At 38.7% G+C, this 72,089-nt stretch overlaps 1 protein-coding gene and 1 long non-coding RNA gene across 3 annotated transcripts in view; both read left to right on the forward strand.

Moving 5' to 3' along the window:
• Positions 1-25,288: 25,288 nt before the first annotated feature.
• On the forward strand, positions 25,289-33,780 carry LOC107776440 (uncharacterized). Of its 2 annotated transcripts, XM_016596334.2 has the most exons (5): positions 25,289-25,669; positions 25,786-26,129; positions 27,582-27,953; positions 28,246-32,700; positions 33,304-33,780. In XM_016596334.2, exons 2-4 carry the CDS (start codon positions 25,977-25,979, stop codon positions 32,662-32,664), a joined length of 4,944 nt encoding a protein of 1,647 aa, XP_016451820.2. In that variant the 5' UTR covers positions 25,289-25,669; positions 25,786-25,976; the 3' UTR covers positions 32,665-32,700; positions 33,304-33,780. The 2 variants fall into 2 exon arrangements, with proteins under 2 accessions (XP_016451820.2, XP_075075690.1); XM_075219589.1 differs by lacking the exon at positions 25,786-26,129 and having other exon boundaries at positions 25,504-25,669.
• Positions 33,781-71,403: 37,623 nt separating this feature from the next.
• LOC142163614 (uncharacterized) overlaps positions 71,404-72,089 on the forward strand; it is a 2,069-nt gene continuing 1,383 nt past the window's right edge. Inside the window, exon 1 of the long non-coding RNA XR_012694560.1 lies at positions 71,404-71,617. This is a non-coding gene — a long non-coding RNA (uncharacterized LOC142163614). The remainder of the gene's footprint in view (positions 71,618-72,089) is intronic.

Here is a 72,089-nt window from a genome sequence, read left to right on the forward strand (position 1 = left end):
AACGCATAATACCCTTCATTGGTGAGATCCTCAGGAAAACCCAATCACCAACCTTAAACTCTAGATCACGACGTCGGACATCGAAATAAGATTTTTGCCTTCTTTGTGCCGTCCTCAATCGCTCCTGTATCACTTTCACCTTCTCAATAGATTGGTGAATCAAATCTGGCCCATATAATTCTGTTTCACCGACTTCGAACCATCCAACTAGTGATCTAAATCTTCTCCCGTATAGTGCCTCGTATGGGGCCATTTTAATACTGGAATGGTAGCTATTATTGTAGGCAAATTCTATGAGTGGAAGATGGTCATCCCAATTTCCCTTAAAATCTAGAACACATGCTCGTAGCATATCTTCCAGTGTCTGAATGGTACGCTCAGCCTGTCCGTCAATCTGCGGATGAAATGCAGTGCTGAGATTAACTTGTGTGCCTAAACCCTTCTGAAAAGACCTCCAAAAGTTAGCTGTAAATTGAGCTCCTCGGTCTGATATAATAGATACCAGCACACCATGAAGCTTAACAATCTCCTTGATATACAACTTCGCATAATCTTCAGCCGTGTAAGTTGTCTTAACTGGCAGAAAATGGGCACATTTTGTAAGTCGATCAATTATCACCCCAGATGGAGTCAAACTTATGATAAGAGCGAGGTAATCCAATAATGAAGTCCATATTAATCACCTCCCATTTCCAGGTTGGAATCTTTATATTCTGAAGCAATCCACCGGGTTTCTGATGTTCTATCTTTACTTGTTGACAATTGGGCCACTGGGCTACAAATTCTGCAATAGACTTCTTCATGTTATCCCACCAATACTGCTCCTTGACATCATGATACATCTTTGTCGAGCCGGGATGGATGGAATATCGGGATTGATGAATCTCATTCATAATCTTCTCTCATAACCCTGCCACATTAGGCACACATAATCGGCCCTGGTATCTTAATGCCCCATCTATTTTGATCTCAAAAGCCATACTTTTACACTGCTGAATGCTCTCTCTTAATCGTACTAAGATAGGATCTTCATATTGTCGTGCTTTTACCTCGGCTACCAAAGATGATTCTGATGTATTCTGTACAGTAACACCTCCGTCATCAGAGTCTAACAATCTGATTCTCATATTGGCTAGCTGATGAAACTCTTTAGTCAACCCCCATCTACCTGCCTCAATATGTACTAAGCTTCCCATGGACTTACGGCTGAGAGCATCGGCCACAACATTGGCTTTACCGGGATGATACAATATCTCAACGTCGTAGTCTTTCAGTAATTCAAGCCACCTACGCTGCCTCAAATTCAACTCTTTATGCTTGAAGATGTATTGTAAACTCTTGTGATCTGTGTAGTTGTCAACATGGACGCCGTATAAGTAGTGCCACCATATCTTCAAAGCATATATTACTGCAGCCAATTCCAAATCATGGGTTGGATAATTCTTTTCATGCTTCTTCAATTGTCTTAATGCATAAGCAATCACCTTCCTACGCTGCATCAATACGCACCCCAAACCTATGCCTGAGGCATCATAATATACCACATAACCTTCTGTTCTTTCAGGGAGAGTGAGCACTGGTGCGGATGTCAATCGATTCTTCATCTCCTGAAAACTACGTTCGTAAGTGTCAGACCATTGGAACTTGGTAGCTTTATGTGTTAACTTAGTCAATGGTGATGATATAAAGGAAAACCCTTCTACAAACCGCCTATAATATCCTACTAGCCCTAGGAAGCTGCAAACTTCTGATGGTGTTGTAGGTCTCGGCCAATTCTTTACTGCATCGATCTTCTGAGTGTCGACACTAATACCTTCGTCAGATATCACATGGCCAAGGAACGCTACTGAGCTCAGCCAAAATTCACATTTGGAGAGCTTAGCATATAACTTACGATCCTGAAGCATTTGTAATACTATCCGCAAGTGGCCCGCATGTTCCGCCTCCGAACGAGAATATACTAGAATATCATCAATGAATACAATAACGAACACATCAAGATAGGGCCTAAATATAGTATTCATGAGATCCATAAAAGCTGCTGGGGCATTTGTTAGCCCGAACGACATCACCAAGAACTCAAAGTGCCCATATCTTGTCCGGAAGGCCGTCTTTGGAATATCCTTCTCCTTAACCCTCACTTGATGATACCCTGAACGTAAATCAATCTTGGAGAAATACTTGGCACCCTGGAGTTGGTCAAACAGGTCATCAATTCTTGGAAGTGGATACTTGTTCTTTATAGTAAACTTATTCAACTGTCGATAGTCGATACACATCCGTAACGACCCGTCTTTCTTCCGCACGAATAGGACTGGTGCACCCCAAGGTGAAGTGCTAGGCCTAATGAAGCCCTTATCCAGCAAGTCCTTCAACTGCACCTTCAACTCTCGCAACTCTATCGGGGCCATTCTGTATGGAGGGATAGAGATCGGTTGAGTGTCAGGCAACACATCAATACTAAACTCAATCTCCATTTCAGGAGGAAGGCCTGAGAGTCCATCTGGGAAAATATCTGGGAATTCGTTGACCACATGGATTGATTGTAAAGTAGGCAATTTCGCCTCTGCATCCCTAACGCGAACGAAATGATAAATGTAACCTTTTGAGATCATTTTCCTTGCCTTAAGATAGGAAATAAACCTACCTTTTGGTGTAGCAATATTCCATTTCCATTCAATGATGGGTTCACTAGGAAATTGAAACCTAACCATCTTCGTACGGCAGTCAACATTTGCATAGCATGAGGCCAACCAGTCCATTCCCATTATCACATCAAAATCAACCATTTCTAACTCAAATAAATTTGCCGAGGTTTGATGACTACAAATCATCACAGTGCAACCTCTATATACCCTTCTAGCAATCACTGAATCTCCTATCGTAGTAGATACCGCAAGGGGTTTACTTATCAATTCAGGTTTAATGCCAAACTTATTAGCCACAAAGGGTGTAACATATGATAATGTAGATCCCGGATCAATCAGCACATATACATCATAAGAAAACACAGATAATATACCTGCAACAACATTTGGAGACGACTCGAGATCCTGTCGACCTACTAGAGCATAGGTTCGATTTTGACCACCACTCAAACTCGGCACTGTACCTCTACCTCTACCAGGACCTGTCGACTGCTGAAAACCCCGTGATGGAGGTCGAACTGATGAGGAAGAAGCAGACATAGATCCAGACGGCTGAGCCATACCATCACCTCCCCTGTTAGGACAATCTCGCATCATATGGCCAGGTTGTCCGCAAGAATAACATGCATCAGAACCTCGACGGCGCAGTCCAAAGTGGGCCTTGACGCACTGATCACAACATGGTGTTGTGGGTCTTGTCTGACTAGTATCCCTGTGATGTTGCGAGCCTGATGCCTGCGAACTCTGACCTGGACCAGAATGGGTAAATCGATCATATTGAAGCCTCTGAAACTGTGGGGGAGCACTAGCTATAGGTGACGCCGAACTCCTCGAATACTGGGGCCTGACGCTACCTCTGAAGTCATTAGAATACCTTGCAAATCTCGCCCTCTTATGCTGGCCCCTATCCTGCTCCTTATCTGCCCTCTACTGGCGCTTACGATCCTCTAGGGTCTGGGCATAAGCCTGAATATGGGAAATATCCATGCCCTCCACCAAGGAGGCTGTCGTGCACTCATTTATCAGATGTGGTCCCAATCCGTTCACAAACAAATGCACCCTATCACTCATCTCGGCCACCATATGGGGAGCATACCTTGCTAAAGAATCGAACTGCATACTGTACTCTCGCACACTCATATTACCTTGTCTAAGGTTCAATAACTTATCAGCTCTAGCTCGTCGTATCTCAACTGGAAAGTAGTGACGAAGAAAGGCCTCAGAAAATTCCTTCCACACAGCTGGAGGAGCATTCGAACCCCTGGATCTCTCCTAACTATCATACCAGAGAACCGCTAAATCCCGTAGCCGATAAGAAGCCAACTCTACTGACTCTGTATAACTAACATGCATAACCCGAAGTGTACGATGAACCTGGTCAATAAATGTCTGCGGGTCCTCCTTGGGGTCTGATCCGGTAAACACTGGAGGGTCTAAATTAATAAAATCACGAACTCTCGTACTAACTGGTTTCTCAGCAGCACCTGTATTCTGCCTCTGAGCCTGAGCAGCTACCAAGCTAGTCAATAACTGCAAAACACTCTGCATATCCTGGTCTGTAGTGCCAGACGAAGGAACTGGAGGTGCTAGGTGTCTCCTAATATCCTCTGGAGGAGACGGGGTAGATGAGGTATGAGATGACATCTCACTCTGAGCCTCACTTTGGCCTGCTCTGGCTTGGGGCACCTGACTGGTACCCTCTCCCGCAGCTGTATCAAGCCGTCTACTAATTGTTTGCTTCCTAGTCGAAGGCATCGCTGAAAGAAAACAAGGTGAATATTAGAGACAAACACTTACGACTCAACTCTACGCACGATCTAGATTCAGGAAGAAGGTAACAACCCTAGATGTCATGTAGCCTCCTGATTATAAATGTGGCGCACTACACATCCATAATCAAGACTCTACTAGACACGGCTCCTAGACAATCCCTAGGATAGACTTGCTCTGATACCAAGTTTGTCACGACCCAAACTGGAGGGCCATGACTAGCACCCGACCTTACTTGTCGAGCACCAACGTACATTTTATCTAACCTTTTTTTATTATCTTTTAGGGTTGATGAGATCAATATAAATGGTAGACATGGATCATGGACAACCAACAATAAAATATGATGGCATGAACATTCATAGCAGGGGATGACCAGACAATCAAAAAACTACATATAAGGTACGAGCTACCACGCTACCATGAAAGACTATACAACAAAAACCAGCCGACAAGGCATACCAAACTATACATGAGTCGACACTTGTCTATGAGCCTCTAAATGAACATAAGTGTTGCAACATAGCCGGAACAGGGCCCCGACATACCCATAATGTCTATAACAAAAATGCATACCAAGACCACGACAAGTCCGGAGAAGGGATCTCACCAATCACTGCTGAACTGGACAACCTACTGTGGTGGGGGACCTGCACCTACCTGTCTATTAGGGCCTGCAGCACGACATGCAGCGTCCACAAACAAAAGAACGTCAGTACGAATAAAGTACTGAGTATGTAAGGCAGAGAACCATAAATACGAACAGTAATGTAAGCAAGGATAGAGAATATACAACCTGGAACATCTGAGTACCTCTGAGGGCTACTGACATGAAATGCATGATACATATGTATGTATACATAAACTTTTAAAACATATGCCTCTGTGGGCATCATCATCATCATATCGTACCCAGCCATAATAGGCTCGGTAAAAACGTACCCGGCCGTCATAAGGCTCGGTAGAATCGTACCCGGCCACGTGGAGCTCGGTAAAACCCAACTAATCAGTGGTTGCACAATATGTGTCATACCCGGACGACTATAGCGCGGCTCAGTAGAGTAAAATAGATACATATACATAATGCATGCTCGACTCATGGAATCACATTCTAAACCTTTCGGAGTGACGTAAGGTCGGTATCCTCTGTACACGTTATTAGGACCAACTCTTCATTACGAACCTTATAAGAATTAGGAAGTACCAACAACATTGATAACATAAGAATAAGAGAAGCAACATTAACATCAATCGTTCCATAAGAGGGAAAGCAATGTAAGTACTGCTAGCTTCTAAGAGTAGAGTATCTTTGGAAGCTCGTTCATTACATTATGTACAATCGGAGTCGTGCAAAAGAAGAAAAGGGATAGCCTCACATACCTTGTATATATTGCCCCAATCACAAGCTATGCAATTGTCACAACTCCTTAGTCTACAATAAGAGAAACGATACTATCGTTATCATTTAAGCGTCATAACTATTATGTATCGACCACAACCTATTTTACGTTAAAACGGACAACACCTCCCCTATATATATGACTTCACACCATTCCAAACAATCACCAAACAGCCCAAACAACATCAATAATAAACATATTGAGCCTCCCAAAATAGTCCACGCACAACCTAATTACATCATACATACGACGACCACCGTAGTCGTGTCAAACGACCCGGAAATGTTACGAATCACTATCAGCCTACAACCCTACATATATATGGTGTTCCTCCACACCATTCCACATCCAAAACTCCACAAAATAGTAGTAAAACATGCAGCCCAATAGCAACACAAAACAGTCCACAAAACAGTCCACTACAAGTGAATAACTCGAACTCACGGCTTCCGATCACCGTCCCGTGAGTTCTTACATGTATAAAACGAATTACCATGAATTCACAGCAGAGAAAAATGTATGAAAGATGGCAGTAACTTACCTTATTTGTTGGATAACTCAGCCCTTCCCTTGGTTCTTCAAACTCTAGGTTTTACCTTCAAATAGAACTTGAAAGAGAGGGAAAATCGATTAGGGTTTGTGTGGGATTTTTGGGGAGGAGTTGCAGGGGTTAACTTTGGTTTTGAGGGTCTGAAATATGGATGAAATAACTGAGTTCATAACCCCTGAAAAGTCCTCTCTTGTCCGACTTAGGTCTTTTAATTTTGTCCTATCATTTTGGCAAGTAGGTGATGCACCTACTTGTCATCTACCAATCTGCGCAGGCTTGCAAAAATATGAATATCTCTATACTCTGAGATCGTATTGACAAATGGTTTAATGCATTAGAAACTAGACTCGTAGATCTTTAATATGGTGGGTAGATCACCCCATAATTCCTTGTAAATTAGGAAAAAAGCTTATAAACATTTAACCTAATGTTTAAGTAAAATTATGAACCTAAGTTGCGACAACGTTTGTCGACTTTTGTTTCATAACTCGTTTGACTTCAAGACTTATGATACATATATTATATGATTTAAAAACTTTAATACATGACCTTGAGTGTATTAAGAACCTCTAGGTTTACCTGAAAATACGAGTTACAACATCATTGATTCGTTTAACTTCTAATACTTGTTAATCACCCTTATACACCCTTGTATCACTTAAGACCAATATGATTAACTTCTTATCATATCAAAGGTAATTCCTTCTTGAATTTATGTTAACTAATATATGGCATGAACCAACGCGTGTGGATATGGGTTGTAACACAATCAGCCTTATCCCAACTGGATATCTTTGCTTAGGGGACCTTTTCTGATATCTTGAATGACTTCCTGTTTGTTGAGCAATTTGTTTGTCAGAGAGAATCACAAGTTATCTTTGCTTGCGCCAAGTAAGCTGACAAGAGTCTTTTGGGGAAACCTTTGCATGAATCCTCAAAACATGTTGACAGTAACAATTGAGTGTGCTGGCCGATTTAACTTATGCAACTGAAAAGCTGGTAGCAGAATTTGAAATCTTTTCTTGTTTATTTTGACAAGGACTGACTCAGAGTGAAGGACAGAATGATGTAAGGAAACAAGTATTAACAAGAAATACCCCTATTGGAAGGTCGAGGGGAAGAGTTTTTTTTTCCAATAACTAGCCTTAATGATCATGACATGCATTTTGGGCTCAACGGCCTGATCTATCAAACTAATCCAATTTTTCCTTTTACCATTCGTATGACCTTTGAAGTCGGGCTTGTTCGTGCCAATCCTTTGTATCAGCTTCACGACTCACTTTCGACTAGTGGTGCCCCGAGAGATTTTCACCAACAAGTCTCTCTCATTTATTTATCTCTACTTACTATCGCCTTACACTGCCCATGAGGGTTTTCACTAGTAAGACTCTCTCATTTTTGTATTTTTTTCTCTTTCTTTTATGAACAACTTGACAGTGTTCTATGTCGTGTGGCAACTGTTGCTCATTGCATGCGTCTGACATTCTTGAAGACTTATCGGGAGGTCTTATTGGGAAGGTTTTTTGGATAGGGTTAGAAAGAAGGGTCGGCATGAAGACTCGAAGTAGACTCAAAATGATGGGGTTGTAGACTTACACCTCTTGGAATCGACTCTTTTAAAACTAAAATAAAATCATTGCCCCAGTTTCAACTATTGGAGATTTTGTTTTTGAATTTTTTTTGAATTCTTATTTGGTTGGAACGAACCGTGTAAGGCTGCCTATGTATCCCTTTTTTAAGGAATCGGGTCTAACGTAGTTCAAACATCTGACCTAACTAATTTTTTTTATCTTTCTTTCTATTTCTTTTTCCTTTCTTTTTTCTTTTTATTTTCAAAACAAGTTGCCCCAACTTCTATTTCTGGGGGCATGGACCTTTGACAATTCTTTTCTTCTTCATTTCATTTTTTCCACTTGAACTTTATAAGAATTGCCCCAGTTTGTACTCTTGGGACATGGACTTTTCTTTTTCTTTTTTTCTTTTTTCTTTTTTTTTCATTTTTTTTGACTCTTGACTCTAAATTTGATTCCAAAAGAGGGTGGTCAAAGAAAATAACACAGGCTCAAAAGGGGTAACAAAGGGTATAACGTGTTTGTATAGCAGAAAAAGGGCGTCAATTATAGTATCTTTTTGCGATCACAACATTGACGAACATGTCTGTCTTCTTGATGTGTCGTGGTCATATGACACTTTCCATCCCTTAATGTCAAACTTTCTAACAAACTTTAATTGATTAAACATCTTCAAGCCCGATCTTCACAATGATTTGAAGGTGAATTTTACTCGACCTTAATTCCAAAGTATTTCAACTCTTTATTTATCCTCAAAAGTGTTTTTTTTCTTTTTCTTTGTTTTTCGGTTATCCAACTCCAAATTAAATTAGTTTCTAAGATCTGGCCAAAATTTTCGCATGCATGTCATGTCATTAGAACTAACGAGAAAAGAACTAGGAACAAAATGACACAAAAGGACAAACTGTATTTAATTGAATAAAGGATGAAAGGGTTTGACAACAAGACAAACAATCTAAGATCCGAGTTACAAACCTAAAATAACCCGGATAATGAAAATAGCAACAAAACAGACAGACATGACTCATACAAATAGAATAGGAGGATAGATGGGTTTGACTCAAATAAAACAAATAAAATCTGGATCACAACCTTGAAATAACCTAGATAATAGAAAAAACATCAAAACAAGGTACCAAGGTTCATTCCTAGTGAGGAGGGAATGACTTTTCAATTGTTAGGCTTGATATTTAGCCACAAATTTGCTCATCAGAATCAGCAAAGCCTTCTCCAATTTCAAAATAATTAACTTCAGTTAGCAAGTTCCCGAGAGGATTCTCATACTCCCTGTCACCATGCATCATCCCCATAAAGTGTGCGTCATCATGTGCAGGTAAAGGATTCTACGCGATATTTTGGGTGTCACTGTCTTGGATCACAATAAGATTTTTCTAGATCATCCTTTCTATTTCTCTTTTCAAATCCCGACAGTTTTCAACATCGTGCCCCTGGGTATTGGAATGGTATTCACACCTTTTAGATGGGTCAAAGCTTCTTGCATGTGGGTCCACATGATTTGGAGGAATGGGTGCAATCATGTCATGATGCTTTAACTTCTCAAATAAGCTTGCATAGGACTCTCCTATTGGTGTAAAATTATCTTTCAACCTTTGTTCCCTTCTATACCCCTGGCATGAATGTGGGTTATAGGGCACCTAAAAATTTTGTGGAGGCTGGTGGAGATTTTGTGATGCTTGTGCTCGCCTTCTTGGGTGATTGGTGTCTGGACAATATATTTAGGTGGAGAAACAAAGTATTGTGAGTTCTGAGGTGGATAGTAGTGCTCAAGGGAGTTATCGGAAAATAGATGAGGTTGGTCATACCTTCGAGACGTTCTTCTAGGACCTCTTCTCGACCCTGATGTCATCATGATTTCTTCATTCATCTCATTCGTGTCATCAAATTCAATTTGGATAGCCTGAGTTGCAGCTTTGAGAGTTGCTTGACTTATAATTCTGCCTGTCTTAAGGCCATTCTCTACCATTTCTCGCATTTTGATTGCTTCCGAGAAGGATTTGCCAACTGTGGACATCACGTTTTGAAAATAACTTGGCTCTTGAGCCTGAAGAAAGACAGTGATTAGCTCGTGGTCATTCATGAGTGGCTTAACTCTAGCTGCTTGTTCTCTCCATTTAATGGCATATTCCCTGAAACTTTCAGTTGGTTTCTTCTTCAGGTTTGAAAGGGAATTGCGGTCTGGGCCGATGTCGATGTTATATTGGAAATGTTTGACAAAGGCCTGTTCCATTTCATCCCAGACATACCAGCGAGATGTGTCTTGATCCATAAACCATTCGGAGGCTACTCCCGTAAGGCTTTCCCCAAAATAAGCTATTAGCAATTCTTCACTTCTTCCTGCACCTCTTAGCTAATTGCAATACCTTTTCAAGTGGGCTATGGGGTCTCTATGTCCATCATACTTTTCAAATTTGGGAGTCTTGAAACCATGCGACAAGTGGACATCGGGGAACATACATAGATCCTTGAAGGCAATACTCTTCTGACGTGCCAACCCTTGCATGTTTTTCAACTGTTGTTCTAAGATTTTCACTCTTTGGGTCATTTCTTCATGTGCCATCTTTCGAGAAGGCTTCTCAATGATTGCAGGAAGATCAAACAAGTACGAGTGGTACTCAGGAGAGTGGTACTGCTCTTGCTAGGTAGCAAATTGTGACTCATGACAAGGCTGTCCTTGGCCATTGGCCCATGCTTGACACATTCTGGTCATTTGCTGTTTCAATATTCTATTTTCCTCAACCATAGTAGACTTTTGTTGAACCCTCTGACCTTGAGTCTCTTGAGCACTTGTAACAGCTTCGATGTCAGTTATCATTTTTTCTTGGATCTTGTGCTTCACAATTTAAAACAAAAAACATGTTAGAATGGTCAATCTCTTGTTTTTAAGCACTTTTCTTCCTTTTTTCTCTCTTTTTTTTAAAAAAAATGATTTGATCGAACCTGATGTGGGTTGCCTACGTATCATGTGGGAATATGAATCAGATTTTGCGTAGTTCGGAAGATCAAGAATAAAGTAAATAAACTAACCTTTTTTTGGATTTTGAAATTTGTTTTTTTCCGAAAGAAATACTTACAAAGAAGAAAGAGAATATTTTTGGATATTGATTTGTTTGTTTGTTTTTTAAGAATTTTTGAAAAGAAAGACGTCTAAAGAAGAGAGAAAAAAATTTCTTGAATTTTAACTTCTTTTTCTTTTTTCTCTTTTTTTTTCTGGAAATTTCGAAAGGAAAACTTCTAAAGAAGAAAGAAAATATTTTTTGAACTTTTACTTTGAATTTATGAAAGAAATACTACAGAAGAAAAGAGAAAATATTTTTTTTTTGAATTTTCAAACAAATATTTTTGGCTTTTGAGAGAGATTAAATGAAAATATTTTTGTGTATTTTTGTAAAAAAATTGGGATCTAAAAGAAAGACTTTCTAAAGAAGGAAGTAAATGAAAATATTTTTGGATTTTTTTTGAAAATTTGAGGTTTGCCTACGTATCTCACATCCCGTGAGAATCAGATCCGCGTAGTTCGACCATTTTTTGACGGAACAGGGAAACATGACTTTTGAAAACATTGGCTTTTCTTTTTCTTTTTCTTTTTTTTTTTGAATTTGGGGAGAGTTTCAAAAATTTCAAATACATACCTCTCACTCTTGCTTTTTTCCTTTTGATTTTTTTTTTCGATTTTCTTTTTTTTTTCTTTTTTTTTTCATTTTCTTTCCCTATTCTAGAATCCAGTCAACATGCAAGCTGAAACAGACAGATACGCAAGTAGCTCGTAAGATGCATCAGGATGGTCTTTTAATTTGGGTACACCTGTCCTAGACGTACCCAACCCCTATGTTGAGTCCCCAAAGTCAAATGCGCGTGATGCAAACAAACGTTCCTACTAGGGATCCAACATGAGGCTATGTTATTCTAGGTTTAAAACCTGGGTGTATTGTTCTAGACTTGGCTTACCCGAGCGGACAACTCGAGCCGGGGGGGGGGGGGGCAGCGTACCGGGAATACAGGAGCTTCACCAACTTTGTAACTTGTCCGAACCTCGTTCTAAAATTGGAATATGACTCTAACAGAAGAGAAGTCACACGAAGTGCACACTTCCCAGATGATTTAGAAGACTCAGGGAGAAGAGGGTTTTGTAACAGTTTATATACAGTCCAAGCAATATCAATGTGGTAAAAGAGGACATTTAGCACATTAGGCTCAGACACGTAAAAATTAGATAATAAATAAAAGCCAACTATAACAGTTATTCTAAGCTCGAATTCTGAACCCTGAACCAGAGATTCTGGGTTCTTGTCCCCAGTGGAGTTGCCAGAGCTGTCACACCTTCTTTTTCACACCCCTTGAAAGGAATAAGGGAGTTTTTTCCAATTTAAGTTACAATTGAAATGGGATTATTTTATTTAAAATTCAGAGTCGCCATTTGGGATAGTTTATGGTGTCCCAAGTCACTGGTTTTAAATCCCAAATCGAGGAAAGTTGACTCTTATTTATAGTCCGCGAACACAGAAATCCGGGTAAGGAATTATGTTAACCTAAGAAAAGGTGTTAGGCATTCCCAAGTTCCGTGGTTCTAGCATGGTTGCTTAACTATTATTATTGGCTTGATTATCTGATTTTTAAAAATACTTTTAAACCTATGTGCATTTTTTAACCTTTTAGCTGCTTTTAATTATTTAAAGAAAATTTAAAGGTTATTTAAAACACATCGTAAGCCATGCTACATGAAATGCACCCGCGGTTCACGACACGTTCTATTTAACCTTGTTAGAAATTAGAATCGGGTCACATGAAATACACACCCGGATTTATAACATATTTATTTCATTATTATCATTTAAAATTATGGTAGGGTCACATGAAATGCATACCCGAATGGGGGATTACGTATCGAGACTATACCGCGGGAGCCATACCCATAGTCACGATGATTTATTAATCGCGCCTAAAGCAAGCTACGATATTCATGATTATTTCCTAATCTAATTTGAGATTATTGTAAGGCCATGAATTATGGAATAACTTGGAGAAATAACGTGAATTAATTGTTAAGCTAATGGGCCAAGACACAGAGGTGATTGGTATTTAATGAATTGGCTCGGCAAATAACGCACTTGACCCATATTCTGCAGCAAATAGATCAATCCAACTTGATTCCAACTAAAATTCATGCAACCCAACTAATAATCAGCTTAAAACTTGCACACTTTATGTATTTCGCCAACTCAATATAATGTTTTGACACCTCTCATTATACCAAAAAGGGGGAAGAGAGATTGCGCTGGTAGTGATGCAACAAAAGAATGAAATCTTAAAAAGAAAAGAGAACTCAACATTGAAATCCATCAAATGCCCATTATATGTTATAAGCTACCAATGAAGGAACAAAACAGAATGGTTTACTATGAAATATACTTCATAAATTGTAAGTATTATATTGGCTCAAGTTTCAGTTTCTTCCACTCAACCAAGTTAAATGAATTATATGCTAAGATCCAACAATAACCTTTAAAGCCAAATAACAAGAATATGAAGATAATATAAGTGACAACTAAATGTATACATTGATAATATCAAATAGATGACTTCATTGCATTCAAAATTGATAAACTGAATTTTAAGAAAAGACAAGAGTATATCTGACCTTCAAGACCGATTTTGAACTTTGATAGTTTGACAACTTTGAAGCGTAAAACAAAAGGTACGGGCCGCGGACGGGAACTCGAATCGGCACCGGAAAGCTCGAAACCAAAATGACCTCAATCAAACTCCATCGAATTCCAAATCGAAAATCAGAAGCATAAACTCTATACGAAGAAAGTGCAGCCCATCACATCAATCAAACAAATGAAGCTCTGCCATATAACACATTGCTTTACAGCACCTAACTTAGCTTAACACTGACACTTGCGACAAAATTTTGGTGCACGACATCTTAGGAAACCAATTCTTTATTTGCATACATGTTCCAGCCTGAGTAAACAGTCTGATATCTTTCAACATTCTTCTCTTAAGAACTAACCAGCAAGCCTTAAATAAAGAGATCTAATGCTCCTACCCAAAAGATGGAAAGTCAGGTATGGATATCATTCCATTAGAACTAAGGCATGAAGTGAAGATGGCTGCAAGGGGTCACTGATTTTTGGTGGGCTTCGTCAGTTGGTGTATATTGGAGCAGGGGATCACCGTTGAAGCTTTTTTTGGATTTTCGTTAGGGATCAAGGGTGCGACTGACCTCTTCTCAGCTTTAGGAATTTTGTGAGTCGAAGATGGGAACGGCGGGTTTCAGCTCTTAGGTCCTTAGGTCTAGGGTCTCTAATTGTTTTATAGGGTTTTTTTAGGTTAGGGGGTATGGGCCTAGGAATTATGGGCTTGAGAATTATGGGCTAGGTCCGAAAATTAGGCTTAAACATGGGTCATTTGAGCCCAAATTTATTCTTTCCCCGCGAACGAGACTAAAAATACGATCTCATTTATTAATTAATCCTACTTAAGTAAAATAACTATTAAAATAAGACTGACCGTTAAAATAAACTATTTTTTGGTATTTTTTCAAGATTAAAATGACTACAAAATATTAATGAAACTATTTTTTTGTAATTTTCATTTTCTTGTAATAAAATAAAGTGAAAGAGTCAAAATTAGTTGAAATAACGATATTAGGCCTAAATTAAATATTTACATGCTAAAATATAAAAATCTTGGGGAGGGTCAAAAATCACATGTCTACAAGTATTATTTAATTTACTAATGTTAATGGCCATAAAACTTATTGGAACATTCAAAAGTTTTAAGTCCAACCTTGAAATAATACCTTAAAAGATAAAATTATGAAATTTTGTAAGAAATATTTATAAATTACATCACAATAAGTATATTTATATATTAAATATATCTAAAATTTCTATATATATAATGTCAGGTTGATTTGGTTTCGGTTTGACTTTCTTTAGCTAAAACCAAACCAAACTAATTATGGTCAAGTTTTTTTTCAACACCAAACCAAATCAAATCAAACCATAGTCAGGTTTTTTTCCTCGATTTGACTCGGATTATTGGGTTGGTGCGGTTTGCCACTTTTCTTTGTACACCCCAAACCAACATATTCTTCCCCAATCATAAGGAAATGGTATTTGTCTAATATCTGATTGACAAAGACGTGGACGCTTTTTTGAACCACTTGAAGCAGCACGTTGTCAAACAACGTTCAGATATTTGTCTAATATCTGATCGACATGGTGGTATTTAAGTTCTGTACGGCTTCCTGAATGGCAGGAACCCTACGCATACCACCGTTACTGTGTGAGGCACCTGAAGGACAATTTCCAGAAGAAATATCCTGACAAGGCCTTGATTTAATGTGGATGGCTGCAACTAAAAACTAGCAGTGCAAATTCATGAGGCGCATGGAAGCGATCCGACAGTTAGATCCACGAGCCTATACTTGGTTGATGGGACATGAGCTTCACATGTGAACATTGCATGCTTATGGCGGCAGACGATGGGGAGCCCTGACTACAAATGTGTCAGAGTCATTCAACTGCTCGTGGATTGCCTGTCACTGCCATGGTTCGCATGACATTCAAATAGATTGCGGAGAGGTTTGTTGAAAGGCATGGAGCTGCATCGGCATTGATGGACATGGGGTGTTCAATTTATGCCAATACCGATGAGAAGATTTGAAAGGTACAGGAGGCGAGCACATTGACATTCATTTTTACAGTACGATCACGACCGAGGTGTTTTTGAAGTTAAGACCGCTATCCGCAGACACCTGGGGAATAATCTATAGACGGTGAATGAAGCCAACAGGTTGTGTTCATGTGGGAAATGGACCATCTACCACATGCCTTGCACACATTCCTTGAAGTGCTTTCAACAAGTTGGTTTAGGGGCAACCAACTATATTGATAGGCAATACAGTGTTGCTGCATACGTAGACACGTTTAGTGGGCAATTGCAGTCATTGGGTGCTAAGCATTATTGGCCGCCGGAACCTTTTAAAATGGTGTGTAACAAGGACTATTTGCGCAAGTTGCAAGTGCAAAAGAGAACACGTATACTGAACCAAATGGATGTTGGTGACACCGTTTATGCACGTAAATGTGGCATATGCTCGCAAACAGGACACGACCGTCATAAATGTCCTTCGGGTGGTGTGCGTGGCTGTGGTAATCCAGCTCCTAGTGCAAGTTCGTCCAATATACCCAACTATCAGGGATACACCTAGTCTTTTGTTTTTGTAATGTTTTTTGTAATACGCTCATGTACTTGTGTATGTTGCAATATCTATCAAATAAAATTATGTTCCACAATCTTGTTACATCTTATTTTTTAACATGACCTTTTGAATTGGGATGATGATATGGTTGTTCAAATATTCAACTTATTTGTGTTAGTAAAGAAAACGAATCTAAAAATTAAAAAAAAAAGCCCTATAAAATCAAGACATCCTTTATTATCCTTCTTTATATTTAATATGTAAAGTGTGATATAATACTACGTTTTGTGTGTTATCTTATCGTTCTGAAAAAAGCTGTACCGACTGCGAAAAAGCTGTTTTGTTTCATAAAAATTTAATATGTAAAACATGGTATAATACTACGTTTGTGTGTTGTTTTATCGTTCTGGAAAAAGCTGAACCCACTGTCAAAAAACTATTTTGTTTCATAAAAATTTAATATGCAAAGCGTGGTATAATACTACGTTTTATGTGTTGTCTTGTCGTTCTGGAAAAAGCTTAACCGACTGTCAAAAAGTTTTTTTGTTTCATAAAAATTTAATATGTAAAACTTGGTATAATACTACGTTTGGTGTGAAATCTTGCCGTTCTGGAAAAAGCTGAACCGACTGTCAAAAAGCTATTTTGTTTCATAAAAATTTAATATGTAAAATGTGGTATAATACTACGTTTTGTGTGAAATCTTGCCTGTAAATAACGGGCTCATTCTAGTTATTTCTGCGCTTAACAACAACCAATAGCAAATATTTTCATAAAACCAAGGTTTCTCTTTAACAAATGTCTCAACAGCCCCTTTATGTCCCAAGGTGCGAGTGCGGCAAAAAATGCATGATGCACGATTGTTGGGAAGAAGTTGGATGCCGCTACTGGGCGTGTATGAACAAGTTTTATAAGCAACCCGACGGACCTACATGCAATTTTGAGGTATGGGTTGATGAACCCTGTCAGCAGGAATACTACAAAGACAATCTCCAAAATCTTCATAATTTGTGTTTTAAGTAGTGGGAAAGAGAGCGAAAATCCAAACAAGAAGTTGAGGAGTTAAAGGCAAAACTCAAGGAGGTGGAAGAAGAAAAAAAAAAGCTGGAAGACCAACTCAGGTGGTTGGAGCAGAGAATACTAGGCGGTCGTGACTATACAATGACATGTACGTGTTGGGCGTAGTAGTGTATCTTTCTGTTTCCCTTGTCATGTGTTTTCATTAGTTGTACTGTTTGTGTTTGTTATGTATATCTTTAGGTTTGCTATGTTGTATTTATGTTGTACTGTTAAAATAAAATTATTGTTCAAATTCTGTTAAAATAAAATTGTTGTTAAAATACAATTCTTGCCATTATTTACATAATGTAGTATTTATATAAAATACAAACAAAAGTAAATCAATGAGTCCCGCAGCCTGTATGCTTCAATGCAGACGCTGGCCTGAGTCGCATCCCCTGTCGCCCGGGTACACTATCAGGATCATCATCATAAAGTTGCCTCTTTATGTGAGGATGCACAATAGCATCGGCATTACAACTGGCAGGATCAGTAGAAGGGGTCGTCGGGCCGTCAACAACCTATAAAACAATTACTAAGCTTAGCATGTGAAAATGTATATTAGTAATGTACGTGCTAAGTCAAAAACATTTTCTCACCATGGTCTCGTCGGCCTCCTGAGTATAAGCATCCGTAGTGTCCTCATCATCGCATACAGTGGCCTCCATGATGGGTTGGGACGAAGCCTTAATAAGAAAATTAAAAATTAATTTATGCCAAATCATTAAGGAAAAGAAAACAAATTGAAATTTTTATAGTAATACAAACATACCTGCGCTTGAGGTAAATCCGCATCAACTGCCGGAGATGAGGCATAACTCAACCTGCGCCCACCATCCATGTCTTGGGTCGGCCGATTCTCAGCTGCGGTAGATGGGCCTGAAAAGAACTGGTCTACATCTCTATCGAATGTACCTGTGATCAACAATATATCTGACGGGGTGACCTGCGATGCTGGCAGAGACAGCTGAAGGCTGTACGACAACATGCTGCTGGAAGGCTCATCTAGCTGAGGGAAATAACCCGGTTGATCATCTCCAAGATCCTCATCATGTGCCTCAACAGGTGGTCGATAGGTGCCTCAACGCCCCCTTGCTGGGGACCACCTCCTCGCCATCCCCCGCGACCCCCGCGACCCCATGGGGCACCCCTGCCTCATGGGGCAGCCCTGGCTCCTGCCCTACCCCTACCTCGTGGGACAGGCCTACCCTGACGGTGCTCCTCTGGCGCCGCATACTCAGCCTCGTGATCCAACCTCGCGCCCTCTCTGGCTCGCTGCAGGGTTCGGAGAGCCAGCTCTTCCACCCGTCGGCCATACTCAACGACTGCAGCATTGTCGCCATGCTGCTGCATCTCCTGTCCCAAAGAGTAGAACATGTGATGCCCAATAGCCTGCACAACATTTAAAATATTAATTAAATAACGCTATATCACAATTATAAGACTTATCCCACAAAAACATACAAGTGTCTCGTGCCTCCCGGCGTATGGTCTGTACCGATCGCCAAGTACATAAATGGGGTTCCCGATCATCAGTCGGGTGTGACGGCGGTACCATGACGTATAGAGCTCAATAGTCGCCTCCTGGATCAGTGAAGGTGGTGGTAGAATCAACTCCTCTAGCTGATCCCAAATATAGACCTGCGCCTCTAGCCATCCTACAAATTCATCGTCCACCCTAGTACGATCATCCCACTGATAATGTGTAGGCACCCATCCAGGCTCCCCCAGTATAGTCTGGGGACGGTCAAATTGGCGAAGTACACGCTCTGTGGCATGATGCTCCACCACATCGAGGCATTATCGGGACGGAAGTGCTCTAAAGCAATCGGTCGACCGAGCAATAATCGGGCAGATGAGCTAGAAAATCGTCGCTGTATGGCATCCAGATGAACTATCAAATAATAACATAAAAGTGAGTATGCGTACCATACGTGAATTTATAACAAGTAAGTTTAGGTACATATTTACCTATCCGGCCACCAACATATCTAACACATCTTTGACAAGGGGGAGATTATGATGAGCATCACTTCCTCGGTAGTTCCCACGCCGGAGAACCCACCTCGTAGATAGAGGGAGAAACGGAGGTGCTACACCCGGCTCTAGTGGTGGTAGAGGTGGTTGCAACGGTAGGATCCGCTACCAGGCCCAAAGCTAAGATAAAAGGTTGACATAAAATTTAAGAGTCATTTTGACTATATAGAATTCGGAGTAATGAACAAAGTATTCGAAAATGTTGTCACCTGTAGAAGCGGCGGAAAACCACATATGTCCACCTAGGTGCTCATGCTCGCCCGACACATACTCCTGTACAGGTATGCTAGAACAATAGCACCCCAGCTGTACTGGGGTAACTCATCAAGCTGCTGCAGATGATGCAGAAAGCGCAGACTCACTAGATTTTCCGAAGTGTTCGGGAACAAGATGTCACACCTCCTTTTACACATACATCCCGGGGAGGGTATAATAAAAGGAGTTTTTTCCAATTTAAGTGACAATCGAAACGGGATTATTTTAATTAAAATTCAGAGTCGCCACTTGGGATAATTAATGGTGTCCCAAGTCACCGGTTCAAATCCCGAATCGAGGAAAAGATTGACTCTGTATTACAGTATGCGAACAGAGAAATCCGGGTAAGGAATTCTGTTAACCCGGGAGAAGGTGTTAGGCATTCCCGAGTTCCGTGATTCTAGCACGGTCGCTCAACTGTTATAATTGGCCTATTATCTGATAGTAGTACATGTTTAAACCTATGTGCAAATTTTAACTTAAACCGCTTTTCTTTATTTAATTTTTTAAGAAATATTCAACGTCATCTAAAACACGTCTTGAACCCCGTCACATAAATGCACCCGCGGTCCGTGATGTATTTTATCCAACATTGTTGAGATTTAGATTTGGGTCACATAAATGCGCACCCGAGTTTAGGAAGATAAATTATTAAAATAACGCGCCTAAAGCAACTACGCACTTTCAAATTTGCGAGGGCCATGGAAAATTCAACTAATGGCACGCCTCGATTTCTAAAGGGTTAAAATTAGTTATATGCGGGCTATGGATTATGAACAAAATATATTGTGGAAAGCCATCTTCAATAGGAGAACTATTGTGGATACATCTGCGGTACATTACTGCTAAAGTAAATATTTTCTCCAATATGTGCAGAAAACAAGCATATCAAAATTGTTTGTCATAGGTTCAGGTGAAACCAAAATAGAAGAGATCAAAAGATATTAAATTCTTTATTGACAAAATATCCTGAGAATATTCATAGGATTTAATAATATGAAACATGGTCATTTCACAAGTAGATATACGATACAACACATCATTCAGGCATCTTTAAAGTTAACCGCTAATATAATAAATAAAGGCACTAATTTGACAACTACATACAACACATCGTTAAAACACATCTAAAGGACACAATGATATAAATAGCAATACTTTTCAACTTTAGCTAACAATTTCCATAGCTTTTGTTGTTTACTTTCTAAATAATGAGTTTTAAATTCAAAGGGAAATCATGTACTTCTTCAGCAACCTTCAAATAAATCAAAAGGCCTTCAACTTAAACTCACGTTTCCAACTAACCAAAGATAATAAAATATTTTACGTCAAACAAATACAGGGATGCAAAATCGACAATAACCAACCTAGCTGAGAAGATCAACACTGATACAGTAGTATTATCAAAGTGCTAGAAAATAGGAGCTGATCTTATCTTCCAAATTCAAACAAAACAACAACGTCAAAGTCAAACAGGAACTGCAAGCAAAATCGAGACCTCGAACCGGAAACCTCAGAACTACGTTCTTCGACGACCTCGAAACTCGCCGAAACAGTTTTGGAAGTGGACTATTTGGAGCGTTTTATGGGGTGTTTTTCAGGTGGAGAAGATGAGCTCTCATGGCTCTTTCATGGTGGATGTTAAGCTCTAGATGTAGAATTTTTAGGAGGAAGAAGACCCTCTTTTCGTTGGCTGTCCGTGTATATCCAGTGTATATCGAGAGTATCTCTAGTGTATATAGAATGTATACTGACTGTATATCGAGTGTATACCTCTGTCTCCGTTAAGAAGAAGCCATCTTTTTTTCCTCTCTATCTTTTTAACTTCCACCCTCCCTCTTTCTCCAGCTCTCTAATCTCTAAATAGGCATCAAATTAGTGCATCTTCCATTACAAATTATACTTTAACTTCTTTTATCCACTAGTTAGTGTTATTATTTAATTTTCATTAGTGTTAGTTTTACCCTACCAATATAGAAGCTTCCTAATTAGTTAGGTAAGACTCTTTTTTCATTTTTTTTTAAATAAAACCTAAATTAATTTCTATCCCCAAATTATCTTAGACAATTAAATTAATTAACTCTAATAATTATTACAACTAATTAAAAACCAATTAAAAGAAAATTGCCAAAATTTGAAAATTAAAGAGTAAAATGTAACATGACTATTTTTTTATGATCTTTTTCTGTTTTTTCAACAACAACTTACAAAATTAATCTAAAAATGTAAAATAAAAACCAAAATGCAGATGCAATATATATTTTTTTTGTATTTTTTCATAATCTGAAATACTACATAATGCATTTTAAAATAAGATAGAAATATTGCACAATACCAAAGCTAATCCTAATTAATTAAACTAAATATAAACTATTTTTGTGTTTTCGAAATTATATAAAGATAAAAATAAGGTACTATTTTTTTAAAATTGTTTTTTATGAAAAGTACTTAAACTAAAATATTTGTTTGTAATTTTTATTTTTCTTGTAAGAAAATAAAATAAAAGAGTTAAAATGAGTTGAAATAGCTATATTAGGCATAAATTAAATATTTACACGCTAAAATATGAAAAAATCTTGGGGAGGGTCAAAAACTACACGTCTACACAAGACACCCCCAAAAAGAAGGAACAACGCCAACCTCGTGTACCGGTCAATATGGATATCCTCTGTCTCGCCGGTAATGTCGGGGTGCAATACCTCCATATGCTCTCTGATAGCTGTCACAGAAATGCGATGGCCCCCTCTAAGTGCAACCTCACCCTGTGGTCTGAAACCAGTATACTGCCCCAACAAATCCAAATACTAGGGACGCGTCATAGCTCTCATATACTGGGGCAGTGCAATGGCCAGTCCATCTACACGCATCCCATATAAAACTTGAACATCCTGAAGCGTGATGGTGGCCTCTCCAGTGGGCAGGTGAAAAGTGTGCGTCACCAGTCGCCACCGCTCTATCAACACCGTGATGAGAGACTAGTCGAGCTGCATCCGCCCAATCTCAAAAATCCTAAGGAAGCCCGTAGCACGCATGCGATGGACTACACGGGCATGGAAAACTCTCCCCCTCAAAAATCCCACAAGTCGTCCGGTCTCCTTGCGCGGAGAGTCTGATCCAATAGATATCCCTCCCATGCATAGGCGGACCTATGATCGCCCTGTAACACTAATATCTGATCCGCGGCTGGTCCAGGATGCACAGGCAGCAAGTCCATGTCTTCTACTTAATTTAAACAATATTAATTGTGTGTTTGTGTTATAATAAATTAAATAATTAATTTTCAATTAGATAGAGTAATTATCTATGGGTTCCAGACTCGATATTTGAGGTCTAGTAGCACCAAGCTATCCTTAATTATTATGTGTGTCAATTTCAATATTTTTAAAATTTGTTAGTTGAATAAATTTAATAATTAATTTTTAATTAGATAGAGTAATTATCTATGGGTTCCAGGCTCGATATTTGAGGCCCAATAACACCAAGTTATCCTTAATTATTATGTGTGTCAATTTCAATATTTTTAAAATTTTGTTAGTTTAATAAGTTAATTAATTAATTATTTAATTTGACAGAGTAATTAGCTATGAGTTCCAGACTCGATATTTCAGGCCCAATAGCACCAAGCTATCCTTAATTCTTTTGTGTGTCAATTTCAATATTTTTAGAATTTTGTTAGTTTATAAATTAAATAATTAATTTTTAATTGGACAAGGTATACAACTATGAGTTCCACGCTCGATATTTAATTTGACAACATATACTAAATTGTTAGTTATGTAAGTTTATTTTATAAATTAAATAATTAATTTTGTAAAAGGCTCTATATTTTATAAGTAGACACTATAGACTGTACGCTAAAAAGCTCTATATTTTACTACGCTAAAATACTCTATATTTTACTACGCTATAAGGCTCTATATTTTACTACGCTAAAAGACTCTATATTTTACTACGCTACAAGGCCACTATTCTTTAAACAAATAAATAATATAAACTAAATATAAACAACAAACATATGAACATAACATTCACGAAATTACATATAAAAAAACATCAAAAGATATTTGTGAACAATTTCATTAACAATAAAAATTATTTCTCAAGTTTTAACTATTTTTTTAAAATACTAATAATTTAATTCGGGTAAAATAACATACAAATTTAATCGCAAACATGACATAAATCAACGTGGAAACACATTCAAGAAACAAATATGCATATGCTCTACGAGTTTCGACATAAACTAAATCGGAATACTTCGATTTATGTTTTTTGAAATATCGAAAATTTGAATTTTTGACCCCGAAAGAAGGAATCTAAGGCTTGGGTTGTATGCAGGACCTACGCTCTTACTCTTTGTGTGACGGGTGAGGCCCAAGATTTTTTTTTTAATCGCGTGGGGGAGGGACCAGAAATGGTGGGGGAGGGTTTTTTAAAAGTGGGGACTGCTTCTGTCGTGGGGAAGAAGATGCAGCTATATTTTATTAAAGGAAAATGCATTATAATACTATGTTTTCCTTAAACACAGTATTATAATGCGTTTTCCTATAATAAAATAAATAATTAAATAAAACGCAGATATTGTGTTTTATGCAGAAATATAATTTTTTTTTACCGTAAAAACGTATTTTTTTGTCCAAGATGGCATCATTCCACCTCACTTAAATCATGAACCTCGCCGCCAAATTACATATCTATCCCCTGTGATGATGGTAACTTGTCCTTTTTGCTCTTTGCCCAATCAATCATCCACCACATGCGTACGGAAGCAGAAGAGGCAATTGGACTATGATGAATCTGATGCCGAACGAATCGAATAATAAGAATGAAAAAGGAAAGAAATAGAGTTGCTTTCTTTGGAAAATAAAAGTCAAATCCCTCAAACCCACATCGGTCAACTCATCTCCCCCGACCCACCCTTACCTCCAACCCGCACCACTCAGGAAAAGAGACAATACACAATTTTATTCAGTAAACGTTAAGTATTACTCCCTTATTATACTACTATTATTCTTTTTATTATCATGTGTCAATATAGATACTAATTTAATACTATTAATCAATCCGTTAATGCTAAAAATGGTCATTTAACTACTACTTTTGAAGCGTAGTTCCACATGCACACATGATTATAGAGAATTTACCCTCAAGAGGCATTGAATTAGGAAAGTACTTAGTTTCTAAACTGTCTAAGATCCTAGACTTTATTTAATGCGAACCAATTACAATAGAATATTGTGAGTTAACGAAGTGGACGAAAGAAAATATTCATTTTTTAATTTTTTTTATGTGGTTATTACTATAACAATTTTTCGTTAATAATAATTGAGCTGGAAAATATAACATGTGCTTCAACCACACTTTCATAACTCAAAGGGATTATTTGGTACAAAGGATAAAAATAATTTCAAGATAAAATTGTATATATCTTAAATTATTGATATTAGCTACTTCCCCCGTTTCATATTATGTGTTGTATTTCTCTTTTAGACGCTTCTTAAAAAATATTAATTAGGAAAGAGATTGGACTATTCTACTCTTATTTATGTCATAAAACATAATTTCTCTTTATTGAATATATGTGTTATCTTCATATTCAAGAATAATTATTATTAATAGTAAAAAAAGGAAAAAAATAATTATATATTAAATTTCTAAAATAACAAATAATTTGAAAGAACTAATCACGACTATAAATATAAAACGGGACAATAATTAGTAAATAAGTTTTCACGACTTTATCCACGGCAGAGAAAACTGAAGATTGGTAATGATCTGGGGACTCGGAAAAAGAGGAGGAGGTGGCAGGGTGAGTCTGAGGGTTTTATAGTACGGTGGGGGGGGGGGGACCGGGCAGTGGACCTTTTCAGTTTAATTTTAGTTTTGGACTTTTAGTCAGTCGAGTCACATCTTCAACAGTAGCAGACCAGTCACAAACATTTCAGTCTTTTTAACTCGTCCGTGGGGCAGCTTTATCAATGCCCTGCCCACTCTGCCCAAATCTGCCCATCCCTGCCCGCTCTCCCCAAATTCCTCTATCTCTACAACCCCAACTTTCCCTTTACCCTCTCGCGACATCTTCCTCTCTCTGTCTCTCGTTTGTTAAATTGAATACTTCACTACCCTCTGTTGTAAATTTATAAAAGGTTTGTATTGTATTTTAATTGTATTCTAGCTGTATATAGCCGGTATATGTGTATACGCAAGTAGTGATTTGTTGCTTATGAATTGAATTAATTGGATCTACAATTGATGGTTGCAGATCGGTGAATTGATGTTTTGCTGTTGAAATTGAGTTAAGGAAGCTAGGGTTTTTGTTTATTTTGTTGAGCGATCGACGGTTTTTTTAGGGTTGAGGAAATTGGGCATTTTTAACTAGGGTTAGAGGAATTGGATGGTATAATTGATGGTTGAGGGGGAAGGAATAGGGGAAAATGCAAGGGGAATTTTATTATGCATGGGATTGGGAGGATACAGAGGGATTGTAAAAGGAGGAGTGGTGGTGGTGGTGGTGGTCAGCACATGCCGGCGACGATTACAAGGAGGACTGTAGCCGCCGGTGATTCTCCTCTTGTTTCTACTGTTACTGCTGATTCCTTCTGCAAGGTATTACCTTGGAGGGTCTTTTCGATTTTGCCTGATTTTCTCTCTTTTGACGAGAGTTCTGTAATAGTGATAGGTGATTTAAAATGTCCAGTAGTATTGATAAAGTGTTTTGCATCACAGTACCTGTTCCTACACTGATTTTAGACGTGCAAAGCAGATTTGTTTTTGGTGGTGGTGGGTGGTTTTTTTTTTTTTGGGGGGGGGGGGGGTGTATGTGATTTTTGTTCCAGTTGGAGCTTACCCCCTTTTTTGGCGGTTGTATCAGTTTAGCTTTAGAGGCTTGTAGCAGTGTTGTATAGTAAATATGGTCATTTAATTGCATTCCATATTCACGAGTAGCTTTTTTTGGTTATATTTCCCGGAGAGGTGCATAATGGGGTACTTAGTAAGTGGAATAATTATGGGAACACGTTTTGTTTTAGTACCTTATTCCAAATGATGATGTTGGGTGCTTCCAACTTTGATTTCTTTTGATCTTTCCGGCAAGGAGAGGCCGATGGTGTTGGTTTCAACTGTGGGGAAAAAACTAAGAAATGGTTACTTTCTTTTCTGGAACTCATTTGTGTCTCTTCTACGAATATTTATCAATATGTTCCTGAAGACATTGGCACCAACTTTGAAGTGATTTCTTTTTTCTGTTCCAGTTGATCATGAGAAAAGATGTGCATTGTTCTTCATCAAGAAAAGATGTGCATGGTCACATTGCTCTCTGCCACATACTCCATGTATATGGACATGGTTACCGAACAAATGGGATCAAAATGAGCTTTGACTAAATATAATTCTTGGTGAAATTAAAGATTTTAGCATATAAATCCTTAGGAAGCAATACAGGCAGCAGTTTTACTAATTAAATGCCCTCATGTTACTAATTGACTGCTCTTGGAACCACGCTAAATAGTCTCCTCTGGCTAGGTTCAACAACAAACAACACAATGACAACAATTACACCTCACTCCCAAATGTATCACTAGGTTCACATCCGCACTTATTCATCTTGTAAGCTTGATTCGAGGTTATGTATGGCTGTTAGCTGCTCTGTTAATGTGCTTGTTGGGTGAAGAGATGCTTTAATAAAGCAAGCAGTTAAATTGCAGGTGCACTTCAAATCAGTGTTCTCCAAATTCTGTGTATATGTGTTGATAGTGTTGGTTATACCTGATGAAGTAGTCAATATCAGAGAGTACCTAGAAAATTGTGGAAGCGTGTGTTACCATAAATGTTTGCACAAAGTCAGAACGATGAGGATAAAGGGTTTTCCGCTTTACCATGCCTGCAGCCCTATCAACATCTTTCCCTATTGCTTTCTAGTTCATTTATTTACTTAGCTCTGTGTAGTTAGCTTTTTTTTCTATGCTTTTTGTAGTTTGCTTATATTTCCGTCAATTGATTGTGGCATGTCTATTGTTTATAGGATTTTCTTGGTGAAGTGAATGTTATCTTTCTATGCAGGACGGTCGCAAAATTAGTGTTGGAGATTGCGCTTTGTTTAAACCACCACATGATTCACCACCTTTCATTGGAATAATCCGTAGACTAACATTGGGTCAAGATAATAACTTGCAATTAGGTCTTAATTGGCTCTATCGTCCTGCTGAGCTGAAGCTTGGCAAAGGCATCCTGCTGGACACCACACCCAACGAAATCTTTTATTCCTTCCATAGGGATGAGATTCCAGCTGCATCATTACTCCATCCATGTAAAGTTGCATTCCTTCCTAAAGGGGCTGAACTTCCAACAGGAACATCCTCATTTGTCTGCAGGCGGGTTTATGACATTCAAAACAAGTGTTTATGGTGGTTAACTGATCAAGATTTTATTAACGTAAGTTATCATTTCATTCCTTCACAGTTCAGTATTCCTCTGCTAAACTACCGAAAGGTAAATTATATTATTGATAAAATAGATAAATGAGGTTGAAATGTTGAAAGAAAAAGGGAGAGAGAGTCTGTCTTGTTCTTAGATCTTTTTTTTTTTGGTCAAAGAAGGATTTTGGGACTCTTTGCAGAGCAGGTGTTTGAAATGGTGAGAACAAGATAATTGCAAATCTTTCAGGCGTTAACTTTGTACTTTACACATAATGTTTCACTTATTGAATATTATTTTTCCTCTATAGGAGCTACAAGAAGAGGTAGATCAGCTGTTATACAAGACACGAGCAGAGATGCATGCAACAGTGCAGCCTGGTGGTCGTTCTCCTAAACCAATGAATGGCCCTATGTCATCATCACAATTGAAACCTGGTTCTGATAATGCACAAAGTAGTGTAACTTCTTTTCCTCCACAAGTCAAGGGAAAGAAAAGGGAGCGGGGAGAACAGGGTTCTGAATCTATTAAGCGTGAACGTTCAGTTAAACCTGATGATAGTGAAAGCATCTTGAAATCTGAAATTTCTAAAATAACGGAAGAAGGAGGGCTTGTGGACAATGAAGGGGCTGCAAAACTTGTTCAGCTCATGCAACCAGATAGATTGGACAGGAAAATGGATTTGATTAGTCGTTCAATGCTTGCAAGTGTTGTAGCTGCGACCGACAAGTTTGACTGCCTTGACAGGTTTGTACAGCTAAAGGGTTTGCCTGTATTGGATGGGTGGCTTCAAGATGTTCGTAAAGGAAGGATTGTTGAATTTAGTAATAGTAAGGACGGTGATAAACCAGTTGAGGAATTTCTCTTGGTTTTGCTGCGTGCACTTGATAAGCTTCCTGTGAATCTTCAAGCACTACAGATGTGCAATATTGGTAGATCTGTTAATCACTTGCGCCAACATAAAAACATTGAGATCCAGAGAAAGGCACGGAGCTTAGTTGACACATGGAAGAAACGTGTAGAAGCTGAAATGAACGTCATTGATGCCAAGTCTGGTTCAAATCAAGCTGTCACATGGACCTCAAGATCACGGTTGCCCGAGGCTTCTCATAGCGGCAACAAAAATCCTGTTGGTTCTAGTGATGCAACAAAGAGCTTAGTTACACAGTTTTCTGCATCTAAAACGACCTCAATTAAGCCTACATCAGTGGAAACTAGCATAAAATCCGAGTCCTTATCCCCAGGCCCCATAAAACAAGCATCATCTCCTTCATCTGGAAAAGTGGGTCCGCCAAGAGTTTCAGCTGTTGGTTACTGCGATGTTCATCTAGCAAAGGAAGATAAAAGCAGCAGTTCTAGCCAGTCTCACAATCACAGTCAATCCTTCTCAGGGAAAGAGGACGCGAGGAGTTCAACTGCAGTGTCAATGAGCAGCATCAAGATCTCTAATGGTGGTTCTCGGCACCGCAAATCAACAAATGGTGGTCATGGATCATCAGTATCTGGAGGTCAAAAAGAAAGTCCTACAAACAGAAATTCTTCATTGCACAGAAACCCTACCACTGAGAAGTTGCCGCAGTCTGCATTGAGTGGTGAAAAAACAGTTCATGTGCCTGCTGTTGAGGGGAGTAGTCACAAATTGATAGTTAAGATTTCTAACAAGGGTCGCAGTCCTGCCCGGAGTGCTAGTGGAGGATCATATGAAGACCCTACCATCATGAGCAGCCGAGCTTCTTCTCCTGTGCTTTCCGAAAAGAATGATCAGCCTGATCGTAATTCTAAGGAGAAGACTGATGCATATCGATCAAATGTTACTTTTGACGTGAATGGAGAATCATGGCAGAGCACTGTCTTGAAAGATGTTCTCACTGGATCTGATGAGGGTGATGGATCACCTGTTGCTATTCCGGAGGAAGAGCGAAGTAAAACTGTTGGTGGGGACAGGAAATCAGCTGAAGTTGCAAAAGCTGCTTCTTCATCATCAGGAACGGAACTGAAGTCAGCGAAACTGCACGAAGCTTCTTTCAGCTCCATGAATGCATTGATTGAGAGTTGTGTAAAATATTCTGAAGCAAACACGTCCATGTCACTAAGTGATGCTGTTGGAATGAATCTGCTTGCCAGTGTGGCTACTGAAGAAATGTCCAAGTCAGAGAGGGTTTCACCTTCTATTTCTCCACAAGGAGAAAGTCCTTCAGGTGAAGAGACTGGCACAGGTGATGAGCTTAAGTCAAAGTCATCTCCTCTAGTCAGTTCTTCTGGTGACCTTATTGGGCAAAATGACGGTGATGGTAATGGTGGTAAAGAGAAACAGTTAATTGCTGCTAGTACTTCGTTGTCTGAGGGCAAACTACATGCTTACAAAAGTGCAGTGACGGAGTTTACCGGAGATAGAAGACCCACTTCATCTCCTTCTAAAGAAAAAACTACGGGAGAGTGCTTCAACTCTTCCTGCATTGGTTCACAGACAGCTGGAGATTTGAAATCAGATGTTAATGAGAAGTTGGGTGAGATGGAAAAGTCTGCTGCTTCTCCTTGCAGTCTAGCAGAAAAGACCAGTGATGGTGAACAGAGCAAACAATTCCAGGAGGGAAAAGTGGTTTCCACTAAGACTTTTGACGGTGTTCTAGATGCTGAATTAGATGGACATGGTAGTTCAATAGTAAAAGACAAAGTCACTAATGCCCTTATAAGCATGGAAGACTTAAAACGACCAGTTGAAGTTTCCGCTTCTAAATTTGAAGGCGACCACAAAAATGAGGTGAGTAGGGTTTTAGGTGTTGCTAGTACAGAGCTGAAACCAGCTTCGATTGTAGCAAAAGCTGAACCTACAGAGGGAAGTGACAAGGAAGAGCTGCAACCAACTGGTTTTAGTCGAGATTCTGTTGCACGCCAAGGTGGACAGCCTGATAAAATTGATGCAAAAAATGCTAAGCAGGTAGAAAAGCTAAATTCTTATCAAGAAGTGGTTGATACTTCAGTTATTGAAGATAAAGCCATATTTGAATCTAATTTAGCTAGAAGAAATCTGATAAAGGATGAACCTAGTGTAGAAAATAACGATATTCCTACACATGATCCCGGCGGTGGTTTATTTACTAAGGAGGCACCTGGAGTTTCTAATGTGGCAGTGGAGAAACTTGTGGAATCAAGAGAATTTAAAGACTCTGGTGTAGAGGCAGATAGAACAAAGGACTGTGCATCCACCAAGGGGGAAACTTCTTCCAGCTCTGCTGCTGCCGCTTCAGATTCAGCTTCAAAGATGAAGTTTGACTTAAATGAAGGTTTCATTTCTGATGAGGGGAAATATGGGGAGCCAATCAACTCGAGAGGCCTTGGGTGTTTGTCGAATGTCCATATAATGAGCCCATTGCCATTTGCTGTCTCTTCTGTTTCCAGTAGTCTTCCTGCTTCTGTTACGGTGGCTGCTGCTGCCAAAGGACCTTTTGTCCCGCCAGAAGATCTATTGAGAGTCAAAGGGGAGTTTGGATGGAAAGGATCAGCAGCCACAAGTGCTTTTCGTCCAGCTGAACCCCGAAAAGCACTTGACATGCATTCATGTTCCACGACCATCTCTCTTTCTGAAGCTTCTACTAGCAAGCATGGTCGGCCTCCATTAGATATTGATCTGAATATAGCAGATGAAAGAATCTTTGATGACATAAATTCTCAGGATTCTGTTCTAGCGATAGTATCTGCGGTGGACCATATAACTGATCTTGTTGCATCAAAAAGTAAACACCCAGATTCTCCTGCTGTTCATAGTTCTGGGGGACTCGATCTTGATTTGAATAGAGTTGATGAACCTAATGATGTAGGGCAGTGCTCCTTGAGTAGCAGTCATAGATTAGAGGGTGTAGTATTACCCTCAAAATCGATTTCATCCGGTGGCTTACCAACTGTTGAAGTCAGGAGGGACTTTGATTTAAATAACGGGCCTGGTGTTGATGATTCAAGTGTGGAACAGCCTCTATCCTACCAGAGTCATCAGGGAATCTTGCGTTCCCAATTTAATGCTTCTAGCCTCAGAATGAACAATCCAGAAATGGGAAACTTATCGTCTTGGTTTGCTCCTGGGAATAGTTACTCAACTATGACAATTCCATCAATTTTGTCTGATTGTGGGGAGCAGCCGCCGTTTCCAATAACCCCACCTGGTGCCCCACGAATGTTAGGTCCAGCTGCTGTTGGGTCCCCCTTCACTCCAGATGTTTTCAGGGGTTCAGTATTGTCATCATCACCTGCTGTGCAATTTCCACCTTCGCCTTTCCAGTATCCTGTGTTCCCTTTTGGAACCACTTTCCCACTTCCTTCTGCGACATATGCAGTTGGATCAGCCTCTTATATTGATTCGTCCTCTGGTGGAAGGCTTTTTACTCCGCCTGTGAATTCACAGTTACTGGGACATGTAGGTGCTGTATCATCTCAATATCCAAGGCCTTATTTGGTTGCAGTTCCTGACGTTAACAGCAATGGAGCCGGAGCCCACAACAGAAAGCGGAGCCGGCAAGGTCTGGATCTGAATGCAGGTCCTGGAGCTATGGACTTGGACGGGAAAGAAGAGTCAGTTCCGTTGGCATCAAGGCAACTTTCTGTTGCTGGCTCACAGGCACATGCAGACGAGCATGGGATGATGTATCCTGTAGCTGGGGGTCTACTGAAGAGGAAGGAACCTGAGGGAGGATGGGACAACGAGAGCTTCAGGTTCAAGCAATCATCATGGCAGTAGGAATGCAAAATAGCTGCGACCTTGGCGACCTTCAAGGTGATGCGAGTTTCATTTCTTGTGTTTATGATTGTCTTCTTTATGATTTAGACTGTAAGCACCTTTTGTCTCTCATGTTGTATAAAGGCTGAATGTGATTAGTTTCTAGGCCTGTGCTTAAATTGCACGTCACAAGCTGTGGTTGAGCTGCTTGTTTGTTTTTGTAAATTCCTTTGCCTTGTAATTCTTGTTCTCTTTTAAAAATTGTGTCCCTTTTTCCGGGCACGTATACATGCAAAGTATATGTAGGTTTTCAGCAGCACTTATTCTTTTCATTGTAGTTTGCATTGATTGCAAGAAAATGAAGAATCCCAAAAATTTGGGATCTTTGTCGTATTATCAAGTTACACTACTGGTGTTTGTCCCTCCTGAATATCCAAACTCAAAATGCTGTTACTATATACCTCATACATAAGAGAGGAAGGGCTGATTTTATAAGTGGAAAGAAATGTTTCGAAGTGTTGATTGAGCTGTTCCTTTGCTTAGAGTACGTGCATACCTTTTAGTACCATATTTTGGTGTTGATGTTGGTTGGTGGTTTAAGCATGGTGAAGTATATTTGCTTGTCTTTGGTATGACGTCTTTTTTCTTTGCTCGTTGCAGTTATTGGAGGATGGACTTTGTTGGGCTCTTCAAAGTGTCAGCTTCTAGTGTGCTCTCGAGGCTGTGTGATGTGTCCGATTACGTTTACTCTAACCACCATTTCTTTCGGTGTATGAACGGAAGGAGAACTTCGATGGGTTTATGAGCACTTGGTCAGCCATTTTGTCTGGATGGACGCAGATGAGTTTCCCTCTGTAAATATTTTAACTGTGGGAAGGCTTGAAATCTGCAATACCCAGCAACTGCGGATAAATTGTCTTATCCTTGACCAAGATATAGCCAGTGGAGGTTGGGTTTCTGGACCGAGTAAAATGGAAGGCCTTTTATGTTTTTTGTTGCTAATCATCTTTCTTGGCAGTTCCGCCCTCTTTTTTTGTGCAATTACATAAATATAACGAGGCTGACACCAAATTTTGGTTCTAGAGCGTCCATTTGCCATGCTTTTATTTGATGCAGTTGCATTGTACCTTAGATTCACTTGGTTCCTAACTTTAGCTTTAGTCTGATTCACAGATAAGACTAGTTCAAGGTTATATTATCAATAGTGTGGCGAGAAGCGTGTTTTACCTTCTAGGCATTATTTGTGAACCAAATTATTCTTGAGAGGTAGGAAAAGAATACTTGGTTTATGTTGAGGATCCAAAGGGTGTAGAATTTGGAGCAAAGGTTGGATATAATGGTCTACACTACTGTTGTGTTTTCTGCCATCGTGTGGCTGCTACTAGGGTGGTTCATATTTGGTACGGTTTTGAAAGATTTCAGTTTGGTATTTTCAGTTCGGTTTTAAAAATGATATTTCATTCTAATACGAAGTCTGGTTCTTTGTTTAAAAAGTTAAAGAAAAAAATGAGACAATGTATTTATTAGAAGCCAAATATCATGAACTACCAAATTCACAATCAAAAATTCTTGTTATGAGTTAGCCGTTCAACAAATTAAATCTAGGGTAACAAATTTCACTTACCATGTTTAAGGGTTTAATACCCACAGCTGATTTAACCGGAAAAGAAAAAAGTATAATCAACAAAATGTTCTCCATTCTAAAAGTGAGAACATATATACGTTAAAAAGGAAAATTTACTCCATCTATGCTGCTTTGCTTATAGATCACAACCCCAGATAGTTCCTACACAAGAATTGAGTTTTACTAGGTTGAAGAAATATTTTAATTTTCTCAATATTCCAAGCTTGGTTTGTGTGAGCCCTTGGCATTGTAAATTTGAAATCATGGAATTCCAGGCTGACTGGTTTCTTTCGATCTTGCATTACCTTGGCAAGTACTAGTAAAGATATCAGATGTTAGTTCTTTTTTCGGCCTATTACTATTATTGTTGCGCCAATGACAGAAAAATTGTTGTATTAAATGCAGCTTTAAAATAGTTTATAACATGTAGGATAAGGGAAGGGATTGAGACCTGGAACCCTCCAACATAAAATTTATAGGTCACCCATTATTGCAGCAATAGCAATTCCCAGAGACTTGAACATTGATAATCCTTTTTTACTTGTGCATAAAATGCTATCACATTCCCGCAGTGTAGCTGTGAAAGAAGAAAATTGTCACATTTCTGCTTCTCCCACCTTGCCTTCACACCTTTCAACTTTGTTCTTTTATCACTTCTATGCTAACTTCCTCTACTTGTTCCCTTTTTCTCTTCTTTATATCTATATATATATCCTTTGATCGGCGAGCTTCCTAGCTCCATTCGAAGGCATTAACAGCATGCACTAATAGGAATCTGTTTCTTTAATAAAACAAAGGAAAGAGACTATTACTTTACCGTTGAGTATATTATTACTCTATTTAGAGAGTTAACCCTTTTTAGAAACATCTGGTTCCCATAAATCATTGATTCTTTCCCTGTCTAGCTTTTCCTATAAGGATATAATTATGGGTTTGAAGGAGCCATTTGATTGTGATGTTTGTTTAGGTGAATTTTCAGACCATGACTAGCTCAAATTTGAGCTACTTCTCAAGGTAAGAGCTTTTCTGTTTCTCAAATTTGGTCTTAGAAAGACACTTTCAAGGTTTTTCAGAAATAAATTCCTTTCTGGAGAATGACAAATGACAATGAGTGTAAAATGAATATTAATGTGTCCTAAAGAGAATTTCAACTTCGAACACAGCCCGAACCTGCAGCCAAAACATTAACTCTGCCCATGGATCAACGCCCAAAATTGGCATCAACCTGGTATCATGTCATTTTTCCTAATGTTGTAGATTTAATTTCTTTTGACGAAATGTTGTTCTTGGTATCTTTCACAAAAGTAAAAGATGTACCTTTTACATTTGTAGAAAATCAGGAGGTTACAATAGGCGAGTAATTGCCATAATGGTGAAACGGTTAAAAATATTGAATATTGACCATTATATGAAAGACAATATATGCTAATAGACACTTGTACTTATTCGCGTTTGTCATTCTGGTCCCTGTACTCAACGAAGTAGCATCCAGACACTTATAGTTATTCAAAATCACTATTTTAAACCCCTCTCATCTCGCGTGTTCTTCAAATCCGTCACATGAATGACACGCATGTCAGATTTTTTTGACACATCATCATTAATTTATTTCTCATATTTTAAAAAATAAAATCATTCCACCATCTCCTCTGCCACCTTCTTTATTCCCCACCATTTCCTTTACCTTTACCAACACCTTCAAAATAATGTTAGGTTACAAATAATCAAGAGAATAAACTCATAAAATTTTCTGTATTTAGCCCCAAATCGTAAAATTGCCTAACCGCCAAAAGCACATGCCATTAGAAATAACCAACCAAAAGACTATCATCACCAAAAACTTCACCCAAAACTTTTGAAATTTCGCTACAGATAAACTTGTCGGAAACATATTTCATCAACGATCTTCTTCCACTATTTTTATTTATTTTCTTTGCAAAAGCTCATCTTAAAAAGTTGGGGAATGGGGATGTGGGAAAGAAATTTTCCCAAAAAATGCTGCTAATCTAGCAGTGATTTCGGATGTCTAGGGATGTTATTGATTGATGAAGAGGTGGCGGAGGAGGGCTGTGTTGCAAATGATTTTTGGGTTAAAATGGGGGAGGAGGGATAACATGAAGAAAAAGAAGAGAGTGGGGGAGGGGAGGGAGTGGCAAAAGCGGCAGAACGTGAAAGAGAAGAAGCACTCTTCTTTCACTTTTTAATTTATGTTTGTATTTTCTTTTTCTTTTTTCCTTATTTTAATCATTTTTGGTTTAAATATGTACGCTCCATATACGCGTGCAATACACGTATTTGGTCAAATTCATCCGTTAAGTTGCCACATAGACTTGGTCAACGGTCAGAAGGGTTTAAAATTCTGACTTTAAACAATTATAAGTGTCTAGATGAAACTTTGTTAAGTATAAGGACCGGGATGACAAACGCGAATAAGTATAAGTGTCTACCAGTCTATTCTGCTTTATATGAAATGAAGTTAATCTTAATATCAAGATAATGAATTTAGACATTTTTTTAGTTTAAGCATTCTGAACACTTCCTTTTGAGATATAATATTCACTATATTTTTTAACAATTTTCCACATATGTCAAAATGAATAGAAGGAAAATGTTTTGCTGGATTTTCTACACATGAGTATACTGCGTCGAATAATAGATTATAAATCAGACCTAGATAAAATAAGATTAAACTTACGTAACAATTGGTGATGTTTAGAACTTCTGTGAACCAAATTCTTTTTAAAAACCCAAAGTCTTTACACTCGCACAATCTGTATTGTTATCGCGATTTTGTGCTAATAGATCATGCGCACGTTTGGTATTCATGTGTGCTCTAAAAATTTGTCATAATTTTATAGGAGCGGTGTTGCTCCCAAACTCACACGCAAGTATGTGTGGTCGTACAAGTGATATCAGATTATAAGTCCAGATATCGTATCCACAGGGACTTGTGATTAACTATCAACTAGATTAAACCCAAATAATTAATCTATTCAAGTGAATTCTAAAATATAAATATTTAACTAAAACTAATCTAGAGTAACAAACTAAGAGATTAAAGGAACAAGTTGGTAAAATTAGACACGAATTCAATGAGAGACGATATTCTATAGTTATGGGTTGGCTAACAATCCCGTTGAGTTTTCTACCTAAATTGTCTAATTAATTTATCTAGATTATTGATTGACAGGGTTAATATTACTCGTAGTCTTCTCCCGAAGTACTACTCGTCTATTCAAGCTAACCTAACGCCTATATTCCTATGAAATTAAGATTAACAAGAACACATTAATAATTTCTGTATAGTAACCAAGAAAGGCGATTAAGTATATACTTATCCTAATCGCAAATCCTTTCCCGATACTCAGGTTCAAGATCTCGCTCTACTCAATCTTATATGCAATCTAAAATTCTCTCTCCTGAGTTCAATCCTAGATTCACAGATAGTATTCAATTGGTGATCAAACAATCAAATAATTAAGCGCAAGATTGAATAAATAAATCAACATGATAAAATAATAAGAACAATTCAAGCTTCAAACTACAACGTTCATGTAACACCCACAACACTAGAACTAATAAACTATAAAATTAAAGGAAGAGAAGTGAAGAAAAACTAGTTAGAAGCCTCCCCCAAGCGTGGTGTATATTCCCCCACGTGATTTCTCCTTCAAAGTATCTTAGATATCTTCCAAATTAGGGTTAAAACCCCTTTTATACGAGTTAGGATCGTGTAGAGCCAAAATAATCTTGTCCAGAGCAAAGTAGGAGATTATCATGTCACCCAACCTAGCGTCCAGGCCAGCGTGAGCTGGCCGTGGCGCTGAAAGCAGTGAGCGATTTCACGTTCCGTCTTTCAATTCTTGCGCTGCCAGGTACGTTTTTATTTTGCCTTCTTTAGTTGTTTGCTTTGGATTGCATTTCTTTTTCTTCCACTTGGGGGACAAACACCAAAGGGTGTCCCCCTTTTTTTTATTCGTTTATTTTTCTTCTTTTTTTCTTCCGCGTTTTATTTAATTTTGCTTCAATTCTCTTAGTCTTCTCACCGCTTTATTCTTACACAGTTAAGATATAATATTAAGTACAAAGTAATATAATTAATACTCAAAATATGATTAAAAATACTAGAATGTGAGGCAATAATAGTTAAATATATGCATTTTTGGGCGAATATCACAACCCCATACTTAGACTCTTGCTCGTCCTCGAGTAAGCATTAAAACACTCTTAATAACTCAAGCCTAGAAACACCACCACTTCAGTTGATACTAATAATTATGTCCTATAGCAACTCAAACCATCGGATGTACACTTCCTAATGATCGTGCAAGATATACAAGTCACAAACAAATAACAAACTTCTAACATCCTAGTATCAGAGACAAACTCTAATTTACCAAATTTAAGCTAGCTCACCTACTATGTCAAAGAAGCTAATAACATCACATATTTATCATGAAACAAGTATCCTCACAAGAATAAATAGTCCATACACTCAAATCAAATAATGAATATAATTTAAAGACTTAGCATCAAAGAACCACTCTCTCACTCACAAGCAAATTCACATGTATACACGAAGAACCATATGTTTGCCTGCTATGTACATCTTTACTAATTAAGTATGCGGAATCAAATAGGACTTTAACAGGTTGGTATGTTGGCCAGGGGACGGGTAGGAGAACTATATAATAGGGACTTACACTTTCCTAAGCACTTTGCATTTTTTAGACTTCATCGCTTAGAATTTTTATCTCTTAACTTTATCTTTCAGCCCTCTCTTCATCTATTATTTAACAAGTATTCCCCTCATATCAAAAAAGTTTTTTTTTTTGGAAAAATGCATAAGTACCCCCTGACCTATGCCCAAATTTTTAACTACATGCTTTATCTTTGCGGGAATCCTATTGCCCCCTAAACTATTTTAAAGTAAAATTATTTGCACCCTTAACGCTGACGTGACAGAGTGTGTGTATTTTACTCTCCCAAAGGAGAGTGAGAAGCAAGAAAAAATAATTTTTAGATTTTTTTTCTTTTTTACCATTTTTTCTTACTTTTTTTTCCTTTTCCTTTGTCTTTTTTCTTTTACTTCTTTTTTCATTTCTTCTCTAGTTCTGGCGGATATTCATTCACCAACGACTTTGTCTAACCGTTTTTCTTCCATTTATTATGTTTTTCTTTTTCCTCTTTTTATCCTTTTCACACACAAATTAAACTCTCAAAAAGATCTATTCATAAGCAAAGCAAAATACACTCAAATTTGGGGGAAAAAATTAATCATCGGAAAACCTTCCCACACCGGAAAAAATTGATGTATTGAAATTTTAACTGAAAAAATGTTCTCAGCTTATATTCGTTTTTATTTCTTTTCTCTTCCTCCCGCATATAAATTATACTTTCAAGAAAAATTTATATATATATAAGACAAAACGGGATAAAACCTGTCGTCAGAAAAAAAATTTGTCGGAAAAAATGGTGTTCGTGAAATTTCGACGACCACCATTTTGTGCCATATCGGTGAAAAAAATAATAAAGAGAATGAAATAACAAAAAAAATGAGAATAATAAGAAATAAGAAAAAAGGATAAGAAGAAGAAGAAAGAATAAAAAATACAAAAAATACATGTGGGAGCGCGTGTAATTCACCACATGCCAAGAGTTTAGTTGTCTAGTTTTAGGGTGGTATTTATTCCATTTAAAAAAAGTTTAGGGGGTAATAGGATTCCCGCAAAGATAAAATGTGTAGTTGGGAATCCGGGTATAGGTCGGGGAGGGGGGGTACTTATCCATGTTTCCTTTTTTTTTTCCCAAAGCAATTTTTTCTGTTTTTTTTCATGTGACATTCTTTTCAAGAGGGTTTTTTCATCACTTTTCAGCTATCGTTGGCCACCATTTTTACGTAATCATCCTTTTCTTCAAATTTATCAATTAATATCACAGTCTAAGCAACAATGCTCAAAGAAACATGATGCAAAAACTAGGGATTCAACAAAAGAATTAAGGCAAAAATATAGCTTCCAAACAAAAGGCTGCAGGCTCAAAGGGCTACCTAGTGGTATAATTTTCGAAAAGACTAAAATTCACAAAACATATCCAAAAAAGTCTATTATCATCTTTTAAACCGAGCAATACTTTTATTTCGCTTCAATAACATGCAAGACAAGTTCTAGACTAAGATGCAAAACATGGAATATATGTAAGAAATCCTCACCACACATGTCACAAGTATCAATCAAGATGGATCAATTCTACTCTAAAACAGACATGATCATAGCTAAAAATAAAATAAGAATAAGCTACGTACAGATTCACAACCCTGAGCCTAGGGGTCAGAAAGTCTACTATTTTATTCATTACTGAAGCACTCAGAGAAAAATAATACTCAAGTTCAGGACTGAATATGCTAGTATCAAACAAGTCATAAAGGTTTTTCTTCTATCTCTTTTACTACTCCTAAGGGAAAAAAATCTAATCCTAAAAATAAAAAAATTACCCGATTCAAGTTACATCCCCTGAAAAAGAACCAATGCACAAAGAAAAACCAGGAAAATTATTACCCAACTAAAATTAACTAGAAAATATTGTTAATTTTTTTAGACTTTAATCCCTCAAGATAGCTGTCCAAGAGATCCTTCCTTCAGGAAATGTCCAAAATTTTATGAATTTTTTTCTCAATTTTCATTTTTTTTCAATTTTTTTTATTTTACAAAAATCACTACACTAAGAAAGAATACTAGAATTAAGCTAGGATTATACAGAAAATCACCCAGACAATCTCCTCACCCCACACTTAAAATTGTGCAATGTCCTCAATGCATACAATAAATAAATAGAGGGTAAAAGAGACTCTCTGGTAGGCCAAAGGCCGAAGCATTAGCAGCTCATGGGTTACTCAGACTTCTTCCAATTATTATCCTTTGTGCGGGCACCCCACACTTAGTTTCAACCACCTGCTCGATTTTTCACATGCTTGATGGCTTTATTCCATGCTCCAACTCCTACAAAATACAAAAACAATACTACAACGATAACACAATAAAAAAAATAAACAGAAATAAAAAGAAAAAAATAGAATTGGGTTACCTCCCAACAAACGCCTTATTTACAGTCGTGGCACGACTCCATCACTTTCACCACTTTTCCTTCTACTTTGAGGATATGAATTTTGCCCATAATTTTGCATCAATTGTTCTGTCACGTTCCTGGGGCGGTGGTATGAATACAAAAGAAGCACGTAAACAATGTCACATCTTGCACTTCTTGGCCTTTAAGTGAGGGATATCATTTTGTCTACTTGGCTTCGCAAATTTCAGAATATATGCACCTTGTTTCTCATCCATTGACTCCTCCATATGCCCGAATAGATCAATTCTCGTGTTACCAACCAAACACAATGTTGAAAAATGGTTAGAATGAGGTGCAATGCGCTCAAACTCTAGAATCGCTTCACTTTTAACATCCTCACTTTTGCACACTTCCTTAACCTTGGCATCATTAATATTATTTTGTTCGAATAGTTGAAATTCCTCTTTTCACTCCACAAGATGGCCAGTATACACCACAATCGGTTGTAGGGCATCAGACGCCTCAACCTTTTTATTTAATTGAGCCTGCAGGTCATTGATATCTGAGCCAAATTGGTCTATCTCATGTCCGAGCTCAGTTCTTTCTTCTATCAGTTGTTCTGTCATATTTGAAAGACCATCACAGAGAGACTCATGAAATTTTATTAGCTGAGCTTGTTCCTCTAGAAAAGATTGGCTCACTATATCTGCTTCTTTCGCCTCGGCCTTCATTCTCATGACTGCTGCACTAATTCTTTGTATAGCCTTTTGATTTTTATCTTGTTGCACGGCTACTTGACTGATCATGTCCATAATACGGACAACACATTCTACATCCTCCACTTCATTACTATTATCAAACTCATAAACATTATTAGAAATATAATAATAAGGGCTCGGAGAAGGGTAAAAAAGAATTAGGACAACCATCCCAATGATCACCTTGACGACCACACACATTACAAAAATTTCACCCATAAGATTGAGATTTATAATTTTGCCACAAGTGTGGTCCTCCACAATATGGACAGGGATCACTAAAATAAGAATAACCAATACTCGACCAATTCTCATTCCAAGATACCATGTCAACAAAGATAATAAAATATTAAACTAAGATAAAATAAATAAATAAAACTTGAATAGACAAAAAGTAAAAATTTAAAATAGTAAAATGGTTAATTTCTAAGTCCACAGCAACGACGCCAAAAACTTGTTGCTCCCAAACGCACACGCAAGTATACATGGTCGTAAAAGTAATATAGGACTGTAAGTCCAAATATCGTACCTACAGGGACTTGTGATTAACTATCAACTAAATTAAACCCAAATAATTAATCTATTCAAGTGAATCCTAAAATATGAATATTTAACTAAAACTACTGTAGAGTAACAAACTAAGAGATTAAAGGAACAAATTGGTGAAATTAAATACGAATTCAATGAAAGACGATATTCTATAGCTATAGGTTGGCTAACAATCCCGTTGAATTTTCTACCTAAACTATCTAATTAATTTATCTAGTTTATTGATTTATAGGGTTAATATTACTTGTAGCATTCTCCCGAAGTAGATCTTGCCTATTCAAGCTTACCTAATGCCTATATTTCTATGGAATTAGGATTAACAAGAATACATTAATAATTCCTGTATAATAACCAAGCAAGGCAATTAGGTATATCCCTATCCCAACCACAAATACGTTCCCAATACCCAGGTCCAAGATCTCGCTCTACTCAATCTTATATGCAATCTAGAATTCCTCTCCTCAGTTCAATCTTAGATTCATAGATAGTATTCAACTGGTGATCAAACAATTAAATAATTAAGCGTAAGACTGAATAAATAAATCAATATGATAAAATAATAAGAATAATTCAAGCTTCAAACTACAACGTTCATGTAGCACCCACAACACTAGAACTAACAAACTATAAAATTAAAGGAAGAGAAGAGAAGAAAAACTAGTTAGAAGCCTCCTCCAAGCGTGGTGTGTGTTCCCCCACGTGAATTCTCCTTCAAAGTATCATAGATATCCTCCAAATTGGGGTTACAACCCCTTTTATACGATTTAGGACCGTATAAAAGCAAAATTACCTTGTCCCGAGCAAAGTAGGAGATTACCACGTCACCCAACGTCCAGGGTAGCGTGGGGCGCTAGCCCTGGCACAGAATGCAGTAGCGTTTTCACGTTCTGTTTTTCAATTCTTGTGCTACCAGGTACGTTTTTATTTTGCTTTCTTTAGTTGTTTACTTTGAATTGCATTTCTTTGTCTTCCACTTATGGGACAAACACTAAAGGGTGTCCCCTCTCTTTTCCTCCTTTTTTATTCGTTTATTTTCCTTCTTTTTTTCTTCCGCATTTTATTCAATTTTGCTCCATATTTCTTCATCTTCACAACCGCTTTATTCCTACACAGTTAAAATATAATATAAGTATAAATTAATATAAATAATACTAAAAAGATGATTAAAAGTACTAGAATATGAGGTAGTAATGGTTAAATGTATGCATTTTGGTCGAATATCAAGCGGCCACACTCCATACTCATATATGTCAAATTATCAAGTATATTCTACAGAGTAATACACCACATATAAAACATATGAATTGGAATAAGCATATTCAACCTCACTTTTTCTTTTAGTGTTGCACTATGTTTCATACACCATAAGATGAAACAAAATTCAATACTATATTTTTATTCAACTAATGACTTGTTATTATCCATATAAACTTACTTCATGTGATTGCCAATCATAAAGGTTGGGTTACCATTATTGTTAATCATCTCAAATTGACAAAAGTTTCATTCGCCTCGATGTTTTAGGATTCAATCTCCTTTGTAAATGATTAATAGAGGATCGACAAAATCTACTTCTGATTTCACATAATCGATGGAAATAATTTTATCTCTTACCATATGCTTTTTCACATTATATCTGAAATGAATGTGTTTATTTTTGTAACCATCCGACCAGTCGTTTTGGGTATTACAAGCCCCGTTCCCATATTTGATGCTTCCTATATGTATATTTGATGTGTTATGACTTGCAGGGTGTAATGACCCAGCCGATCATTTTGTATATTTGTGTTACGACCCGAAATTCCCACCATCGGGACTGTGATGATGCCTAACATCACACTTGCTAGGCAAGCTAATGTTAGAGTATTATTAACCAATTTCCTTTACATTTTAGTGATTAAAAATAAACAGGCTAAAATAAGTAGAAATAAATGCGGAAGTAAGTAAATAGCCTCTTTGTTTATATACTATTACCAATACTATTGCTATTACTATCTAGAATCCGGTGTCACAATCCGCGAACACACTAAGAATTTGCTACAAACATTAGTTTGAAAGAAGATACAACTGTTTATGAAGGGAAGTAAAAACAGTAAATGTAGGAAAATAGATGGGGACGCCAGGGCCTAAGGACGCCAGCAGGACTACCTTGGGTCTCCTAGCTGAAAATATCTGCACCCGACCTCTCGATCAGCCACTACCTACTCCAAAATTTGCATAGAAAGTGCAGAGTACAGTATCAGTACAACCGACTCCATGTACTGGTAAGTGCCGAGCCTAACCTCGACGAGGTAGTGACGAGGCTACGGCGGGACAATTATGATATAACCTGCATATAGTGTATAGCAAAAGCAGAAAGAAGGACAGGACAAAATAAAGCAGTAACTTGCAAGGAATGAATACAGAACTCAAGTGTCTTATCAGTATCCAGCTATAACCAATCCTTAAGTGAAATGCAAAGCTACAAAATAACTTACATGGTGGAAGAAAGATACATAAATACATAAACTGATGCGGTGCGCATCCCGATCCCACCATATATCAATATCAATATGAATATTCACCCTTATTACTCCATATCAATCCACCCTTATTCCTCCTGTTGCGGCGTGCAACCCGATCCCACCGTATAATAGCATTTCACCCTTATTCCTCCACAATATATCATCCTTATTCCTCCTGTTGTGGCGCACAACCTGATCCCACCGTATCAGCATTAATTACCCAATAAGTACAGAAATTCCAATATTTAACTCAAAACTCTTCACAATATTTAAACCTCAAACCAAAGCAAACGCAAAGCTTGTAAATTATGAAACTTCACACAAATAATACTACTCAGCGAAACCAATCCAAAATATACCATAAAACACCGATAAACCATCTTAGGCCAATAATATGAGATAATGAAACTATGTGGTAGCTAATACCTTCAACAATGAAAAACAATGTATGACAAATAGCAAGTATGCATGGAAATACTAGTAAGGCATGTAGCAGTTAAGGCAGGAAAAGGGCAATATAAAAACAATAGGAAGGAAACATGCAAAATAGATAAAATGGAGGGGCATAGGTACTCGCCACCTCACCTATACACCACTCACATGGATTTTCACATAGCTATTAAGTCAAGGGTTCCTAATCCCTCGAGTCAAAGTTAGACATGACACTTACCTCAATCCACAGGCCACTCGCTGCTCAATTATCGCTTTTCCTCTAGATTCCACCTTCAAACCATTCGTCTCTAGCCATAATTAACTTAATAACATCAAATATTGCTAACGAAATCAATTAGAACACATAAATTTAGGTTTCCCTAAATTTCCCCCCAAAAAGTCAAAGAATCGACCCCGGGCCCTCTTGGTCAAAACTCGAGGTTCAGACCAAAATCGGTTCACCCATTCACTCCCGAGCCCGGATATGTAATTAGTTTTGAAATTCGACCCCAATTTGAGGTCTAAATCCAATTTTCCAAAAATTCCTAATTCTTCCCAAACCCCCAATTTCTACCATGGAAATCCTAGATTTTTGGTTGGAAATTCATGAAATGTGATGGGAAATTGAAAGAAAGTGGGTTAGGATCACTTACCAAAGTTTTGGGGAGGAATTGGTCTTGGGAGAATCGCCTCTAGGGTTCTAGGATTTGAAAAATGTGGAGAATGGGAGAAAATCTCGTCAAACTTAAGTTTTAATCAGTTGCAGGTGTCGCATTTGCGACCTGGGGTTTGCAAATGCGAGCCCTGCAAATGCGAAGAACCTATCGCAAATGCGAAGGTTTCACATTCCTGTCTTCATCGCATTTGCAGAAAATAGTTCGCAAATGCAAACTCTGATCCTTCCGCAAATGCGACCTATTGATCGCATTTGCGATCACTGTTGCCCAACTCCCATTTCGTAATTGCGAATGCGAACTAGTGCTGGCCCAGGTACACTTCACAAATATGAAGAATTTGCTAGCAATTGCGAGCCTGCCATCATGGGGGATGTTCGCAAATGCGAACAGTGATCTCGCAAATGCGAGATCAGACACCAGTCACAGGAATTGCAGAACCAGCAATGCTCTAAGTCAAATTTTCACTCTGTGGCCTATCTAAAACTCACCCGAGTCCTCGGGGCTCTAAACCAAACATGCACACAAGTCTTAAAATATCATACGAACTTGCTCGCGCGATCAAATCTTTAAAATAACACCTAGAACTATGAATTTAGCACCCACTCAAATGAAATTCTCAAGAACACTTTAAAATTTCTATTTTCACAACCGGACGTTCGAATCATGTCAAATTAGTTTTGTTTCTCACCAAATTTCATAGATAAGGTATAACTATCATTTTGGACCTGTACCGGGATCTGGAACCAAAATACGGGCCCGATACAAATGAGATCAAACAACCAAATTTTTAAAACCATTTAATTTTCAGTCTTTCAATTTTCATCAAAAATTCATATCTCGAGCTAGGGACTTCGAAATTCGATTCTGGGCATACGCCTAGGTCCCATATTTCGATAAGGATCTATCGAGACTATCAAAATACGAGTTCAGGTCCATTTACTTAAAATGTTGACCGAAGTCAACAAAATCAACTTTTAATGGCAAAAATTATTATTTTTATTAACTTTCAACATAAAGGCTTTCCGGAAACATGCCCAGACTGCTCGCACAAATCGAGTAGGAATAAAATGAGGTTTTGAAGGCCTCGAAACATGAAATCGAGTTCTAAAACATAAGATTACCTTTTGGGTCATCACATTCTCCACCTCTAAAACAACCGTTCATCCTCGAACGAACATAGAAAAGTACCTGAGCTGGTAAAAAGGTGGGGATATTCGCTCCGCAAATCGGAATCAGACTCCTAGGTAGCTGCCTCAACAGGTTGACCTCTCCACTGCACTCGAACCGAAGGATAACTCTTCGATCTCAGCTGATGAACCTGCAGGTCTAGAATAGCTACCGGCTCCTCCTCATAGGTCAAATCCTTGTCTAACTGGACAGTGCTGAAATCTAACACATGGGATAGATCACTGTGATACTTCCGAAGCATGGACACATGGAATACTGGATGTACCACTGATAAGCCTGGTGGAAACACAAGTCTGTAGACTATCTCTCCCACTCGCTCAAGGATCTCAAAAGGCCCGATATACCTATGACTTTACTTGCCCTTCTTTCCAAACCTCATTACACCTTTCATGGGCAATACCCGAAGCAACTCTCTCTCCAGCCATGAATTCCATATCACGAACCTTACAGTCGGCATAACTCTTCTGCCTTGACTGAGCTATACGAAGTCTATCCTGAATGATCTTAACCTTATCCAAGGCATCCTGTACCAAATTTGTACCCAATAACTGAGTCTCATTCGGCTCAAACAATCCAACTGGTGATCGACACCATCTACCATATATTTCCTCATAGTGAACCATCTGGATGCTCGACTGATAGCTGTTGTTGTAGGCAAACTCCGCTAACGGCAAGAACTAATCCCAAGAAAATCCAAAGTCGATAACATTGGCGTGGAGCATATCCTCCAAGATCTGAATAGTACGCTCGGACTAACTATCCGTCTGATAATGAAATATTGTGCTCAACTCGACCCGCATACCCAACTCATGATGTACTGCCCCCTAGAAGTGCGAGGTAAACTGCATACATCGATCAGAAATGATAGACATGGGCACACCGTGAAGATGAACGATCTCACGGATATAAATCTCTACCAACCGCTCTGAAGAATAGGAAACTGCCACAGGAATGAAATGTACTGACTTGGTCAGTCTATCCATAATAACCCAAACGGCATCGAACTTCCTCCGAGTCTGTGGGAGTCCAACAACGAAATCCATAGTGATACACTCCTACTTCCACTCAGGAATCTCTATCTTCTGAAGCAAACCACCAAGTCTCTGATGCTCGTACTTTACTTGCTGACAATTTAGACACCAAGCTATATATGCAATAATATACTTCTTCATCCTCCCCCACCAATAATGTTGCCTCAAGTCCTGATACATCTTGGTGGCACCCAGGTGAATAGAATACCGGGAATTGTGAGCCTTCTCTAGGATCAACTCACGAAGTTTATCCACATTAGGCACACAAACACGACCCTATATCCTCAAAACTCCATCATCTCCAACCGTAACCTGCTTGGCATCACCGTGTCTCTAAGGACAAGAAAATAAGGGTCATTATATTGCCGCTCCCTAATAAGATCAAACAAGGAAGACCGAGCGACTGTGTAAGCTAAAACACGATCGGGCTCAAAACCATCCAACCTCACGAACTAATTGGCTAAGGCCTGAACATCTAATACAAGCGGTCTCTCACCGACTGGAATATATGCAAGGCTGCCCATACTAGCTGACTTCCTACTCAAAGCATCGGCCACTACATTGGCCTTCCTGGGGTGATACAAGATGGTGATATCATAGTCTTTCAAAAGCTCCAACCACCTCCCCTGCCTCAAATTGAGCCCATTTTGCTTAAACAAATACTGCAAACTCTTATGATCCGTGAACACCTCACATGACACGCCATATAGATAGTGCCTCCAAATCTTCAGCACGTGAACAATGGCTGCTAGCTCTAAGTCATGAACATGATAATTCTTCTCGTGAACCTTTAGCTGCCGCGAGGCATATGCAATAAGCTTGCCACCCTGAATCAATATCGTACCAAGTCCAATACGAGATGCGTCACAATATACTACATATGGCCCTGAACCTGTGGGCAACACCAACACCAGCGCCGTAGTCAAAGCTATCTTGAGCTTCTGAAAGCTCATTTCACACTCGTCTGACCATCCAAACGGGGCACCGTTCTGGGTCAGCCTGGTCAATGGAGATACTATAGATTAAAACCCCTCTACAAACCGACGGTAATAACCTGCCGATCCTAAGAAACTACGTATCTTTTTGGTTGAAGTAGGTCTAGGCCAATTTTGAATGGCCTCAATCTTCTTAGGATCCACCTGAATACCCTCTGCTGATACAACGTGACCCAAAAAAGTAACTGAACTCAACCAAAACTTGCATTTTGAAAACTTAGCATATAATTGGCTATCTCTCAGAGTCTAAAGAACGGTTTGAAGATGTTGTTTATGCTCCTCTAGACTGCGGGAGTAGATTAAGATATCATCAATTAAAACAATCACAAATGAATCCAGATAGGGTTTGAACACCCGGTTCAACAAATCCATAAATACTGCTTGGGCATTTGTCAAGCCAAATGACATTACCAGGTACTCGTAGTGCCTATATTGAGTCTAAAAAGCTATTTTAGGGACATCAGATGCCCTAATCCTTAATTGTTGGTAGCCAAATCTCAAATCGATCTTTGAAAACACCATGACACCCTGAAGCTGATCAAATAAGTCATCAATCCTCGGCAATGGGTACTTATTCTTGATGGTGACTTTGTTCAACTGCCGATAATCTATGCACATCCTCATCGATCCATCCTTATTCTTTACAAACAACATGGGCGCACCCCAAGGTGAGACACTAGGTCTAATAAAGCCCTTATCAAGCAAATCTTGCAACTACTCCTTTAACTCTTTCAACTCTGGCGGGGCCATGCAGTATAGCAGAATAGAAATGGGCTGAGTGCCCAGAGCTAAATTAATACAAAAGTCAATATCCCTGTGGGATGGCATCCATGGCAGGTCTACAGGAAATACCTCTGGAAACTCTCGAACAACTGGTACCGAATCCATGGAAAGAACCTCCGCACTAGAGTCGCAGACATAAGCCAAATAAGCTAGACACCTCTTCTCGACCATACACTGAGCCTTCATATAAGAGATAACCCTGCTGATAGAATGACTAGGAGTCTACCTCCACTTTAATCGAGGAAACCCCGACAAGGCTAAGGTCATTGTCTTGGCGTGACAATCTAATATAGCTTGATAAGGTGAGAGCCAATCCATCCCCAAAATGACATCAAAATTGACCATATCGAGAAGTAGGAGATCTACGCTAGTCTCAAGACCCCCAATAATAACCACACACAAGCGATAGACACTATCTACAATAATAGAATCCCCACCAGTATGGACACATACACGGGAGCACTCAAAGAATCATGACGCATAACCAAATATGAAACAAAGTAAGATAACACATAAGAGTATGTAGACCTTGGATCAAATAGAACTGAAGCATCTCTACTGCAAACTGAAATAGTACCTGTGATAACATCATCGGATGACGTAGCGTCAGACCTAGCTAGAAAAAAATATAACATCGGGGCTGGGCCCTGCCACTATGAACCATATCTCTAGGACGACCTCCTATTGGCTAGCCTCTACCTCTAGCGGCCTGTCCTCCACCTCTAACGGCCTGACCTCCACCTCTAGTGGCCTGACCTCTACCTCTGGCTCCCTGACCTCTACCTCTGGCTCCCTGACCCCTACCTCTAGCTGCTTGAGCGGACGGTGGTGCGCCCAATGCTGGAATCATGGTACGAGAACCCTGCTGTTATGGCGGAACGCTCACTAATCTCGGATAGGTCCTCCGGATATGCCCATAATCACCACACTCGAAACATCCATCCTGATACTGTGGTTGTGGAAACTGAGCTGACCCGAATGAGCTGACTGACTGCGATAATAACTCTGAAGAGGAGGTGCTCTGATAGGAGCTGGTGGTGCACTATAAGCTGGCAGCCCCGAAGAAGGTACATAAGGACCACGACTCCCTAAATCTCTATGGGATGCTTGAAGTGCTAAATGAAATGGCTTGGGAGGATGGCCTCTACCAAAAGTACCTCGACCTCCAGATGAGGCCCTACTGAATCCACCAGAGTGACGCGGCTTCTTGTTATACCCCTGACCACCCCTTAAACTAGAACCATCTCAACTCATCTGGAAACATTGGCTGCATCCTAGAAAGAAATCTCACTCCCAGTCTCCTTAGCCATCTACAACCTGATACGCTGAGCAAGTCCCTCAATAAACCTCCTCACCCTCTCTCTCTCGGTAGGAAGTATAAGATGAGCATGAAGGGACAAGTCAATATAGTGGGTCTCATACTGAGTGACGACCATACTTCCCTGCTAGAGACGCTCGAATTGCCTGCGATAGTCCTCTCTCAGTATAACAGGAAGGAACTTCTCAAAATATATCTAAGAGAACTGGTCCCAAGTCAAAACAGGCGACCCAGTTGGTCTAGACAACACAAAGTCATTCCACCATCTCTTGGCGGACCCTATCATTTGGAAGACAGCAAAATTGACCCCATTGGTCTCCACTATCCCCATGTTCCACAACACCTCATGGTAGCAGTCAAGATAATCATGGGGTCCTCAGAAGCTGACCTACTATAATGAACTTGAAAGAGCTTGGTGAACTTGTCCAATCTCAACAAAGCCTCAGAAGACATAGCTGATCCGTCACCGGTCTGTGTTGCAACACCCAACGGAACTGCCCCAACTGGCTGAGCTACTAGAGTCTAAAATTGGGGAGCCATCTGCTCTGGAGTGTGAGTAGCAGGAGTCTAAACTACTCCCCTAGCCCGAGAGATGGCTGGTGCTACAGGAAATGTGCTGGTCTGAGCAACACTCTCCATAAGTCCCACTATACGGACCAAAGCATCCTGAAGCATGAGGGTGGCTATGAACCCCTTTGGAACCTGAGCTGGTCCGGCTGGAACCTCATCATCAAACTTCACCTGAGGCTCCGCTACTAGTGCTGCTGCTCGAACTTTGGGCTGAGACCTTCCCCTACCCTGGCCTCTAGCACAGCCTCGGCCTCATCCTCTGTCCCTCGTAGGAGCTGCCACTGGAGGCTCTGGCTGCTATTTAGCTGACGAAGCGGTACGCGTTCTCGCCATCTACGAAGGAACAAGAGTAGAGAGTTTAATTAGCATTGAGAGATCAAGTTGCACGAAAGAGAAAAATAGAAGTGAAATTGTTCCTAAACTCTATAGCCTCTAGGGGATAAGCACAGACGTCTCTATATCGATCCCTCGGACTATACTAAGCTTGTTCGTGAATTGTGAGACCTCGGCAACCTAGTGCTCTAATACCAACTTGTGACGGCCCGGAATTCCCACCATCGGGGACCGTGATGGCGCCTAACATGACATTTGCTAGACAAGCCAATGTTAGAGTATTATTAACCAATTTCCTTTATGTTCAGTGATTAAAAATAAACAGGCTAAAACAAGTAGAGATAAATGCGGAAGCAAGTAAATAACCTCTTTGTTTATATACTATTATCAATACTATTGCTATTACTACCTAGAATCCGGTGTCACAATCCACGAACACACTAAGATTTGCTACAAACATTTGTTCGAAAAATGATACAACTTTTTATGAAGGGAAGCAAAAACAGTAATGTAGGAGCATAAAAGGGGATGCCAGGGCTTGCGGATGCCAGCAGGACTACCTTGGGTCTCCTAGTTGAAAATATTTGCACCCGACCTCTCGATCAACCACTTCCTGCTCCAAAATCTGCATAGAAAGTGTAGAGTACAGTATCAGTACAACCCACCCCATGTACTGGTAAGTGCCGAACCTAACCTCGATGAGGTAGTGACGAGGCTACGGCGGGGCAATTACGATATAACCCGTATACAATATATAATAAAAGCAGAAAGAAGGACATGATAAAATAAAGCAATAACTTATAAGGAATGAATACAAAACTCAAGTGTCTTATCAGTATCTAGCTATAACCAATCCTTAAGTGAAATGCAAAGCTACGAAATAACTTACACGGTGGAAGAAAGATACATAAACACATAAAATGATACGGCGGGCATCCCGATCCCACCATATATCAATATCAATATAAATATTCACTCTTATTACTCCATATCAATCCACCATTATTCCTCCTGTTGCGGCGTGCAAACCCATCCTACCGTATAATAGCATTTCACCCTTATTCCTCCTCAATATATCACCCTTATTCCTCATGTAGCAATGCACAACCCGATCCCACTGTATCGGCATCAATTACCCAATAAGTACAAAAATTGCAAAATTTAACTCAAAACTCTTCACAATATTTAAACCTCAAATTAAAGCAAAGGGAAAGCTTGTACATTATGAAACTTCGCACAAATAATACTACTCAGCGAAACCGATCCAAAATATACCATAAAACACTGGTAAACCAGCTTAAGCCAATAATATGAGACAATGATACTATGGGGTAGCTAATACCTTCAACAATGAAAAACAATGTTTTACAAATAGCAAGTATGCATGGAAATACTAGTAAAGCATTTAGCAGTTAAGGCAGGGAAAGGGCAATATAAGAAAAACGGGAAGGAAACATGCAAAATAGATAAATTATCGGCGTATAGGTACTCGTCACCTCACCTATATGCCACTCACATGAATTTTCACATAGCAATTAAGTCAAGGGTTCCTAATCCTTCGAGTCAAAGTTAGACACGACACTTACCTCGATCCACATGCCACTCACTACTCAATTACCGCTTTTCCTCTAGATTCCACCTCCAAACCACTCGTATCTAGCCATAATTAACTTAATAACATCAAATATTGCTAAATAAATCAATTACAACACATAAATTTAGGTTTCCCAAACTTTCTCCCAAAAAGTCAAAAAATCGACCCCGGACCCGCTTGATCAAAACTCGAGGTTCGGACCAAAATCCGTTCACCCATTCACCCTCAATCACGGATATGTAATTAGTTTTAAAATTCGACCCCAATTTGAGGTTTAAATTCCAATTTCCCAAAAAGCCCTAATTCTACCCAAACCCCATTTTCTACCATGGAAATCCTAGATTTTTGGTTGGAAATTCATGAAATGTGATGGAAAATTGAAAGAAAGTGAGTTCGGATCACTTACCAAAGCTTTGGGGAAGAATTGGTCTTGGGCAATCGCCTCTAGGGTTCTAGGTTTTATAAAATGTGGAGAATGGGAGAAAATCCCGTCAAACTTAAGTTTTGATCAATTGCAGGTGTCGCATTTGCGACCCGAGGTTCGCAAATGCCAGCCCTACAAATAGAAGAACCTATCACAAATGCGAAGGTTTCACATTCCTGTCTTCATCGCATTTACGATAAATAGTTCGCAAATGCAAACTCTGATCTTTCTGCAAAAGGGACCAATTGATCGCATTTGCGATCACTGTTGCCCAGCTCCCTCTTCGCAATTGTGAAGATTTGTCCGCAAATAATAATACTAGCTCCCCGCAAATGCAACCTCCTTATCACAAATGCAAACTAGTGCTGGCCCAGGTACACTTCACAAATACGAAGAATTTGCTTGCAATTGTGAGCCTGCCAGAATGAGGGATGTTCACAAATGCAAACACTGATCTCGCAAATGTGAGATCAGACACCAGTCACAGGAATTGCAGAACCAACAATGCTCTAAGTCAAATTTTCACTCTGTGGCCTATCCGAAACTCACCCGAGCCCTCAGGCTCCAAATCAAACATGCATACAAGTCTTAAAACATCATACGAATTTGCTCGCGCGATCAAATCGCCAAAATAACACCTAGAACTATGAATTTAGCACCCACTCAAATGAAATTCTCAAGAACACTTTAAAATTTCTATTTTCACAACCGGACGTCTGAATCACGTCAAATCAGTTCCATTTTTCACAAAATTTCATAGATAAGGAATTTCGAGGTCATAAGAATTGCAGAACCAGTAATTTCGGGCATACGCCCAGGTCCCATATTTTGATACGGACCCATCGGAAATGTCAAAACAAAAGTTCGGGTTCGTTTACTCAAAATATTGACCCAAGTCAACTAAATCAACTTTTAAAGGCAAAAATTATTATTTTTATCAACTTTCAACATAAAGGCTTTTTGGAAACACACTGAGACTGCACACGTAAATCGAGAAGGAATAAAATGAGATTTTGAAGGCCTCAGAACATGAAATTGAGTTTTAAAACATAAGATGTCCTTTTGGGTCATCACAATTTGAGCTCCGTTCCCCTGTTTGATGCTTCATAGGCTTCTTTGTTATTTTGTGACTTTCGCGGATGGCTGGTTCGGTTTTGAGGCAGTTTTGGAGTGAATTAGAACACTTAGTTCCAAGGCTAGATGCTTAAGCTATAAGAGTTGACCAAGATTTGACTATGTGTGAATGATATTGGAATGGTATTTTGATGCGTCCAATAGGTTTGTATGGTGATTTTGGATGTAGGCACATGCCTGGCTTTAGATTTGAATGTTCTTAGGTTGATTTTTTGCTAATTGGAAAAAGTTGAAAATTTGAAGGTTTGGAAGGTTCATAGGTTTGACCGGTGGTTGACTTTGAGGCTAGCAGGGTCATATTGTGGTTCCAGGCTGAAGGCAGTCTGGTTCTGGTATTTTCACACTGACGAGGTTTGATTCGCAAGCGCAAGTCCCCAGATGCAGATTAGGGATCGTAGATGTGAAGGAAGGGGGAAGGAAACAATGTCCGTAGGTATGATGGACCTTGCACAGATGCACGTGCACATCTGTGCTACTTGTCCGTAGAAGCAGATTTATGTCTGCAGAAGCAAAGGCTTGGAGGCTTAAGTGATTTCCGCATCTGCGAGTGGTTTCCACATATGCGATGTCGCAGAAGTGACATATTTTCGATAGAAACGATAATCGTTTGGTAGAACACTTCTAATTGAGGGTTTGACTTATTTTATCATATTTTGAGATTGGAAGCTCGGATTGGGGCGATCTTTGAGGCAATTTTTACCTACTTGGATTGGGTAAGTGATTTTAACTTGGATTTGATTATTATTCATGATTCTATCATTGCAAGTCAAATAACAACAAATTTACATATGGGAAGCATCAAAAGGGGAAACGAGGCTCAAGTGTACAAAACGACCGGTCGAGTCGTTACAGTCAATGTGTACATGAGCTCTTAGAGTGTCGAAATATAGTAGTTTGAACTTAATACAAGATTGTCTGAAATAAAGAACATTTTCAAAATAGGAAAAGAAGGTGACTTCGAGGTCGGGGAATGAACATGCGATACTAACTCGAGTCTCCTAGCATCATAATGATATACACCTTTGCTAGTGCCAACACATTGATTTGCACAAAAATATCCAGATGTGTAGTATGAGTAAAATCGATCCAATATACTCAGTATGTTTCTAGAATAATCTCGGTGAAGTAGTGGCGAGATTGGTCAGCTGATACTTACTATCATAACTTGAACAGTCCATAAATAAAAGCAACGCAAGAATCTAATAGAAATAGTGTATAAGATGATCCAGTAAAACTAACACAAATGATATCATGCCTCCAGATAAGAAATTATCAAAACTCACATTGGTTCATCGAATTAGCATATAAAGATTACATGCATCAGAAAGCATTATTCTAAATGCCAAGTATAAGAGTCTATAATTCCTATGCATGAACAAGACTCGCTCCAACAACCGACACTCCTCGAGTGCCAACAAACATGCGCACACAAGGACCAAGGCACGATGGATGATCACCTGACTTTGGAGGGATGAATAAAAATTCATGCGCCTGCACGGACAATTTATGTGCCAATATCAATAACAATCGCACGGGCAACTCACGTGCCACAATACTTATCTTGCACAAACAACTCATGTGCCTCCACCTTAGTCCATATAAGCGTTTCCATATATAGAGTGCGTACGTACGCACCATAAATCGCATAAGTAATGTATATGGATATAACAAATATACATGCAAAGACCTATGCATGTGAGCAATGTGGCTACCACTAGAACAAGTAGTACATGATGTTACAAATAGCGACTTACGGTTAACAAGTTACCAAATGCCTAAAACATGGGTTCTAGCATGATTGAGATAGTTCACTTAGTCACACAAATAGCAAGTCATAAATAGCATACAATGTAAATTCAAAGTATAAAGTAGCTTAAAAAACTACGCCAAACATGAAAAGTCCATGGCACTTTCATATACGCTCGTCATCCCGCATATACAACGCCCCCAATATGTAGAAAATCAAATAAGGTCAATTTCCTAACATATATTCCCTCAAGCCAAGCCTAGGCAATATACTTACCCTAACATAGATTCCCTCAAGCCAAACCTACGCAAGATACTTACACTATTGAAGTCCAATCAATCTTTCAAAATTGTATATACTTTAGAAATTACCTCCAACCTGCTCAAATCTAATAAAAAAATACTCAAATAAAACTATAGGAATCAATTCCAATCAATAAAGTTTAAATTAATTTTTTTTAAAAGTCAACCCAAGCCTACATGGTTAAAACTTGAGTGTGGGGGTAGATCCCATTTACCTATAACCTGACGAGTCCAAATATTTATTTTATTTTAATGATCCCGCCAATTGTTTTGTGTATTTGAACACCGTTTACTTATTTGATATTTTTCAGATGCTTGTTTGTTGTTTTGTGACTTTAAAGGATGGTTGACTTGGTTCCGGGGAGGTGTGGGAGTAAATTGGAATGCTTAGTTCCATTATTGAAAGCTTAAGTTGTAAGAGTTACCAAGGTTTAAGTTTGAATAAATGACCTAGGATTGGTGATTTAATGATTCCAATAGGTTCATATAGTTATTTTAGACTTAGGCATATGTTCAAATTTGGATTTGGAGGTTCCTAGGATGTTTTGGATCTATTTGCCGAAAGTTGGTAATTTGAAGGTTTAGAGAGTTTATAGGTTTAGCTGGGAGTTGACTTCAGTCTTATCACATTTTGATTGGTGTTCCAGGACTTGGAATAGGCTCTTCTTGTTGATTGAGACTTTTGTGCAAAATTTGTGTCACGCCCCGAACCTGGGGGGCGAGACCGGCACCCGGTACCTCACCTATCCTTGCGTACCAACTTGCGACTAAGGGACTCTGAACATATGATGTCATTCTTTCTCCATGGGCCACATTGCAAGACAACTGTGAATGCTGACTAAATATCAATATAAAGCTGGGCTGACAAGGCCATCATAATTACTACAATTGACAAACCAACCAAATATACATACAAGGCTTACAAGCCCAACATGCTGCACTAACTGACATGATATATCTATAAGCCTCTACTGATGGATACACTATGATTGAAACAGGGCCCCGGCCTACTCATAACATATATACATATATACATGAGATGTACATAAAGCTCTAGACCCGACAACTCCGAAGGGCATGGAGCTTACCGATCAAGCTGAACTCGGGCAACACCTAATGAAGAGGTCTACCCGTCTGTCTGTCTGTTTGAACCTGCACGCATGAAATGCAGCGCCCCAGAAAAGGGACGTTAGTACGAAATAATGTACCGAGTATGTAAGGAAATATACTGAAAGCTGAAACTGAACTGATAATATAATAACTGAAAGTAACTAGGGGTCAAAGATAATCTGAAGATATGTTCACCTGCTGATACTGACACAACTCTCTTAATATAGTAAGTAAAATAGTTGTCTAGCCTTATAAGGCTCGGTATATGTATATATATGCTCTACTGTAGTAGGCGCGCTCATAGGCGCTCGGCCATACTAGGCTCTGTATCTCGGTTATGATAGGTCGCTCATAGGCGCTCGACCACAGTAGGCTCAGTATATAACATACCATCTGATCAGAGGTTGCCCAATAGGGGTTTCCCCATCGATTATAGCTCGATGGTAATGAAAATACTGTAATATTATATATATAGACTCTCTTCTCTCTTGACTGGAAAAAGGAAATATTCAATTGAATATGAAGTCCCGATAAAGAGAATATTGTAACTTACAAAACTAGGAAAATAAACGTAAATTTCAGGATATGAATTTTTCTATATGCCTCGTTATCAAACTCATGTAATTACGAGATCATGCAAAATGAAGGAAGAGCTTAGCATTAACATACCCGGAGTAGGGAAAAATTCGTATGATATTCTTGAAAAAGGTTGCACCGTACTCCCTTAAAATTGCAAAATTCCGTTGTTATTATGCAGTGCAATTTCGTATGAATTTCTTTATAAATCTAAGAATTGTTGTCGGTATTGTAACGTAACGTCATATATGAATCTTCAAGAATTCCCTCCCTTCATTCCTTGTCTTTCCTTTCTATACATTTCCTTATAATAAAAGACTTTGATAACCTTTAAAGGTAAGATAGAGATGGCCAAAATTATCACTTTCTACGTGTAAAAATAGCCTAACATTTGTTGTCCATGTGCCTATTAGTTAGCTTGTCTAAAGGCAAGTCATTTAATGTCACTCCATTTGCTTCTACATGGGGAGGGGGGGTATTTGTCCCAACCTACAATTATCCACAAATCCTTAATTATATGGTTAATCTCCCATTAAACTAATAATTAACCAATTACCCACATAATTAAGAAATATCTCAAATTTCTTAAAATTCTACTTATTATTAATACACTTTATACATCATACTATCATGGTCATATGATACCTTGTATGATACTAGTCTATAAATATCGGGTATTATTGCTCAGGCCATATTTTATCCTAACATGTCAAACTTGGACGAAAATTTATTTTCTTTGACTTGCTTCCCCTCTCACCTTCACGAATTTACTCATCACTTGTTTGAAATAGCATAATGCTTATAATCTCAAAATAATCCCATTCCCGAACTTACGTCGATTAACTTATAACAAAACTTTAACATACAAAAATGCGGGATGTAATATCTCATTTTCGAGCTTCCATTAGTTTATTTATGGCGTACTTTCATGTACAAAAATATGGGGTGTAACAATTTGGTTACATCCCGAGTTGGTTAGGCATGAATCAGCCACTTGTTTGGGAATTTTTGAAGTGCTTGAAATTGAAGGCACGCAACATGAGTTATGGTGCTTGATTATTGGTTGTAGATGTTTTGAGCTTACAAGAGAGTTTTTATGAGGTTTATATACTTATAGATGTTTTTAGTGGGGCCGGGGAGCTCGAATGAGTTTTAGATTGGTTTCGGGTTGATTTTTGAAGTTGGGAGGTTGTTGGTGCTACAGTCTTCGCATTTGCGATGTTCTTCTTGCAAATGCGAGGTCCATATTTGCAGACTTTAGCTCGCATTTGCGATATGGGACTGGGGAGGCCAGCTTTGCATTTGCGAAGCTGGTGTCGCATTTGTGTCTATCGTTTTTGTGATGGAAGCTCCACATCTGCGAGGGTCATGGTCGCATATGCCACGTCTACTGCTCAGGGGCTCAGTTTGCATTTGCGAGCCTAGTGTTGCTTTTACGAGGGTGATCCACGTGTAATCTGCACTCAATAGTGAGTGAAAACGGTCGTTGGAAGAATAGTACCCAACAACAGTCGGGGTCAATTTCCACATGGAGTTACAATGGGTGTTAGGAGTATACACTTGATGAGAGTGAATGGATTAACTAAACTTGCACTTCCACAAACGGTTTTGATTTCTAGTTCTATTTTTACTCTAACAATTATAAGCTAAGAAAAGAAACTAGGAACGAATGAATGTTTGTGGTATTTTTTTAAAATAGTTAAAAAGCCTAGGGATGTGACCATGACCTAGGTGTTCGCCTACTTGGTTAAATACGTTAATACTTATTTTATTGATTGGGGTATATTATAGCCCTCAACTCTACATTACCCACTCAATACCTCTCGGTCAAAGAGTAATTTTGCCAATTCGACTTTCTCAAATTCAAATGGGTATCAAACAAAATAGTTGATATGAGCTCAAGTTGGGTTCTCACTCTCTCTAGTTGGAATCCTTTAATAAGGCTAATCAAACTCTCAATTAACCCAATTCCTTGTTAGCCAAATTATCCTATACTAGGTCCCTCTTTCTCAAGTAGAGACTAAGATAAAAAGGCATGAATCAATATTTTCAACAATTAACACTAAAATTGAAGCGTAAACTAAGTTAAATAAATCAACACCAAATCATAAACAAGCATTAAATTAAGTACCCATAAGGTTTGCACACTAGGGTTGGGCCACAACCCTAGTAAAATAGCTAGCTACTCATAGTGAAAGTTGAAGAAAATAAAGAAGAAATGCTAGTTAAACTCATAATCAAAGATTAAAATGATAAAAAATAATGTTTAAACACTAAAATGGTCACAAACTTCCTAAAATAGTAAAAGGTAATGGCTACAACAACTCAAACTTCAAAACTTGACCTAAAATTGTGAAACCCGTTTATTTATAGTGGCCCAAAATTCGCTGATAAAAATGCCCCTTGGGAGATTTTGCGGCCGCACAATTCTATGTGCGGTCCGCAGATTTCTTCAATTGACAGGAGCTTGGATTTTGCAGCTGCGCACATTTCTGGTTTGCGGCTACAAAGTATCTTCTACGGCCGCACAATTCTTGTGTGGTCCGCACTTTAGCAAGGCTTCAGGACTTGGTCTTTCACACTCTTTGAACTTGGAATCATTTGTCAGTACATACCCTGTTCTGCGGACGCACAATTCATGTGCGGTCCATACATTGGCCAAAGTCCTGTTGGGTTCTTTCACTTGGTTTGCGGGTGAAAATGGAATTCTGTAGTCGCACTTTCTTCTGCAGCTGCAGAAATCCTTATGTGGACTGCAGTTCTTTGATTCTTCGTCTTTTATTGCCTTGTGATTCAGAACACTCCTTTTAGAGTTGGATTTCATCATGGGAGACCGAACATCCAACATTCCTGCAATTTGCATATTTTCAATAGTCTATGGAAACATAAAATAGTACTTTTGGACTAAAACAAAATCAAAAAGGTGGTAATAAGTAGTCAAAATTCCCACTTATCAAAGAGTTGCGTTCGTGAAACCCTGGTCGCAAATGTGACACCCACAGCTAGTTATTAAGAGGTATTTCAGGATTTTTAGCTTATTCTCTTATACTTTGAACCCTAGACTTGGAGAGGGGTGGTTTTTCTTGTAGATTTTCATACAATACTTTGGGTTAAGTTATTTATACTAATTTTTGATATTATTTCAAGAATCTATATGGATTAGTAAAACCCAAACCATGAAAATTTGAATTTGGATCCATCCCCCTAGGGTCGCACTCTCATTTTTCTCTCTTGATGGCGTGCCCAAAAATTTGTGGTAATTGACTAATGTTGGGTGATTCTTATATAGAATCCGATGATGGTGAATTGTGGAGCATAAAGGTGGAAGCTTTTACTATGCAAGTGAATCCTTTATGCCTTATTGTGTGTTTTACATTCTTATATTGAATTCTAACATGTTACTCTATGCCTCTTCTATTTTTGATGACTTGACTATCAAGATTGATTTATCTATGATGAGTTGATAGTTCCTGACTTAATAATTGATGATATTGCATCTTGTCATAATCTGATTGCAAGCTATATGTATTTTACATGCTTATGTTGAATTCTAACATGTTACTCTATGCCTCTACTATTTGTTGATGACTTGACTGTCAAGATTGATTTATCTATGCTGAGTTGATGGTTCCTGATTTAATAATTGATGATATTGTATCTTGTCACATTCTTATTGTAAGCTATTATATATACCAAATTGAACATGTTATTTGGTTAGTGAGTATAACATGACTTGAACCTCGTCACTACTTCACTAAGATTAGTCTTGATACTTACCAAGTACACATCATCCAATACTTATACTGCACTTTTACACATTTTTATGCAAATCAGGTTGCTGGTGGCAGCGGATCTCAGGAGTGAGCATTACTATTGATAGAGATGATTCAAGGTAGTGTTGCATGGATGCCACAGAACCTTGGAGTGCCTTTCCCCTATCATTATACAGGTATTTAGACATTTAGACAATATTGTACTATTGAGACATCTTTTGTATTTGGTTTTAGAGCTCATGACTTTGTACTGTCTGATTTTAGGAATTGGTATTATGGTATCAGTGTATTGGCTTATGTTGAATGTTTATTCCGCAATTTATGTTAAATTTAGGCCTATTATATCAGGTTCCGTTGTTTGAATATTATTGTGTGATTGGCTTACCTTGTCTTAGGTTAGGTGCCATCAGGCCTTCGGTGGGATTTTGGGTTGTAACAAGTTAGTATTAGATACCTAAGTTCATGGGTTATACGGGTCATGAGCAAGTCTAGTAGAGTCTTGCGGATTGGTTTGGAGACGTCTATACTTATCCTCGAGAGGCTACCATATTGTTAGGAAAACTTCTCTTTCTGTCATTCTTTATCGTGCAGATTTGTTTGTCCCAAAGTTTGAAACTTTCCTTTTCTATTCTCTCATAGATGGTGAGGACACGTTCATGTGGAGCAGTTGGGTAGGCACCAATGCCCCCTCTGTCAGAGCCATGAGAGGCCAGGGCTGGGGTAGAGGCCGAGGGGCATGCGTTGCAGCTGGGCTTCTTGCTATAGCAGCCGCTGTGGAGCCACTGGTAGATCTAATCGAGGAGTAGATGACGGATTATATTGAGCAGGTGGGACCAGCTCAGGCACCTGAGGAGCTTATTGCTACACTTGCACTCTAAGAGATCTTGGCTCACATTACAAGCATGTTTGAGGGTTTGACTCAGGCATGTTTGAATTCGGTTGTACCAGCTACTTCACAGGCTGGGAGAGGAGCCCAAACTCCCACTGCACGTGCACCAGAAGAGCTGGCTCATGGTTATTAGACTCTAGATGTTCTGCTAGTATAGCCAGTCATCGTAGTTTAGCTTGAGATTCAGCCAGCCTTGTCTACTAAGGAGCAGAAGCAGATGGAAAAGTTTCAAAGACTTCATCCTCCTTATTTTAGTGGAGATACTACTGAGGATGTATAAGTTTTTTTTTTATCAATGTCATCATATTTTACATATTTTAGGTTTTGTTGGATTTGAAAGGGTTAACTTTACTACCTTTCAGTTTCAGGGCCAATATACAGATGTTGGCAGACTTATGAGCCGAGTAGGCTAGCTAGCGCAACACCACTCACATGGCCTCAGTTATCAGTTCTATTCTTGGAGCAGTTTATCCCACAGACTCACAAGGATGAGTTATGCAGTGAGCTTGAGCATTTGCACTAAGAGGGTTTGACCGCGACCCAGTATCCTTTGAGGTTATAGAGATATCAAGCTATATAGGTCTTTTGGTTTCTACTGATAGAAGTAGGTATTTAGATTTGGTGAGGGACTCACCTATAACTTTAGGTTTGGGATGGCATGAGAGATGGAGACCTCAACTACCTTTCATCAGGCTATAAATATTGTTAGGAGACTAGAACATATTTGCGGGCAAGAGAGGAAGGACAGAGAGGCCAAGAAGCCTCATAGTTTTGGAGGATTTAGTGGTTCCTACTTTGGGGCAAGGGTTATCATGGTAAAGGCTATTTCAATCAACCAATTCAGTTAGCACTTCAGGTTTGACATGGTGCTCCAGCTAGCCATAGATTTTAGAGCACTTATACCGGGCAATAATCCTTCACTACACCTCTCGCACATGGTTCTTACGGTGGTTATCCTAGTCATCTAGAGCATATTCAATCCTAACAGCCACGTTCGTAGAGAGCTTGTTTTGAGCATCGTAATATGAAGAATATGAAAAGAGATTATCCAGGTTTTGAATGAGTGTATCTTAGCAGGGTAGACATGCTATGATTCCCGCGCTAGATGCTACACAATCTGCACAACCAGCTAGATATGGGGGATAGGCAGGTATATGTCATCCTAGAAGGGGAGGCCAGACTCATTCTTGTGCTTTCCCTGGTAGGACTGGGGCAGACGTATTAGATGTAGTCATTACAGGTATTTTCTAGTCAGTTATAGAGATGATTCAGTATTATTTGATCTAAGTTCAACTTATTCGTGTATGTCATCCTGCTTAGCATCATATTTTGATGTTCCTTGTGACTCTTTCAGTAGTACGGTTTATGTGTCTATTCTTGTTAGGGGCTCTATTGTGGTAGATCGTATTTGTTGTCCTTGTGTGATTACTATGGGGGTTATGAGACTAGAGTTGATATTCGAATACCTGATATGGTTGATTTTAAGGTGATTTTGGGTATGGATTTACTTTTTCCATACCATTCTATTCTTGATTGTCACGCTAAGACCGTGACATTACTATACCAGGGTTGCCAAGGTTGGAATGGAAGGGTTCACTTGGTCACGCTTCGAATAAGGTGATTTCACTTCTGAAGGCTCAATGGATGGTTGAGAAGGGATGTCTGGCGTACCTAAACTTTGTTAGAGATGTTGATGTCGATACTCTTATGGTTGATTTAGTCCTCATAGAGAGAGATTTCCCATATGTGTTCCTAGAAGACCTATCGGGCACCACCAGATAGTAATATTAATTTTAATATTGATTTGGCACTGGGCACTCAACCTATATCTATTCCAATGAATCGCATGGCTCCAACTGAGTTAAAGGAATTGAGGAACTATTGTAGGAATTCTTGGATAAAGATTTTATCAGGCTAAGTGTTTCATCTTAGGGTGTATTGGTATTATTTGTGAAGAAGAGCGAAGGTTCCATGAGGATGTGCATTGACTATATGCAATGGAACAAGGTTACCATCAAGAACAAGTACCCACTGCCTCACATTAATTATTTGTTTGACCAGTTTTAGGGTGCTAGGGTGTTCTTAAAGATTGACTTAAGATCGGGGTACCATCACTTGAAGATCAGGGCTTTGGACCTTCCTACGATGGCTTTCATGGCCCGTTATAGGCATTATGAGTTCTTGGTGATGGCTTCTGGTTTGACTAATTCCCTAGCAGCTTTTATGAGTTTGATAAACAATGTGTTCCAACCTTATTTAGATTATGTTGTCATTGTATTCATTGATTATATCTTAGTATATTCCTATAGTAGGGAGGAGCACAAGCATCATTTGAGGATTGTTCTTAAAAGTGTGAGGGAGAAGAAGTTGTATACTAAGTTATCAAATTGTGAGTTCCAGTTGGATTCAGTGGCATTTTTGGGCCACATGGTGTTTAGTAAGGGGATCAAGGTAGATCCGAAGAAGATTGAAGCAGTTTAGAGTTAGCCCAGACCTTCTATAGCTACGGAGATCAGGATTTCTCTAGATTTTTCTAGTTACTATCATCTCTTTGTAGAGGGTTTCACGCCTATTGTATCTCTATTGACCAAGTTGACTCAGAAGGGTGCTCCGTTCAGATTGTATGGAGAGTTGAGGAGAGCTTTCAGAAGCTCAAGACTGCTTTGACCACAATTCCAGTTTTGGCATTGCTATTAGGGTCAACGTTGTATATGGTCTATTGCAATGTTTCACATGTTGGTCTTGGGTATTTGTTGATGCAGGACAGTAGGGTGATTGCCTATGTGTTGCACTTGAAGCCCCATGAGAAGAATTATCTGGTTCATGATTTGGAATGAGCAACTATTGTGTACATGCTCAATATTTGGAAGCGTTACTTATATGGCATGTCTTGTGAGTTTTATACTAATCACTGGAGTCTTCAACATTTGTTTAAGCAAAAAGATTTAAATTTAAGGCAGTGGAGATGGTTGGAGTTGTTGAAGGATTATGATATTACTATGTTGTATCAATTGGAAAGGCTAATATGTTAGCAGATGCCTTCAATAGAAAGGTGGAGAGTATAGAGAATTTGGTATTTATTCTAGCCGTGGAGAGGACTTTAGCTATAGATGTTCAGGCATTGGCCAATTGATTGGTGAGATTCGACATTTTCGAGTCGGGCAGAGTCCTTGCTTGTGTTGTTTCATAGTCGTCCTTGTTTGAGCACATTAAGGCTTGCTAGTATGATAATCCTCATTTGTTTGTCTTTAGGGACAAGGTGTAGTGTGGTGGTGATAAGGAGGAGAGTGTTGGTGATGATGGTGTATTGCAACTCCATGGTCGAGTTTGTGTTTCAAATGTGGATTCCTTGAGAGAGTTGATTCTTGAGGAGGCTCGTAGCTCGCAGTATTCTATTTACCCAGGTGCTACGAAGATGTATCTTGATTTGAAGAAGCATTATTGGTGGAAGAGTATGAATAAGGACATTGTTAGGCATGTTTTTAGGTGTTTGACTATCAACATGTCAAGTTTGAGCATGAGAAACCGGGTAGTTTGCTTCAAAAGATTGATAAACCCGGGTGAAAGTGGGAGCGCATTACTATGGACTTTGTGGTAGGGTCTCCACTGACTTTGAGGAAGTTTGATTCCATTTGGGTTATTGAGGATCAATTGACCAAGTCGGCGCAATTCATTTCGGTTATGACTTCCTACACATCAGAGAGGTTGGCTTAGAACTACATTGGAGAGATTGGTTGCTTACATGGTGTACTTGTTCCTATCATCTCAGACCGTGAAACTTAGTTTACTTAGCACTTTTGGAGAACTGTTCAACGTGAGCTGGGCACACAGGTGAAGTTGAGTACTACATTTCACCCTCAGACAGATGGGCAGTCTAAGAATACCATTCAGATTCTCGAGGATATGTTGAGGACATGCACTATTGATTTTGTAGGCCAATGGGATCAATTTCTACCATTAGCGGAGTTATCCTACAACAATAGTTACCAGTCTAGTATCCAGATGGCTCCATATGAGGCTTATATAGGAGGCGGTGTCATTCTCCGATTGGTTGGTTTGAGCTTTGGGAGGCTAGGTTATTGGGCACAGACTTGGTTCGTGATTTTTTGGAGAAAGTCAAGCTGATTCAGAAGAGGCTTCACATAGATCAGTCTAGGCAGAAGGGTTATCCTGATAGGAAGGTTCATGATATGGATTTTATGGAGGGTGAGAAGGTTCTTCTTAAATTTGAAGGGCGTGATGAGGTTTGGAAAGAAATTTATTGGTCCTTTTGAGGTCTTGGAGAGAGTTGGCAAGATTTCCTATAGAATCGCTTTGCCTCCTAGTCTTGCGGGAGTTCATTCAATATTTCATGTTTCTATGCTTCGGAAGTATCATGAAGATAAGTCACATGTATTGGACTTCAGCAAAGTGCTGTTGGATAAAAATTTGGATTATGAGGAAAGCTGGTGGACATTTTGGACATGTAGGTTCGGAAGCTCAGGTCTAAAGAGATTGCGTCAGTGAAGGTTTAGTGGACAGGTTAACCAGACTAGGAAGCAACTTGAGATACCAAGCATGATATGTGGAGCAGATACCCTTACCTTTTGGCATTTCAGGTATGACTTTAAATGCGCTCAAGGATGAACGTTTATTTAAGAGAGGGATAATGTAAGGGGCCGGCCGACTGCTTTGTGTATTTGAACCCTATTTCTATATTTGATATTTATGTATGGTTTTTTGTTATTTTGTAACTTGCGGGGATGGTTGGATGGGTTACATAGAGGGTTGGGAGTTAATTGGGACGCTTAGTTCCATTATTCGAAGCTTCAATTGTAAAAGTTGACCAAGGTTTGACTTTTGAGTAAACGAACTTAAATTGGTAATTTTATGGTTATTTTAGACTTGGACGTATGTTCGGATTTGGATTTGGAGGTTTCTAGGATGTTTTGGCTCAATTTACCGAAAGTTGGCAATTTGAAGATTTGGAGATGTTATAGGTTTAATTGGAAGTTGATTTCGGTATTATCGAGTTCCAATTGGTGTTCACCAACTTGAAGAAGGTTCGTCTTGTTGATTGGTATTTATGCAAAATTTTGTTTCATTCTGGGTTGGTTAGGCATGAATCGGATGCTTGGTTGAGAATTTTTGAAGTTTTTGAACTTGAAGGCATGCAACATGAGTTTTAGTTCTTGATTCTTGTTGTGGATGTTATATTGATGTTTTGATCTTACGAGCGAGTTCGTATGAGTTTTATATACATGTGTTGATGCTTAGATTGAGGATCGAGGGTCTCGGGGTGAGTTTCGGATCTATTTCAGGTTGATTTTGGAAGTTGGGAGGTTATTGGTGCTGTAGTCATCGCATTTGGAATGTTCTGCTCGAAAGTGCGAGGTCTGAATGGATTTTATCTTGCATTTGCTATCGGGGAGGCTAGGTTCACATTGCAGTTGTTGCTTTTGCAATGAAAACTCCATATTTGCGAGGGTTGATCGCATTTGCAATGGTCATGGTCGCATTTGCAACGTCTGCTGCTCAGGGGCGCAGTTCGTATTTGCGAGCCCGGTGTAGCTTCTGCGAGGGTCACATTTGCGAACCCTACCTGCAGGTGAGTATTAAGATGTATTCCTATAGTAAACCACTTTAAACTCGCAGTTAGTCTTGGCCCAACTCTGCCCGGGGGTTAGCCTTTTAAGGCTTATTTCACTTCTTTTTTTCTTTTTCTCTTATTGCTAATTGGAACTCCGGCTCCGGTAACCTCCTGAACCTTATCCATTACGTCAACCCTTCTTCAACAAGGGGAAGATAGGAGGGAATTCCCTTTTTCAAGGCCCCTAACCTAGTCCTGGTTTGGTTCTCCAGTGGAAAGATTTGAGATACCTTCTCCTACCCTATAAAGTAAGGGAGACTGACACTATGCTTTATAGAAAAAGAGTGAAAATCGGGGTTTTGAGCTAAGATTTGAACTTTTTGGAATCTAAACACTTATTTGGACTCGTGGAGTTTTGGGTAGTTGGATCTACCCCTTGACTTGGGTTTCAATCATGTGGGCCCGGGTTGATTTTTGTTGACTTTTTGGAAATTGAATAAAGATTGAAGTTTTATTATTTAGAATTGATTCCTATAGTTTTGTTTGACATTATTGAGTTATTTTGGTTAGATTCGACCTAGTTGGAGGTGATTTCCAAGGGAAAGGCGATTCTAGAAGGTTGATTTGGGCTTGTTAAGGTAAGTATCTTGCCTAATCTTGTAGGGGAGAATATTCCTTAGGATTCACCCTTAATTGTCTAATCGTAATATGGTAAAACCGACGTGCATGCGAGGTGACAAGCGTATTCACGGGTGCTATGTATGATTTATGATCGGATTAGTCTTTAAGCTTCTATTATGCCTTATTGCGATCATGTGTGCTATGATACAAGTTTAATCATTTGTGTGACTACCTAAAGTAATTTTAGGACTAATATCCCCTATTAACCAAGGTGGACTATTGTGAAATTGTTGCTATAATTGATTTAGCCGTAGTCATACTTCATATCTGGAGCACATATCCAAAATTTATTATTAGTATGTCCTTGTGCACTTTATTGATGAATTGTGAGCATGTGTCTCTTTATGATGAATTGGTATCTTGGAATGTTGTGTCTTGGGCACATATGGACATATTAAGCGGGACTGATTTGGTATTGGCACGAGGTCTTTTCTTTTCCATGGGAATATTGTGGTATTGATGATGTTATGGAACGAGGTCTTTGCCGTGCAGTTATGATGATATTGTTATTGTTGTGGCACGAGGTCTTTGCCATGCAGCGTGTGAATTTGAATTCACCCCCTAGGGTCGCCCTTTCATATTTCTCTCTTAATGGAGTATATGCGAATTTGTGGTGATTGACTAATGTTGGGTGATTCTGATATAGAACCCGAGGATTGTGAGGTTTTGAGCATAAAGGAGGAAGCTTTGACAATGCAAAATTTAAATTCCTAGCTAACAATGACTAATTAATTTTGAGTTGTGGCGCTTTGTTAATTTGAGTTTTATAAATTATTTACTGTTGGTTATGGTTAGAGTAACTGAATAGATGGAGAACTCTCTTAATTTGATGGCTTTGTATATTTATCTGGCATAAGTTCCTTCAGAGATATTGGTTGTGCAAATACTACTTGTGGCTGTTTCGTAACACTAATCTTGAAAATCACACACGTATACGAGGAACATAAACAACATGAAATAGTTGTGATGCTTCTGTTCGTTATATTTAATTGTTACTTTATGAGTATCTCTTGTTATCTAGTGAAACAATATAATCACAAGGTCTTACGTGTAGGATGTATATGGAGTACCGACGCTTGCGAAAAACATATTAATGGATCATTGACAATCAAAAAAGATTCTCACTCGATGAACGAAGTTTATGATAAAAATATCAAACACCATAAAATAGATAATTGTGTAGCAATGACTCGTAAAGAAGAAAAGTTGCTACAACGATACCTCAGATAACGATAGACAACTACCAATCGCCTTCTTGCATTTGCAAATTATGTCAATCCAATTGGAACAATATTTCAAATATATGATGATCCTACTATTGGAGTTTCTTGTTCTATTTTAGAAACAGGTTAAGCCATCAAATCTACTATTTCTTTTATTGCTTTGTAGGATATACATACAAAATGATTGTACATGTGGCATCTCTATGTATATGATCATTAATTCTGACCATGCCGCGACTAAGAAAGGAGCTTTTCTTCGTTAGATGTCACTGACAGGGAGAAAGATGTTTATTAGTAACAATTTCTTTCAGTTTAAATATCAAGAATGTTATCACAGCCTCAACTGAAGAGGAAAGAATTTATTTGATTTTAGCCTATTACCTTAAATGTTGAATGCATAAATCTCTAATTTTATGATTGACCCTCTATTCATGCTCAAGTTATATTGCATTTAGCAGGCAAAGATCTTCATGCTTACCTCTATATCTTCCATGCGATTCACAAATAAGTTCATCATCTTCAGTAATATGTTTTATCCTAGGACTACAATTTACCAATTAAAGTTAAGAAGCTGTCAGATTTCTCATGTATAAGTTA

Source organism: Nicotiana tabacum, chromosome 8 (assembly GCF_000715075.1).
Source record: "Nicotiana tabacum cultivar K326 chromosome 8, ASM71507v2, whole genome shotgun sequence".
NCBI classification, from domain to species: Eukaryota; Viridiplantae; Streptophyta; class Magnoliopsida; order Solanales; family Solanaceae; genus Nicotiana; species Nicotiana tabacum.

Bases quoted from the DNA above. Each gene is read 5' to 3' on its own strand.
- LOC107776440 (XM_016596334.2), top strand. From the start codon at position 25,977: ATGCATGGGATTGGGAGGATACAGAGGGATTGTAAAAGGAGGAGTGGT. The intron at 26,130-27,581 runs GTATTACCTTGG...CTTTCTATGCAG, and splicing joins CTGCTGATTCCTTCTGCAAG to GACGGTCGCAAAATTAGTGT. The intron at 27,954-28,245 runs GTAAGTTATCAT...TTTCCTCTATAG, and splicing joins CTGATCAAGATTTTATTAAC to GAGCTACAAGAAGAGGTAGA.